This window comes from Zingiber officinale, chromosome 2B (genome assembly GCF_018446385.1).
Source record: "Zingiber officinale cultivar Zhangliang chromosome 2B, Zo_v1.1, whole genome shotgun sequence".
NCBI lineage: Eukaryota > Viridiplantae > Streptophyta > Magnoliopsida > Zingiberales > Zingiberaceae > Zingiber > Zingiber officinale.
In genome coordinates this window covers 137,579,976-137,651,098 of record NC_055989.1, presented here as the reverse complement: position 1 = coordinate 137,651,098, position 71,123 = coordinate 137,579,976, and the positions used below count along the sequence as shown (strand labels likewise).

Genomic DNA, 71,123 nt, shown 5'->3' with positions numbered 1-71,123 from the left:
AACACAATGGATACTCTGAACGTCGTCATCGCCATATAGTCGAAACTGGTCTCACTTTGTTGCACAAAGCATCTATTCCATGATCACTTTCTGGCCTTATGCCTTTGCTGTGACAGTCTATTTGATTAACCGCGTGCCTAAGGTCGATCTCTCCCATATGTCCTCTTTTGAAAAATTGTTCACCACCGTTCCTGATCTTTCTAAGCTTCGAGTTTTCAAATGTCTATGCTTTCCGTGGTTGCACCCCTACTCTCACCACAAGCTTGATCCCAAGTCAACCTCTTGTATCTTCCTTGGCTATTCTCTCACCCAGAGTGCCTTCCTGTGCTATAATGTAGCTCTCAAAAGAGTCTTTGTATCTCGTCATGTTAAGTTTGTGGAGTATATTTTTCCATTTGCCATCACCTCCTCCTTGGATTCCACAGTAATAGACACTGACTCTGAGCTCTCTGCTGCACCAGTTCTCTCGTGGGATCCTCCAGCACCGATGCCGCAACCTACCACTAATTGTAGCCATCCGCAAGTGACTTCTTCACCGCTGTCATCATCGTCGTCATCATCTCTGCCATCATCACCTCTTGTTGTTGGGTCATCCACGCTACCCGGTGGCAACTGATCCTCTAGCCCACCGACTCTTTCTCCCTCTCTCGCTTCTCTAAACCAACATTCCATACAAACTCGCTCCAAAAATGTCATCTACAAACCCAATCCAAAGTATCTTCTTCATACTAGTCTTCCACAACCTTGTGAACCCTCCTCTATCATGCAAGCACTCAAAGATTCGAATTGGGTACATGCCATGCATAAAGAGTATGATGCTCTTCTCTGTAATCGGACTTGGACTCTTGTCCCACCTTCGCCAGACCAAAATCTTGTGGGTAATAAGTGGGTGTTTCGCATTAAGGGTAATTCTGATGGCTCAATTGATCGGTATAAGGCTCGCCTTGTTGCCAAGAGTTTTCATTAGTACCCTAGTGTTGACTTTCATGATACATTTAGCCCTGTTATTAATCCAGTAACAATGCACATTGCTCTTAGTTTGGCTGTGAATCGGAGGTGGTGTCTTCGCCAACTTGATGTAAACAATGTGTTTCTTAATGGTCATCTTGCAGAGGAGGTTTGTATGGCGCAACCTTCGGGTATGCGCAGTGCTGAGTTTCCGGATCATGTGTGTCGTTTGCATAAGGCGCTTTATGGCCTGAAGCAGGCTCTGCGCGCCTGGTATTTGAAGCTTCGTGCTTTCTTTGTCTCTCTTTGCTTTATCGCATCCCAAGCTGACACCTCCTTATTTGTTTATTCTCGGGATGATATTGTTATTTATTTCCTTGTATATGTTGATGATCTAATCATTACAGGGAGTGATGCTTCTTCTGTTGACATCATAGTATATAAACTTCATGCAAAATTTATGATTAAGGATCTTGTGGCTCTTTCCCTCTTCTGCGGTATTGAAGTTCGCCCAACCTCAAATGGTCTTCTCTTGTCTTAGCAAAAGTATGTCACTGATCTTCTCTCCAAACACAACATGCTTGATTCCAAGCCGGTCTCCACTTCTATTGCTGCTGGCTCTCGTCTTACTTTGCATGATGGGTCTTCATCTTTTGATACGACTAAATTTCAACAAGTGGTTAGAGGCTTACAACATCTCCGTATAACTCGTTCTGATATTTTCTTTGTGGTCAACAAGCTTTCACAGTTTATGCATGCTCCTTCAGAGAAGCATTGGGGTGTTGTGAAGCGCCTACTTCGGTATTTCAATGGTACTAGGGATCTTGACATTCGTCTTCTTGCAGATACATGTTTTACTCTTCATGGTTTCTCCAATACAGACTGGGCAGCAGATCCAGATGATCGGTGTTCTATAGGTGCATTTCTTTTTTTTTCTAGGTGCTAATCTGGTTTCCTGGAAATCTACCAAACAGCGCACGATTGCACACTCTTCGACTGAGGCTGAATATCGTGTCATTGCCTCTGCAACAACTGAAATCCGATGGATTATGCCACTTTTGATAGATCTGTTTCTTCCGGTTACCACGCCTGCTGTGCTTTTACTGATAATTTGGGTACCACATATCTTTCAGCTAATCCTATTTTTCACTCTCGGATGAAGCATCTGTCTATTGACTATCACTTTGTTCGTGATCTGGTGCAGACCTCCGAACTACGAGTTACTCATATTCCTGCTGAAGATTAGCTAGCTGCACTTACAAAGTTGCTTTCTCAACCTCGGTTGTTTGCTATTTGCAGCAAGATTGATGTCATTTTTGGGACACTATCTTGAGAGGGTGTATTAGGAAATAATTATTATAAGTAAATAGTTATTTATTTCCTAGTTATTAGGGAATAATTATTATTAGAAAATAGTGATTTGTTTCCTAATTATTAAGGAATAATTATTATTAGGAAATATTTATTATTTTCTTAATTTATGTATTTTCTTATTTTCACTTGTAATGATATTTATATATACTACATGTTATCATTAATAATATATGTGAATTCTAGTATCAATATCACATGTCACTAAATCTTAGATTTTGATAACCTCTATGCATTTGCTTACCGTTGGATTAAATGAGGGGAGGAGGCGGTTTATAAGAGTCCATCTCCATCATCCTTCCCCATTTTGCTTCCAGCCTCCTATTTTTTCTTCCTCAGTCACCCTCATGCAACCTCTGCTCTTTGCAAGCTCTCTATTCTCTTTGCAAGCTCTATAGTGAGGGTCCTTGTCTTTACAGGTGGGCATCGTTAATATATATAATATATCATGGAATCGATTTCTAACATGTGTAAATTGTATCATGGATCATCTGATCTCATACAAAGGATTATTATACTAGATGAACAAGCATGGAGCCAATGTAAATCAACCTGGGCGATAGCTCAGGGTTTGACGATCTTGAAAGGGCAGAAATGAAAATGGTTAGAGATAGACTAATTAAGATTTTTTTTTAATCACGTCGATGTCTGTCCCGCTCTTCTAGGGGCTTTTATTTTCTATTAGCACGGGTATATCAGCTCGCTTCTTGCTCTGTCATTGTGGGCAAAGCTTTTATATATAATTTATCTCCCTTCTTAGAGGAATCCGAAGTAAAGATTAACGCCATGGCTGCACTACTGATGGTCCTTGGTTTGACCACCTCCTTTCCCATATGACCTTAGCTGACAACCTAGTCCTCCACCAAGCATTCTACCTTCCTAGGACAAACTCATTATTCTCAAACCCATGAATTGCCTCTCTACCAAGGGGAGCACCCTAGGCTTTTTTTTTAGTTAGTTTGGGGTCGGCCTTTGCTTCCCATTCCACCGATTTTTCTTGGAAATTGCTGATAATTTCTCTATCCCCTCAATCAATTTGCTCTCAACTCCTAATTTCTCATCGGAATCATTATAGTGTTCTAGCACAATTCGGCTTCCCTTTGTTGATATAATCGATCTCTTGTTGAGGTTACCAAGCGTGTGTTGGCTCGATTTGAGTTTTGGTATTTAATGATAGTTGAGTGAGATATTAAGTAGGTTAAGGTTAATTAAATACTCGATAGTCGATCAATATGTTTGATAGAAGTAAAATAGTAGATTGTTGGATAGGGTTATTGTTGGTGCAATTAACCTTAGGTTAAGGTTAACTAAAATTTGTTTGAGTTTCGATGTTGATGGTTGAGTGAAAAGTCAAGTGGGTCATGATTGACCATACTTGATAGTGAAGAAGTCCAAGTGGATCAAGGGTGATCAGATACTTGACAATTGGAAGTCCAATAAATAGTTCACAAGGGTGAAGTCCAAGTGGGTTATGGTCGATCGAACACTTGGTAGTTAAAAGTTTAAGAGGGAGTTGACAAGAGCAAAGTCTAAGTGGATCACAATTAACTATATACTTGACAGTTGAAAGTCCAACAGGGAGTTAGCCAGGGCAAATCCAAGTGAATTATGGAGGATCGAACACTTGACATGAGAAGTGAAGTCCAAATGTCCATGAAAGATTGGACACTATTGGTGTAGAGAACACTAGATAATCAAACTTAAATTTTTATATTGGCAAAAGGTTCGAAGTTAAATTTAATTGTGATCTAACAAGGTTAATTAAGTGTGCAAGTATTTAACCTCGGAAGTCTTAGTAGGTCAAGATAACTAGACACTAGATAAGTTAAAGCCTTAGTAGGTCAGCAGGACTAGATACTAGGCAAGAAAATCTTAGTAAATCAAGGACATCAGGCGCTTAAGTGTGATGGTTTAGTCGACTGAACATCTAGTAGGAAGGATTTGATGGATTAGAGAGGACCGAAGGTCAAGTCAGAAAGTCCTAGGGTCAAGTGATCGGGTGTTGAGTGGAGGAAGCTTAAACGGATCTAGAGGACCAAAGGTTTGGCAATGGTAAGTTGAGGTAAGCTCCTAGAATGGAGTGGTTTTTTCAGAAGGAAGAACCGATAAGGTCATGTCCTCTTTATAAGGACAACCTCAGGCGATGATGATCCGACTAAGGGATTCATTCAAATCTTGAAGTCGAGATCAAACAGTTAGGCAACAGTCAAATTCAATAATCATGCTCCAAATTATATACCGTGCTAACTTATTTTTGCAGGATTGATAGGATGATTGGCTGGATTAGCAGACAAAATAGGATCGATAGAACGATTGGCTAGCTAGATCGGTAGACTAAATGCTGATTTGTCTATTAGGTCCTCTTATGTGTTGACATGACATCCAATGTGAACTAGATGAGTCCAAGATTGCTGATGTGGCACAGGATAAGGATTGTTGTGCAGACGTGGCAAAGGGATAAAGGTTGACTGGCTGACGTGTCAGAGGGATTGATCAAGGATAAGGAGCATGATGTTGACGTGACAAAGGATTTTCATCGACAAGCTGACATGATGAAAATGGGTTGGAGGATAGCCAGATCGATCGATTGGATCTAGATTTGGTTTCTAAGGCGATCAATATACCAATCAAGCAGATAGGTAGACCAATCCGGATGTATAAAAGAAGTCTTCGAGCGAAGACTTCACCATCAATTTTCAAGTACTCTTACCTCGCTCTTAAATGCTGCACAATGATACTTACATAGTGAGGACTATTCAACTCTTGGGCATTGGACAAGATTACACGTTGACGATTGAAGGCTATAAAAGGAAGGTATGCTTGAAAAGGTTAGTGAAAATAAGGCTGGTTTATTCTTATAAAGCTTCTCCCTTTTTCTATAAGCTTTCTTGTAATCCATTGTAAATTTCTTGAGTTTGTAAGAGGATTTCGTCCTCCAATAATTGTTCGAGAAAGTGAAAGATATTAGCTTTTTGGAAGTGATCCACTAATGAATCAAGTGGTTGCTAAACCATGTTAAACAACTTCTGTTAGCAATTTTGTAAGTGTGATTATGTTTATGTTTTCTTCCTCTTCTAATCCCTGCTGTGATCTTGCTATTGGGAGTAAGATCAGGAAAATTTCATTTGAAGGTTATGATTGCAATTCACCACTCTCTAGCTTAGCCATTAGATCCTAATAAATGTCCTAATGAGTTAGGGTGATTAACATTAGACAATGGACGAAGTGTAGGATAAATTGCCTCTAGGCATTAGAAGTCTTAGTAGGACCAAATCAATTTGGTACTAGGCGAGGATCAAGTTTTCATAAATCGAGGTCACCTCACATAAGGCAAATGAGGCAATCTCAAAAACATTGCTAGCTAGAATTAGGGTTAAACAAAAATTTGATAAAATTGAATTAATCTAACTGAACCTGAATTGATCAAATTTCTAAATTTAGTTCGGTTAATTCAACTTTTATTTTTAAAAAAACTGTTTGATTTTCAATTAATTTGGTTTGATTTCAATTTTAAAATCCGTAATTCGACTAAACCGAATACGGATATTAATTTAATTTTTTAAATTAAACAATATAATTAATTAAATAAAATATAAATTTGATTAATTTGGTTTAAAAATTTTGATTAATTTGGTTAATTCAGTAAAAAATTGAATTAACTAATATTTAATGGATTTGTTTTATTTGATTTTTATTGGTTCGAAAAATTTTGAATTGTTTGATTTTTGATTTGTTCAGTTTGATTTTAATCAAATACTCAGTCCTAGCTAGAACTAGAGTTTAAGTCAAATGATAAATCTCAATAATTGATAAGTCATCGAAAGAATCATTTTTTTAATCTAAATATCCAACTCTTCGAATCGATTAATCCTAGATGTGACCGACTCGGCCATATATAAATTTCTCATAGATCACAAGGATAAATCAGGAAGTATTAATGGAGACTCATTCAAATTGCCAATATTCTTAAATCCATTTTTAATGAGAGGAAAAAACTTCTATAATATGTTATAACTAAGACTCACACTTTAAATCCCCCTGATTATCTATGGGAAGACTTAATTATTAGGCCATTGTCGGATGAAAGAATCAATTTAGATCCCATAGAAGTCGATGATGTGTCAAGCTTGATTTGACTGATAGAAATAATTGATTAATTATGAACCAACCGCAAGTGTGCAAATCCAAACCTAGAAGCAATGGAGGATATGGTGTGCTAGAGTCGGCTGATAGAGATTGACAATCAACTGATAAAACCTAATAGTTAACTGATAAGGCAGATTTCAGAAAATCACTTGCCATCCTAAAAGGAGGAAGGCTTAAAGATTTCTACACATTCATTGATTCTATAGAGAGTGTTACTAGGTTCCATGGTAAAAAGTGAGTAACCAAAGATTCTTTGATGTAATCTTTATTTCTTGTATTATTTTAATTCTTTTTGTATTCTTTATATTTGTTGTAAGAATAGTAAAGGTAAATGGTCTCCCTAACATATCCAAAGAGAAAAAAGATTGGTTTAACAAACAAATTACTGGTATTCTTAATTTCTTTATGCATTTGTATTTTATGTTTGTTGTTCCACTTGATTCTGTTGTCTAACAATTAAATTATAGCCATGAGCACAATTAAACAATGAATAGTATATGTGGCCTCTAATGTATAATCAAGAAATCTAAAATTTCAATTTCAGCTGCAATGTATTATAGAAAATTTTCTCTCTATAGGCGTTTGAATTAGCTTTTATAAATACTTTCTGATTTATTCTAGTTGTCGATAGAAAAATTCAAAGGACTAGATGATTATCTCAAAATTAATTGATTCAAAAAATAGAATACCGAATGCCAACTGAAAAAACAATCTAACTAAAAAAGGACACCGATCTTCATGATTCTATTAAAAAGTGATTCCTAGTTTATTTTTATTCGTATTTGTATCTAAAATCACAAACCATGACAACATGTTAGATAATAAAAAATTATAGTAACTTTTGTCTCTGCGTATTTAGTACTTATATAAATGGTTACTTAAATAAATCTTAAAATTAATTTTCAATAGATGATGTAAAATATTTTATTAGGTGTCTAATCCCATGTAAAGGATCGTTACGCTAGAACAAATATTCCCTATAATTTATCTCCTTTCAGATAATGTGAGACCACTTTAGAGAAATCGTTAAGATGACAACTTCATCTTTTACTTCAAATACTATAATAACTTTTGCAAGTTATCTTACCCATACATGCGTTATTATTATTGAACTAAATCTCTTATTATTTATCTATCTATCTCTAGTCAAAAGACTGACGATAGTGAACCGTCTAACCGGTGTTAATTATCACCTTTTTGTCACATAAAAACTATAATAATTTTATACTATCACATTACCTATCACATTACCTTTTAGCTATGTATGCAACTAAACCTTTTGCAATATAGTTACCATATCAAATTATTTTTATTTGATGACAAGGTTAGGGGTGGCAATTTTTGACCCGACACGAAAACACGATCTAAATCGAACATGAAAAAATCAGGTTAAGATTGGGTAGTTTCGGGTTCGGGTCAAAATCAGGTCGACCCAATTAATAAACAGGTCTGGTTCGGGTCAATCTGAAATGACCTAATTATAACCCGCGAACCCGTTTATAAATAATTATAAATTTAAACTAAAATTACAAATTTTAAAAAGTTAAAAACCCTAAACATAGAGATATGCTATTGATTGTAATGTTGCTATGACTTATCATTTATGATATGGATTTTCAATTTATGTAGATAAATGTTATTTTTAATTTTTAATTTAATATATAAAATTTCTTTAATGAATGCAGGTCATGTTGGGGTCAAATGGGTCAAACAGGTCAAACGGGCTAAACGGGTCAAACGGGTCGGGTCCGGGTCAAGTGCAAATAAATAGATCAGGTTCAGGTTGAATAGTTTGACCCGAATTAATAATCAGGTCGGGTTCAGGTTGTCATTTGCCAACCTGTCAACCTACCAATCCGAACCTGTCAATTCGAACCCGAACCAAATTGCCACCCCTAGACAAGACTTTTATTTTCTAGATGAAAATTTTCTTTTATAGTGTAGTGTTCCTCATTTAATTTAATAAGATAAGAGTGTCGCATTCAAATATGTTTGAGACTAAATCAATCAATTTTCTATCTAAATAAGTCTTCGACTCGTTCTTATGAGCTTTGATTTTTAACGTCTTCTCCACACATATAATGTTAAAGTTTAATACACTACCAAAAAATCAGCTATTAGCGAAGGATATTAATTTCTATCTTTATATAGCGACGGACTTATTAATTACCAAGGGCGTAGCCAAGGCTGGGCTACACTGGGCTCTAGCCCAGTGCAACCCAGATAATCTCCATGTTTCAGGGCTGCACTGGGCTCCAGCCCAGTTTAGCCCAGCCAATTTTTTTTATAACAACCATTTTTGACAATATTATTGATCCGGCAGTAAGAATGGGGAACCCACTTCCTGAAGGGGATCCACCTGAGGACTGATGAAAGGCTGTGCGGTGGATGGCCGAGCCGAGCGTATGGGTAGGTCCGAACGAAGCTAGAGATAAGCCCATCCGTGGGCTCATGTTTCCGACGCCAGGGCAGGAAGACCGAAGGGCCGAGCGGGAGTCCGCTCGGCAGGGGCCAAGGGCCGAGGGGGTTGTCCGTTCGGCCAAATAGGGGCGAGGGTATAAAGGTTGCCGAGCGGCCTATGCGCTCGGCTCGGGATATGAGATATCAGCAGAAGCATGTCTGATGATTAGGCCGTACACAAGATCGCACGATCTTGCCGTCACATCATGGAGAGGCCGATACAGTAACAGTATGGTCTCATGGACGTCTCCCTGACAGATCCATATTCAGACATGGGACCCATACCTGGGCATGGTCAAAGGCAGGTGGTTGCTTTGATTGGCACGCCCAGGCTTCTTTGAGAGATCTATATAAGGCTTCCATTTCTCCACTGGAGGTATGAAAAATCTTCATCTTGAAGCCACCTTTTTGTTATTCCTCGCCTGACTTGAGCGTCGGAGGGCCGTCGCCGGGACACTCCTCCCGGCTCGGTTTTGTTGCAGGTTCACCGGAGCATTCGAGGATCTAGCAGGAAGCGCCACGTGCCCAGCGTCCACTGATAACCGGTTCGGACAGGATCAAATTGGCGCCGTCTGTGGGAACGCTCCTGCATTCGATCGGAAACAATGGACGAGACTGGACGACAACACACGGTGACGCTTTCTAGGGAAGAACTCGACGCTCTGGTCGAGATAAGGGCCGCCAAAATTGTTGAACAAAAACAGAAAGCAGCGGCCGAACGGCCGGAGCAACAAGCAACATCTGCGTCGGGTGGCCGAGCGGAAGCACCTCCAGCCACCGTCGCATTCCACCGGGCCTTATTTCGCACCCCTGAAGCCGGACCAGCTCGGAGAGATAGAGACTCTTCTTCAGACGAAATGCCAAGGCGAGATGACAGAAAAGGGAAAGCTCACCGGGCGGATTCATCTCCCGAGCGGACCAATCGCCAATTCTCGGAGGCTATTCTACGAGACCCTCTACCCAAGCACTACGTGCCTCCGACGATAGGCGAGTACAATGGAACAACGGACCCGGATGACCATCTGGGTAAGTTTGACAACACAGCCACGCTCCATCAATACACCGATGGAGTGAAATGCCGCGTCTTTCTTACCACTCTCTCGGGATCTGCTCAACGATGGTTCCGGAGGTTGCCGGACGGATCCATCACGAGCTTCAAGGAATTCCGAACGGCCTTCCTCCACCACTTCGCCAGTAGTCGGCGGTATCAAAAGACAAGTGTCAGCTTGTTCGCCATCAAGCAAGAGCCGAGAGAATCGCTTCGAGCTTACATTCAGCGATTCAACCAAGTGGCGATGGACATCCCAACAGCCACTTCGGAGACGATGATGAACGCCTTCACGCAAGGCCTTGCGGATGGGGACTTCTTCCGGTCGCTCATCCGAAAGCCGCCCCGAGATTATGATCACATGCTACATCGAGCCAACGAATATATAAATGTGGAAGAAGCGCAAGCCGCTCGGAAAAAGGAAGCTCCAGCCGAGCGGGCATCTACTCATGCCGAGCGGAAATAGCACACCGCTCAGCAGCCCCCTAGAGGACCGAGGGCCGATGCAATCCGATCCCCCCAAGCCAGATCTCACGTACAAGAGGTGGCTGCCGCTCGGCCCAAGCCAAAGAAGAGGTGGACCCCTATGTTCTGCACCCTCCATCAGACGGATACGCACAACACGAGGGATTGCCGAAGCCTTCCCTTTGTATCCAATCCTGTTCCCAGGAAAGCCGAACGACGATCTCCTCCCATCGACAGGAGACATAGGACCCATGAAACGGACCGAACCCGCACCGAGAGACGACATCAGCAGACACCCGAGCGGCACCGATCTCCAAGGCAGGAGAATCGCCGGGCGTCCAGAGAACGGTCACGACCGTCCGCTCGGGAAGAGGAAAACCGGAACAATACTTCCCGGGGCGAAATCAGCGTTATTGCCGGCGGACCGACCGGAGGAGACTCCAATCGAGCCAGAAAGGCGGGCGTCCGACAGTTGCAGATCCACGCGGTCGGCTGTAGCCAAGAGCGGGCAAGTGGACCGGAAATCACTTTCGGACCCGAGGACTTGGAAGGAGTAGAAGTGCCCCACGACGACGCGCTGCTCATTAAAGCGGTAGTAGCAAATTACACCATTCATCGCATATTTGTTGACACAGGGAGCTCGGTCAACATCATATTCAAGAAGGCGTTCGATCAGCTGCAAATTGATCGAGCCGAGCTGCTGCCCATGACGACCCCGCTCTACGGATTTACGGGCAACGAAGTTCAGCCGGTCGGACAGATCCGGCTAGCCACCTCGCTGGGAGAGGAGCCGCTCAGGAGGACCAGGACAATAAACTTCGTGGTGGTCGACTCTCCATCATCCTACAACGTCATTTTGGGACGACCGGCGAATTCCGAGCGGTTGTCTCAACCTTCCACCAGAAGATAAAGTTCCCCGTGGAGGACAAAGTAGGAGAAGTGAGTGGAGATCAGCTAGCAGCTCGGCGGTGCTATATAGAGATGATCCGAGCAGAAGCTTGCTCCGCTCGGAAGGCGCCCCGAATCGAGGTAAATGCCATAACCGAGAAACCTCCTGCTTTAATTTATGATGAAAAGGAGGAAGTTCAGATCTATCCGACCCAACCGGAGGCCACGACTTTTATCGCCTCGGATCTGGAGGAAGAGCAGAAGGAGAAGCTGATCCAATGCCTCCAGCGAAATCATGATGTCTTTGTCTGGTCGACACATGAGTTGCCCGGAATTTCGCCAAGCCTGACGCAGCATGAGTTGCATGTCCGACCGGACGCTCGGCCAGTGAAGCAGAGAAAAAGGGACTTCAGTGCCGAACAAAATGCCATCATCCGAGCGGAAGTAGAAAAACTTCTGAAGGCCGGCCACATACGCGAGGTGCAGTTCCCGAGCTGGCTGGCCAACGTAGTATTGGTCTCCAAGCCGGGCGGCAATGCCCCAAGGACTTTTATCCTCTGCCCCGGATAGATCAGCTGGTGGACTCTACGGCCGGCTGTGAATTAATTTGCATGCTTGACGCCTACCAAGGATATCATCAAGTGCCGCTCGCCCGGGAGGATCAAGAAAAAGTAAGCTTCGTAACGGCCGACGGCACATATTGCTACAAAGTGATGCCGTTCGGATTGAAGAATGCCGGGGCCACCTATCAACGCTTGATGAACAAGGTGTTCAAGGAGCAAATCGGGCGGAATCTGGAAGTTTATGTGGACGACATTCTTATCAAATCCGTCCGAGCGGCCGATCTTTTCAAGGATATGGAAGAAACCTTCCGAACACTGCGCAAATATGGAGTCAAGCTAAATCCCCAAAAGTGCTTGTTCGGAGCTAAAGGAGGGCGTTTCTTGGGGTATATAGTGACCGAGCGGGGAATCGAAGCAAATCCCAGCAAGGTGAAAGCACTGCAAGACATGCCGCCCCCAAGAAATACAAGAGAAGTGTAAAGGTTGACCGGTCGGATAATTGCTTTATCCAGATTCATCTCCAGAACCGCCGACCGGAGCCTGCCATTCTTCAAGATCCTGCGCAAGGCTACTAAGTTCCAGTGGGATGAAGAGTGTGACCGAGCATTTGAAGAGTTGAAGACATATCTAACTTCTCTGCCTGTGCTGGCCAAGCCGATCGTGGGTGAGTCACTGTATATGTATCTGTCGTCAACTGAGCATGCTGTAGGCTCAGCACTTGTGAGGGCGAGCGGCGAGGAGCAGCCGGTGTATTTTCTAAGCCACATTTTAAAAGATGCTGAATCTCGTTACACTGGGCTCGAGAAGTTGGCCTTAGCTTTGGTTCTAGCCGCTCGGCGCCTTCGACCATATTTCTTGGCTCACACCATCATTGTCCGAACGAACAGTTCACTCGGAAGGGTGCTGTTGAATCCAGAAGCGTCCGGACGGCTTATCAAGTGGACGACAGAATTAAGTGAATTTGATATCCAATATCAGCCCCGCTCTGCGATTAAAGCCCAATCCTTGGCTGATTTTGTGACCGAAGTGCAAAGACCAGAGCCGGAAGCTATGTGGAGAATATATGTGGATGGATCCTCCACTCGACTCGGAAGTGGGATCGGAATATTACTACTCACCTCAGGAGGAAAAGATGCACTTATCCGTCCGGCTAGATTACAAAGCGACTAACAATGAAGCCGAGTACGAGGCCCTTATAGCCGGATTGCAGGCCGCACGGCATGTTGGGGCCGGTCGGGTGACACTTTATTCGGATTCACAGTTAGCCGCTCAGCAACTTTCCGGCACCTTTGAAATCAACTGTGTTCGGCTTAAGCTCTACGCTGAGGCCTTTGAAAAACTCAAAGCTACTTTCCGAGAGGTGTTTATTCAGAAGATTCCCCGAACGGAGAACCAGGCGGCCGATGAGTTAGCCAAACTCGCGAGTTCAATAACGCCGGTCGCCATTCAGCAACCAATTGAAAAAACGCTGCTGGTGGCGTATGTCGACCGGATGCAAGGCCTCACGTTTCCAAGCGACTGGAGGACACCTATTATAGAATTCCTCCGTTCGGGCACCACACCATCCGATGAATATGCAGCCCGGCTCCTCAGAAGAAGAGCCGGTCGGTTTACGCTCATCGGAGATCAGCTTTACAAGAAAGCTTTCTCGCGTCCTCTGCTGAAATGTGTAAGCTCGGAGGACTCAGCTTACATCCTCCAGGAAGTACATCAAGGATCATGCGGAGGTCATCCGGGCGGACGCTCGTTAGCCAAGAAGATCCTCTTGGCCGGATACTTTTGGCCAACTTTACAAACAGATGCCGCTCGGATAGTATCTACTTGCCTTTCATGCCAGAAGTATCACAACTTCTCTCACCGACCGGCAGAGGAGATGAAGGCATCAACCATCTCATGTCCGTTCGATCAATGGGGAATGGATATTGTGGGTCCATTTCCGATGGCGACCGGGCAGAGGAAATTCTTACTAGTGGCGGTAGATTACTTCTCCAAGTGGGTGGAGGCCGAGCCGCTCGCAAAGATTACTGAACAAATGGTTAAAAAATTTATCTGGCAACACATCATTTGTCGGTTCGGCATCCCTCGCAGACTAGTGTCCGACAACGGGCGGCAATTCACAGGGAAGATGTTAGAGGATTGGTGCAAGAGCTACGGCATTGAGCAACATTTCACATCCGTGGCCTATCCTCAAAGCAACGGTCAAGCTGAAGTCGCCAACCGAGAAATTCTTCGTATTCTGCGCGCTCGGCTCGACCATTTGGGAGGAAGTTGGCCAGATGAAGTGCCGAGCGTCTTGTGGGCCATCCAAACGACGCCGAAAGAAGGGACAGGAGTCACACCGTTCCATTTGGTATATGGCGGTGAGGCTGTCATTCCGGTCGAAGTCGGAGTTGAGTCAGCCCGGATCCAGAGCTACGATGACGATAACGCCGAACGAAGAAACATGGAGCTGGACTTGGTAGAAGAGGAAAGGGCAAAGGCGTCCGTTCGGCTGATGGCATACCGTCAGCAGATGAAGCAAAACTACAACCGGCGCGTCATTCCCAGAGCGTTCCAGGTCGGCGACCTTGTTTGGAAGAAGGTCAAGCCGGTCGGTGACGTCGGCAAGCTTGAAGCTCCATGGGCGGGTCCTTTCAAAATCATCGAAAAGCTCCGCTCGGGCGCGTATTATCTGGAGGATGAGGACGGTCGGCAGCTAGATAGACCGTGGAGCGCGAACCACCTCTAGCCTTATCGGGCGGGGTGAAAGGTGTATCACTGTAAATCACCATGTGTACATTTTTCGACTGATTACTGAAAATGCAGAAATGAAAAGTCAAAAGAGCGAGAATAAGGCATTACCATCGAAAAACGAAGGCCCCGTACCGTTCGGACGGAGGTAAATTATCCAAGCCAAAATGCTCGACGAAATAGACCATGAGCCGTTCAACCAGGAGTACGTTCTCCGCGCTGGGTGACAGGTGCGCTAAATATAAATGTATATACTTTTTCGTCGCCTATATGCTTGCGATGCAGGAAGCAAAAAGATAAAAACACATTGAGCATTCTCCGATGAACGGCTTGAAGACCCCGAGCTGTTCGGCCGGGCTGCATACTAGGGTGGCAGGAAGGAAAACCAAAACCCTGCGCTGATCAGGGTGATAGAGGGAGGTTATTGCCTGGAGCGAAGGCCTGAGCCGTTCGGCCAGGTACATTTTAGCCGATAATACCTCGGGGATGATTATGCACAAGCCCAGCGCTCGACGACGGAGGCTGAGCCGTTCGGCCTGGTGTGTAGTCCCACTGGGACGCGCCGACGAGCACCGTCGTTAAAAATCGAGAGACGGGCCGGCGTCTATAAATAATCCGAGCGGACGCGCCGACGAGCACCGTCGTTAAAAATCGAGAGACGGGCCGGCGTCTATAAATAATCCGAGCGGACGCGCCGACGAGCACCGTCGTTAAAAATCGAGAGACGGGCCGGCGTCTATAAATAATCCGAGCGGACGCGCCGACGAGCACCGTCGTTAAAAATCGAGAGCCGCGCCGACCGGCTATAAATATCCGCGCCGACGAGCACCGTCGTTAAAAATCGAGAGCCGCGCCTATAAATATCCGAGCGGACGCGCCGACGAGCCCCGTCGTTAAAATCGAGAGGACCGGCTATAAATATCCGCCGACGAGCACCGTCGTTAAAAATCGAGACGGGCCGGCGTCTATAAATAATCCGAGTGGACGCGCCGACGAGCCCCGTCGTTAAAAATCGAGAGTCGCGCCGACCGGCTATAAATATCCGCGACGAGCACCGTCGTTAAAAATCGAGACGGGCCGGCGTCTATAAATCCGCCGGCGCGACGAGCCCCGTCGTTAAAATCGAGACGCCGACCGCTATAAATATCCGCGCCGACGAGCACCGTCGTTAAAAATCGAGAGACGGGCCGGCGTTTATAAATAATCCGAGCGGACGCGCCGACGAACCCCGTCGATAAAAATCGAGAGCCGCGCCGACCGGCTATAAATATCCGCGCCGACGAGCACCGTCGTTAAAAATCGAGAGACGGGCCGGCGTCTATAAATAATCCGAGCGGACGCGCCGACGAGCCCCGTCGTTAAAAATCGAGAGCCGCGCCGACCGGCTATAAATATCCGCGCCGACGAGCACCGTCGTTAAAAATCGAGAGACGGGCCGGCGTCTATAAATAATCCGAGCGGAAAGCCGACGAGCACCGTCGTTAAAAATCGAGAGCCGCGCCGACCGGCTATAAATATCCGCACCGACGAGCACCATCGAGAGCCGCGCCGACCGGCTATAAATATCCGTGCCGACGAGCACCGTCGTTAAAAATCGAGAGCCGCGCCGACCGGCTATAAATATCCGCGCCGACGAGCACCGTCGTTAAAAATCGAGAGACGGGCCGGCGTCTATAAATAATCCGAGCGGACGCGCCGACGAGCCCCGTCGTTAAAAATCGAGAGCCGCGCCGACCGGCTATAAATATCCGCGCCGACGAGCACCGTCGTTAAAAATCGAGAGACGGGCCGGCCGGCTATAAATATCCGCGCCGACGAGCACCGTCGTTAAAAATCGAGAGCCGCGCCGATCGGCTATAAATATACCAAGCGGAAGGACGAATATCGGAGTCAGAAACTGCGGAAACTATAAATATTAAAGCATTCAGGCCCGAAGGGGGGTTGGTCCTTCAACACTCGGCGTTTGTTGACTTCACGCAAGCAGGATACGTGCAGAGCGAGTAGGTCTGCTCACTCGCACTTTATGCAATGAGCCAAGCCTATCGGACGCGTGAGGGAGAAAGCTTAAGAGCACGACTGGCGAAAATTTTACAAGCATTAGTGTTAAGCAAACAGAAGAATATTATGGACAATGGGTAGGAAGACAGGAAAAGGGGCATCGTTTCATTAGAAGAAAAATTATGCCGAACGGCACGTACAAAAATTTCACATCCGCCGAGCGGAGGAAGTACAAAAAGTGCTTGAAATAACCCACATCACTCCGGGTCCTCAAAATTAAAAAAGGTGTCCGGGATGTCGTCGATCATGGCCGCCAGTTCGGGAGGGGGAATGCTCAGGTCAGCAGGAAGATGCCCCCCCCTTTTTGAAGTACGCCGTGGTGACCTTGACCGCCTCGAGGAAGGTTGAGGAGACGTTGCCACCAAACTTTTCACCAAATCGCTCTGAGCGGATGTATTCTTGGCGCGATACAGCTAGGCGACTAGGCTCTCCCTCCTTATATTTTCTGAGCAACGCCCGGGAAGCAGTTAAGGAATCTTGGAGGGCCTTCAAGTTTGCTTCAGCCTTTGTGCGTTCAGTCGAACGGACCTCCCGTTCGGCGTTCAGCTGGGCCTCCAGATCCTTAGATCGCTGATTTAGCGCATGGACATCTACTTTCATTCTGTCCAGGTCAGCGATCGCCTGCCTCTTCCGGCTACCGGCGCGTTTCACATCTTTGTCACGCTTCTTCACCAAGTCCGCTAGCCGAGCTACTTCAGCAGTCAGGTCGGCAGCCTTCTTCTGTTCGGCCTCAAAAGCTTGTTTCTCCTGCTCGGCCGTGGGACCTTCCGACACTTGGAGTTTTTCCAGAAGGCCCTCCAACTCGGCTAGCCGATGGCTAGTGGCAATTTGCTCAGCCCAGCGCTGTAAGGGAAATAATAATGTCAGGAATCAAACAATAGCATGACACGGGAATGAAGACGGGTTTACCTGAGTAGCCTGCTGCATATTGTTATCGCCGAGCTGCTTGGGCGTCATAAGGGCCACCTGAATCTGGGCGTCCTCGAAGAGTTTGGCGAGCGGACCAGTCAGGGTTATTTCGTGAACGGGGCTCGATGGCCGATCGGCAGACAGTAAATATTCCTCCGATGGGAATCGGAGGGTAGTCTTGATGGTAGGGTGGCCGGACGGCGCTTCTTCAGTCGCGGCCGCCTGATGCGAGGACTCCCCTATGGTGGAAGTTTCGCCCAACCGACGGCATGGCGAGGTCGGGAGGAGAGCCAAGGCGCGGCGGCGGCCATAGGGGTCCCGATCCAGATGGCGTGTGGTCGGCGGTTACGCCGATCGGCGCTGTGGTTCCCCTCTTGGGCTAGCGGGGCGGGGTCTCTTGACGCTTCCGAACCTCCAAAGGTGGATCTCCAACCTGGAACGCCCAGCTCGGCGGGAGCCGAGGAAACAGGATCGATTTCCGCCTCAACCTTCTGTTTCAGGGGCGAACTGCGTCCCTCCCTCTCCTGCACTGCCGGGCGGCTAGGGATTAAACCCCGCTCGGCGAGCTCCTTTTTGGTGGCCGTCAATTTCTACAGACTTCAATTTCAAGTGAGCGGTAGCCTTGGAGCGCCACATGACATCAGCTGCAGTGAAAGAAATTAAAATCAGTTAGACAAAAAGACTAAGAGAGTAAAGAGTCCTTACTCATGCGGAAGGGAGATTCGCCGAACGGGAGATAACCCGAAAATATATAGCACCCCTTCAGGAGCAACTGGTCGATCTTGTATCGCTGGCCGGACAACCAGTTCGCCTGAACTTGCCGAGCTCCGGCTGGGTCGGCACGGCGGTCTGCCATTGGGTGCGGAAGGCTGGCCGATCGGGAAGTCGGATGAAGAAGAAAAACTCCTTCCAGTGTTTGTTGGAGGTCGGCATGTTATCAAAAAATTTAAAGCCTATTCTACTTTGGAAGATAAAGGTGCCCGGCTTGGATTGTTTGGGGTAGAAGAAGAAATGGAATATCTTAGGGTCAAGAGGAATACTGTGCAACTTAAAGAGGACGACCATCCCGCTCAGCAACCTAAAGGAATTCGGCACAAGCTGGCCGAGCGGGATGCGGAAGTAATTACAAACCTCCAGAATAAATGGATGGGTAGGAAATCTAAGGCCGCCCTGGAATTGGTCTAAAAAGAAACAAATGGAGCCGATCGGCGGGTCATGTGGACGGTCGGTCGGGCCGGCTATAATTATTTCGTGGTCATCAGGAAGCCCGTATGTCCGAACAATGCGCTGGGCATGCTCCTCATCGAATCGGCTCTCCATGGTCAGGTACCAGGGGCCCGAAATGTTAACAGCGGGTTCGGAGGAACTCGCCATCTCAGAAAAAAATCAAAGGAAGGGAAACGAAAGGAGCGAAATGAGCAGGGAAGACCTATTAAGTGAAGGTAGAGGACTCACTGGGAAGGAAACAGGTGGAAAGAATCACCGATGAGGTGATCACCGCCTAAAACCAGACACTAGATCGCCGGAGGCCGCAGCAACAGAACGAAGCAGAAGGCAACGCGCGAGCGAATATGCGGCCAAAAAAGGGACGAAGGCTTTATACGGCCGAGGCCGGTCAGCCACCGCCGTCCGATCCAGGTCACGAGAAACAAGGACGCCATCGGGCCGTCCATTTCAAACGGGGGCGTCCCATCGTAAGTGACGCCGCCGCCACACAAGGGTCGACACGTGGCGCCCTGTTACCGAGTGCAATTAATGCGCCCATACCGCGCATGCTCCGACTTAATGGAGAGGATTTGCATAATTTCCGAGGAGATCTAGACAAGCAAATATCAACATTAAGCGACAAGACAACCAAAATAAGGAGCCGAGCGGCTGAATTTGGTAGAAGGGTCGGACGGCCCCAGTGATATTATAAGCTACGGAAAAGCGGCGACCGCCCGCTCGGACACATATAGTCCAGTCAGTCGGACTCACTGCCTCCTTCGACTAGACTTGAAGGGAAGGCAAGTGATCCGGCAGTAAGAATGGGGAACCCACTTCCTGAAGGGGATCAACCTGAGGACTGATGAAAGGCTGTGCGGTGGATGGCCGAGCCGAGCGGATGGGTAGGTCCGAACGGAGCTAGAGATAAGCCCATCCATGGGCTCATGTTTCCGACGCCAGGGCAGGAAGACCGAAGGGCCGAGCGGGAGTCCGCTCGGCAGGGGCCAAGGGCCGAGGGGGTTGTCCGTTCGGCCAAATAGGGGCGAGGGTATAAAGGTTGCCGAGCGGCCTATGCGCTCGGCTCAGGATATGAGATATCAGCAGAAGCATGTCTGATGATTAGGCCGTACACAAGATCGCACGATCTTGCCGTCACATCATGGAGAGGCCGATACAGTAACAGTATGGTCTCATGGACGTCTCCCTGACAGATCCATATTCAGACATGGCCCTTCTGACAGACCCATACCTGGGCATGGTCAAAGGCAGGTGGTTGCTTTGATTGGCACGTCCAGGCTTCTTTGAGAGATCTATATAAGGCTTCCATTTCTCCACTGGAGGTATGAAAAATCTTCATCTTGAAGCCACCTTTTTGTTATTCCTCGCCTGACTTGAGCGTCGGAGGGCCGTCGCCGGGACACCCCTCCCGGCTCGATTTTGTTGCAGGTTCACCGGAGCATTCGAGGATCTAGCAGGAAGCGCCACGTGCCCAGCGTCCACTGATAACCGGTTCGGACAAGATCAATTATTTTGTGTTAATATCGGAATAGGTTCTACATGAACATCAATGATGGAGCAATTGAACTAAGATTTAGTCCAGGGTTAGTGGTGGAGCTATTGAACTAAGATTTAGCCCAGGGCAAGTGATGATCTTGGCTACGCCATTGTTAATTACTGTCGTAATTAGTGACGGACTAAAAAGATCCAACGTTATTTCAAGCCAAGTCAACAATTGGACGATAAACTCCAATTTGTACTATCGAGTTAGCGACGGATGTACGATTATCACTAATAGCGATGGAATATTTAATAATCTGTCACGATTAGCGACGGATTAATAAATAGTCCATCGCTAATAGCGACGAATAATTAAATAGATTATCGCTATATTTTCTATGTACACGGTATCTAATCTTTTATCTAAAAACTGAGGTGCGGGATAATTAAATTATCCGTCGCTATTTAGCGACGAATTAAAAATCTATCGCTATATTTGGGATATTAGGGCTCGCCCGCAGCAGATCTTCCCTACGTGAACTCTGCTCATGCTTGCTCCGGCGATTTCCTACTGCTCCGGCTTCTCTTCCTCCGGCTTCATCCTCCAACTTTAGGTACTCTCTTCTCCTCCCCTTGTTCTCCTCCCCCGGCTTGCTCTGGTCGAGCACTACCAAGTCATGGCCAATACTACTAGGCCGCTATTAGCGGTCGAGCAGTGCTGGCCACGGTCGATCAGTAGCCGATCAGTAATAGGCTGCAGCCTACACTGCTCGGCCTTGTCCGACGCTAATCGGTCAAAAAATATAATTATGTTTGCATCATTCGAAAATATAATTATCAAATTTAGAATATTAATATAATTATCAGATTGGTATTACTTGTATGATTAACTATATTGATATTATTTGCATGATTAACCATGTTCGAAAATATAATTGTGCTTAGTTTGACATGATTAACAATGTTGAAAATTTTATTCCCATTAGGATACAATGTATATGAACAAGGCTTGGATGTATAATAGGTTAGACAATAGATTTATCAGTCAAGAATTTTTTACTGGGGTTGAAGAGTTTGTGAACTTCACTGAGTCTCATCTAGAATGTTTGAATGGTACTGAGTTAAAGAGTCCATGTAATCAGTGCAAATATAGAAATACAGTTTTCTTTGATGAGGATACAGTGAAACTCATATATGTAGGTATGAGTTTGTTCTAAATTATTACAACTGATATTATCATGGAGAGTCATATGTATTTGAACAAATTGGACCTTCTGTTGCTTCGTCATCCTGTCCGATTGCTCCAGAGGAATCATCAAGGCATGTGAATACAATGCAATTAATGGTTTACGACACAATAAATGCATATGATCAATCAAATATAGAGGAAACACCTATGCCCGAAGTTCAGAAAATATATGACATGTTGAAGGCTAGTGAGAGAGAATTATGGTTATTCTCAGCTATCAAGTACTGCAAGATTACTGACCATAAAGGTAGAACATTATTTCTCTGAACGATGTTATGATAAAATATGTCAATTAATGTCAGAGTTGTTTCCCGCTAATAACTACATGACTGATAACTTTTACAATATAAAGAAATTGATTAGAGATTTGGATTTGCCAGTAGAGAATATTCATTATTGTATCAATAATTGCATGATCTTTTAGATGAGGATATCGAACTGATGGAATGCAGAATGTGTAATCACCCTCGTTATAAGCAGAGTAGTCGCATGTCTGGGAAGAAGAAGAAAAATATTATCTTGAAAGTCATGTGTTACTTCTCGTTAACTGCTAGGCTTCAACGCTTGTATGCATCTGCTGCAACAGCAAGTCACATGAGGTGGCATCAAAACCATGTACATGAAGGAGATATAATGTGTCATCCTTGTGACTCACTAGCATGGAAACATCTTGATACAATATTTTTCTCCTTTGCAATAGAACGACATAATGTAAGATTTGAACTTTCCGCAGATAAATTTTAGCTTTTTGAAAGTTATGGATAACAATATTCATCTTGACTAATTATATTAACATCATATAACTTACCTCCATGGATGTGTATAAAAGATGATTTATATTTTTTACTATACTTATTCCAGGTTCTCAGAATTCAAAAGGGTAAAGAGATATTTTTTTACAACCTTTGATTACTGAATTGAACCATATATGGAATGTAGGGTCTGAGACTTATGATATTGAAAGTAAATCAAACTTTATAATGCATGTTACTTTGTTATGGACAATTAATAGTTTTCCAGCATACTCAATGTTGTCAGAATGGAGCATGACTCGCAAGTTATAATGTCCATATTACATGAGTGAGTCTGATGCATTGTCATTGCCTTATAATGGAAAGACATTCTAGTTTGATAATCATCAAAAAATTTTACTAGTATATTAAGATGGTTCTGATTATATAAATAAGTACATTATTAGAGTGAACAAGTATGGTTGGAGGAAAAGAAATTTATTTTGGGAGCTACCATATTAGAAGTATTTACTCATTTGACATAATCTAAATGTGATACATGTTGCAAAAAAAAATTTTCGATAACATCTTCGATACTGTGATTAATGTCCATGGGAAAATTAAAGATACAACAAAATCACGCTAGGAATTAAGATAATTAGTAAACAGAGTTATATTAGAATGAAACAACTGGTAAATATCCGAAAGTATGTTATACAATAGACAAAGAAAGTAAACAAGCATTATGTACTTGGTTGAAAGTAATCAAATTTCCTGAGGGATATGGCTCGAATATGTCTCGTTGTGTTGATATGAACATGTTAAAAATTTGGAATGCCTACTGCTCTAAATTGTACAAGGCCATGTTGTACAAGTGGAGGCAAAGGACCACCGGACCATCTAATTAAGGTCTCATGATGCAGTTTGGCAGTCTTGGAGAGCCATTTGGGATGCCCAGCATTGGCAAGACAGTTTAGCGAGTGTACACAACAATCGTAATTCAGAGCCTGCTAGGTCGAGCATCGGATCCACAAAGCATACTGTTGGATCCCATTCGATGGTGGAGCATACCTCTGACTTGGTATATTTAAAATTTAGTTATATAAATATTTCTTACATATGTTATGTTATTGATTTTAATGCATTTGTATTTTCTGTACACAAGCTGCTGAATTACAAAGGCCTCCCACTTGCTGGGAGATATTTAATAAAACTCATAAGTTGTCGATCGATATTCCTTAGCAATTAACGTAAGAATATTAAATTTCATAAATATATTTGTAGACTTTATGTGGAGGTTACTAAAATTATTATTTTAACATAGGAAGCAATGTCATTAGAGTTGCTGAGGCGTCTCGACCTGGGGCAGAGGGAGAGGGGTCATAAACTCTTTCCACCAATGCTATTAATAACATTTATTATGATATCATCAATGGAAAAAAGAAGACATCCCTCTACGGGCTGGGCTCTTAGGCCAAAGTTATGTATGAGCAGATGAGGACTCTAGGAGGTCAGGGTTCGTCCTACTTCATCCTCCTCATCTAGTGAGGTACGAGAATTATGGGAGGAAAATGAGGACTTGTGGACTCGACTATCGTCATTGGAGTAGACGATGACCCGGAGGGATGTAGAGATACAGAAGATGCTACAACGATAAGCTCAGACTGAGGCGATAGTTCATCATATACAAACATTTGCAGCGACATTCTCTCTGAATTTACAGATGGTTGGCCTACATCGTTTGTAGTCTCAGGACACCAGGGATCTTGACCATTCCCTTACAGAGTAGATTATTTTAAGGTATGTATCATTTTTCTTAACTTTTAATTTTATTAAAAATAATATTATTATTTGTAATAATTATATGCATATCTGATTATATTATATATTTCCATAATCATTTTCAGATTTGACATATTTTTATCCCAAGGACTCGGGTCTGTATTTTTGAAAGAATGTCCGCTAGCTAAACTACTTATCAGTTTAAGATAAATAGTTATATATTTCGTAGTTTAATATCACATTTTCTATTCACAACTAATTGCAATGAATTTTCATGTAGGACGCAGAGATGATTTTGTTCCTTATTTTAATTATGATGTATTATATTGGATTAATTACTTTATATTGGAAAAACTTTATCTTGTATCACATTTGGACTTGTATTTGGATTTACTATTGTGTATCTAGTGTTCATTTTAGTTCAGCTAGGTTGTTGTGATGTTTGTGATGTGTTGTGTGTTTGTTATGTGTTGTAATTGTTGATGTGTAGTAAATTTATTGTGAATTTTGTTGTTCAGTATTATAAGTTTATTGTGAAAAATATCGCTGGTGATAGTTGAAGTAATTTAGATTTATATGTAAATATGAAAAATAGGAAAATAAAAAAGAAAATTAGCGAAGTGTAGAATAGATTAACGATGAACATTTAATTTTCAGTTGCTATTAGCAACGGATGTTTTAAAAACCATCGCTTTTAGCGACGGATTTTTGAAATATTCGTCACTAATAGCGATGGAAAATTAAATGTTTATCGCTAGTATCTGAGTTGCGATACTTTTTCCGATACTTAAAACAAGAGATTATCGTCGGAAAATTAAATATCTGTCGCTATTAGCGATGGAAAATTTAAATATTTGTCGCTATTGGCGGCAGAAAATTAATTATCCGTTGCTAATAGCGACGGATAATTTAAATTATTCGTCGCTAATACCTTAACAGAAATTTCACTCCGTTTGACTAGTAGCAATGAAAATATAAATATCTGTCGCTATAGTATCAACGAATGAAATTTACACGGCAGGACACTTTTCGTCGCTATTCCGTCACAATATGTATTTAGCGACGGATAAATTCTATCTCTATTTCTTGTATTTTATTAGTGATAACTCATAGCTACCATAAGATTTTGAAATCCTAAATATCCTGTCCAAACTACTACTACTACTATAATTCTATATAATTCAATGGCATATATGTGCATCCGAATTGAATAGGAGTGTAGGCCTAATGTTAAAATTGTTATAGTATGATCCAGAAGTCACGAATTTGAATATGAAAAATAGTACCTTATAATAAATGGAAATTTGTATATAATAGATTCTTCTCCAATTCAGTCGTTGCATTGATGGAAATTTCTTATAATATACACACACGATTTTTATTTCTAATTGGGCGACGGCTGTGTGAGCATCTCACAGTTGTCGAAACGGCTATTTTGTTTATTTATTTTTTTAATTTTTGATTATGTCAGTAAGTTTTTATTTTAAGATTTAGATGTTAGATTATAGTATTATATATATTAATGATGTACACACGTCGAATTATGTAATATAATAAATTGAAAACACATTTATCTTTTATAATAAAATTATATTAATTAAAACATTTTAGCATATATATATATATATGAAAAAAGTTTGTGAATATATATCTGGAATAGTATAGATATTTATATCAAACATAGCTAGGCTCAGGACTGTCGACGCTAACTTTCTTCCACACATACGAGTCAAAATTTTACAAACTCGATCGATGAGCCTGGACTACTCTCACATGACGCTGCATGCGTTGGGGTTCTCATCGCTGAAGAGGGACATATACGTGACATCCGGCGCGCTCGGAGGCGCCGACGCCGACGCCACGTTTCTGACGAAACCGGACGGCGCCTTCTTGTCGTATGCTCCGGCGGCGTAAGGATACGCCACCAGGTTGTAGGGGACGTACGGCCATGGCTCCGCCTTCTTCCCTGCGTCCGTTATCTTCCGTATCACATCCTTTGCTTCGATGTGCCCCGTCACCGTCACCCTGCTTATTTTCTTGTTCACCACCACACTCGTCACGCCTACACAACTAGTTTAATTAATCCACTACTGTTGCCAAGCAAGCAAACAAATCTTCCTTCACCGATTAATTCCTACCTCTCACTGATTTAGCCGCATGCTTCACTTTCCTCTCGCACCCATCGCAGTCCATCTTTACCTTCAGATCAACAGTCTGCCGGCCGGCGACCGAGCAGAGAGATCAGTTAAACAGAAGTTATATATAACTCTCTCTCTCTCTATATATATATATATATTTACCTGTAGAGGCTTCCTCTTTCTGATTCGCAATGCGTTCCTTGTCTCCGTAACATTGCAAAATTCTGAGATGTGATCAAGCGCACCCATAGAGAAGAGAGAGATTGATTAATTAATGTCAGAGGGCATGCTCAAGAAGGGATGGATGATCTGTATATTTATATGCGTACGAGTGAACGACAATTGCACACGTATATTTTTCTAATGGAAGATTTCATTTTGCAATTAAACGATTGAAACAAGTAAACTTGAGGATCGATGATACCAGTGGTACAGCTCACTGATACTGAAAGCTACGTGGCTTAAATAATTGTGTTACTGAAACTTGTAGTTGCTGCAAGCTGCTGCTTAATTATTGATCATGGGCAAAATAGTGATCGCAATGAACTTGTAGACTTCTCCTTATTCATGATAAGCTCTGCCGCTCGAATTTCCTTTTTACCCTTGAATCCCTTTGAAAATATCGAATAAGAGGTGAGTTTGTGTGTTTAGTATTTTTGAACCAGACCATTAAAGAGAAAATTGCATGCTATGCATCGAGTCTTAGAGTAGTCTTGTGCACATCGATCCAGTGTTCCTACTACTTCGCGATCAGTGAAGGATTCTCCTTCTGAAAAACATAATTATTCATTATTAGAAATTTGTCTCTGATGATTTATATGCGGTGCATCTCGAAACCTTTGATTATAATATTGATTTATATATCAATTTAATTTGAAGTTTAAGACTATGAAGGTCTTTTAATTTGGCTGTTCTTTCTTAGATTCTTTCTAATCCCTTTCCCTGCATTAATTTTGGGGAATCATTTTGTGGTGGTCATTTGCTGCACAGCTAGGGAATTATTGCATGCCTGCCCCACATCTTTGAATGAGTAACAACAGATCACCATCTAATTGTCTGATGTCTAAGGCTACCTATTGATTAATTATATATATTAAAGGAGAAAAATTTACAGTTTTTCCTCTTTCTTTCAGAAAAAGATAGAACGATCAATACTTCACTCGGGATTTATGTGCTTCCTTATGAAATACAGTTTACAGTATCAGAAAAACTGACTGTAAGAGCACACGAAAAAAAAATCAGCTACAATCATCTTCAACAATAGACCAGCGCAGCACTGAAGCTGCGGTGAGAAGTCATGCATTCAGATTGACAGATAGATGTAAGTAATAGAGAAGTCAATGCCTTCATGTGAGTGTCTTAATTAATATGAATATCTTGTGCATGTAATTTGAGGAATACATGGTGTACTTTTCGACTTGTGATAATTTCAACTAAGGAGGGCCAGCATGTGAAAAGTGACAATTTAAAGGAAATATATAGTTACTATGATATAAGTTTAACGTGTGCATGATCTAATAACATTCATGAAAATGAGTACTGCATATTCTGAATAATAAAGTACATTACTTTGGGTATTCATAGGTGTAGGAAGGTAGAAGGCCATGCCTAAGTATCGTTGGACCAATATCTTGTATGCGGCGAGAGAGGGTAAATAGACGCTCAATTTCTTTTTCGTCATTCTTCTCTACTATGTTTAGTTATGTATGGGAATAGATAAAAACAAAATCCAAATAAGAATAAAATATAACACATAAATCTTTTAACTGGTTAAGAACTCTCGATTTTTACTCGGGCTTATGACTCGTTTGGCAAGTCACTCACAGAAATACCTCTACTTTTCTACTTCTTAGAATCTTTTTGGGTTAGGACTCCTAATTCTTATTTATCTTAACCCTCTGTTTGGGAGGAGGTGAGTAAAGGGGAGGGAAAGGTAAATATGGGTAAAATGAATTTTTACCCTTGTTTGGGAGAGAATGAGCTATGAAGGAGAAGGGGAGAGAAGGGTAAAGCCTCCCTTTGCATGCTCGGGAATAAGCGAAATTCCTTACACCCCAAATTGGGGTGTAAGGAAGGGTAAGGAGAAATTATTACAATTATATCCTTATTTATTTTTTCACATGCAGATTTATTAAAAAAATAAGAGGATATTTTTATAAATTTGTATATTTAACCTTCATTCCATCTCTTTCCTCTCACATAAACTTTCCCTCCTTTCCAAACAAGGGTAAGATAAATATATTACTTTCCTTTCCTTTCCCTCCCTTCCCCTTCCATCCCCTTCCATTAATGAACCTTACCTCACCCCATCCAAACAGAGGCTAAAGGTGGGATTGGTTGGAGATTATTCTCGATAATTTTGGTTAGTCATTTAGGATTATCAACGAAAATCCTATTTGATTTAGATAATTAATGATTCCCAAGTAACGATCTATTCTTGACATATAAGCAAAGGGGCATACAATCCGGAATCAGAAAATTAAAAAAAAAAATGAATTTTTTCTTATTTACAAGGTTAATAAAATTTTTTGACTGAAAATATCCTTTGATATTTACACTTTGGGATAAAAGTACCCTTAAAATGTTTATAACAAAAATTTTATTTTAAATTATAAAAACTAAATAAAAATAAAAATATGTGATATTTTATTTAAAAAATAAAGTTATATTTTTGAATATATATATATATAGGAAAGTTAAAAAAAAAACTAAATAAACATAAAGTTTAAAAAAATTAGAATAATAATAATAATATGTATGGTTGGTTTTTAAAACGAGGGTAATATAGTAAAATATTAAATTAGGTTATACATTAAAATCTCTAAACAAACAAGTTTTTATTGCATTACCTATGTTGAATCAAACAATATTAGATTATATTTTATTTTCCATAATATTGGTTATATGATTACCTAACTAAGGTTATACCTGATAATTGAACTAAACGCACCCTAAAGATTTTGATGATATTGGTAAAGGGTTTAAGATAGTTTTGCAATGATTTGATATGATTACTGATACGATAAATGAGATGGGGACCCGAATTGGATCAAAGTCAAGAAGGTCAATTGACATAACAGTCAAAGTTAAAATGAGGTGATAGTCAAAGTCAAGGTGTATGTATCCAAACAAACCATCTCTCAAAAGTAGGGCTTCTAGCATAAGCCTGGGCAGTCATAGAGCCGGTTGGACCTATGAGGCTCAGCTCGTCACTCTTTATAAATAGGGCTTCCAGCATAAACCCAGACGGCTACAGAGCTGGTTGGACCCATGTGGTTCAGCTCCTCACTCTTCTAGTATAAACCCGGATGACCAAAGAGTTGGCCGGACCTATGGAACTCATTTTCTCACTCCTCATGAACAGGGCTTCTAGTATAAATCCAGGCTCCCACAGAGCCAACCGGACCTACAGGGCTCAGTGTTGGCGCTACTCGGAATTCCATTCTGTGTCCCCTATACAAAAATTTGTACAAACGTAGAACTTTTCCTAGCAACCCATGTGTTTTTCAGAAGTTAAACTTTGATTACAAACGAAACTTAACATTATTAATTCAAGTTCAACTCATGTGTCCATCAGAAGTTAAACTATATTACAGAAGTTGATTAAATATCTATTTCAAGGATTGTCTTTCAGGTCGTTGATTGCTATTGAATTAAATTCACTAGATTTGCAATAAAATTGTAATTGCATAAGAGTAGATGTTTATGTGCTAATGCTTTCTCTTATGAATGCCTAGGAGGATGGGTCATATATGCATATTATGTGAATGATAAAGGTTTATGAATGAATGTATGCTTACGTGCTTGAAGTGCTAGTTTAGATGTGTTGAGTCGCAAGACTTTTTTTTTTCATGATTGGTTGCAGGTGGGGAGGATGTTGAAATAGGGGGCTCTAGCTCTTGAGTGAATCCAGACTATGGTAGTACACTCACGAAGATCTTTAATTTCCGCTTAAGTATAGAAAGAATAAATTCTTAGGGAAAGGGATTTGAACAAGCTTATTTTTGGTTTAAATTTCTGGTTGTTTCTTTTACGTTGGTTTCATATGCTTAAGTAGGATAATACATTAAGACTATGGTAGTACACTCACGAAGATCTTTAATTTCCGCTTAAGTATAGAAAGAATAAATTCTTAGGGAAAGGGATTTGAACAAGCTTATTTTTGGTTTAAATTTTTGGTTGTTTCTTTTACGTTGGTTTCATATGCTTAAGTAGGATAATACATTAAGACTTGAGTTATATTGATGAGATGCATTGGTATAGTTGGTTAAATTCTATTTTTTTTATTAAGCTTTTGCAAAAATAAAATAAATTTGAGAGTTGTTTCATTATGAGAATGTTCTAATTTGATATATTGAGTATGTGTGACTTTATATTGTACTTCTAATATGTAACTAATGATTAATTTGAATAATGCGATGTTTTGAACATGCTATTGTTAAATCTTAATGATAGATATTCTTTGATTGGATATTATTTTTTATGCATTGATTATTCTTGTTAATCTAATATTATATAATTGAATGTTACAAGTTTATAATTATGTATAATATTTATTTATTTTTTTCATATTCATGTGTGAATTTGATACAAATATTGAATAAAATGAGTTCTATAGTCGAAAAAGTCAAGAAGGATATGATTAAGTCGACTGATAAAATAGATAACATTTTTATAGATGTTATGTTATATCAATAAGTTAATAGTAACCGAGTAGGTAGCACTTTCACTTCTACTGCATACAAAGAAATGATTGTCATTTACTGTTAGAATACTAAAATTCCATTGACAAAGGTCATTTGAAGAATATAATGAAAATATTGAAGAGTAACTTTAATTTGTAATTTGTGTTATGATTTGTTTAAGAATGTAATTGGAGTTCAATAGCATACTGAGTAAGAGATTTAAGGCCGAGGAAGAAGTTTGAAAGTAATTTATTGATATAAGTATTGATAGTAGATATTAGTTTGTATTTTATCATTTATATAACTATAATGCTAATCCATCAATTAAGAAGTGGAGATATACCCCTACATCTCATTATGAGAAGTTGTTTGAGTTATTCAATCATGATAGAGCAAATGATTAAGGAGCTCCACTACCGCTGAAAAATATATTGAAATTATTCAAGGGGAAGAATAAAGGGATGATGTACATGCGAATTCTAAACTAGGCCTTGATAGTTCACCATTTGTCAAGGGATTAAAGAAGAGAAAATTTGCATCCATTTATGCATATGACAGTAAGAAAAGTTCTGTCATCAACTTAAGTATAAAGGAAGTTGTTGTTGTAACTAACTATTTAAGTTTAGTTATCGAGAATAAGTCATTTCGTCAATAAAAAGTAAATGAGAAACTCTACTAGATTTAGTTTATGTTAATGTCTCAGATGAAAATATATTTGATATGTACCTATTCTCAGGAGAGAATAATTGAAGATTATACTTGTTACAATGCGCGAATGTGCGCGTCGCGCAAGATATCAGCGCTTTTTTCTTTTTATTTTTTTTTTAAATTTTGAATTAAACAAATAATTAAAATATTTTTTAAAATTTTATTTCTAGAGTTCATATTTCCCAATTGGGTTATAATTTGTAAGTTATTTTTTAAAAAGATTTTACCTCTAGGGTTCAGATTTCTCATTGGATTATAGTACTTAGTAAAAAGAAAAACTAAAAATAAAATAAATTTAAGTATTTATGGAGTATTGTACTGTGTTTAGGAGATATATTCATGGATTAGGGATTTATATACGAGGAAATATTGATTTTTAATTATTTTTTTAATTCAAAATAAAAAAAAATTTAAAAAATACGTTGATATCCTGCGTGACGTGTATAGTCGTATACTGTGCGCATTGCGCAGGATATCATTATATATATATATATATATATATATATATATATATATATATATATATATATATATATATATATATATATATATATATATATATATATATATATTTATATATATATATATATATATATATAGAGAGAGAGAGAGAGAGAGAGAGAGACTTGCTCTTCTAAAAAATTATCTTTCTAATTTTTAATTGTGTTGACATGAATAATCACGATTTGCAAGGTTAGGATAGGTATTCAAAGTATAGGATTATAGACTTATTAGTATTATTAGTATCTGAAAGTCAATTTAATTTTTTAGTTGGAAAATTTTTACAAAAACTAGGCATTATTTATTGTTGATAATTTTTTATTTTATTATATGACAGTGGTGTAAGTATTTTAATTTTAATATGGGGCATCATCCTCAATTTTATTTTTCTAATGACATCTAACTGTACTATCGAAAATATCAGTACTTTATTCCACTTCTACGGGTAAGTATATTGTTCGAAAATTCACAAAGAAAGGATAAACAAACAAATACTTTTCTATTTTGGTTTATCGTAGAGAAGCAATGCTTCCAAACAACTATAAAGGCGAAATTACTCACTTCCAGCATCTTCATCGTACCCAACCTAAAATCATCACGAGAGAAATAAGTCACAATAACCAAGAAGACAAGTGGTGGATGGGATGAGATATATAGGGCCCGAATATTTATGTCCCGACATCCCTATGATTCGACCTCACGTTCTCACAGCTATAAACGTAACCACCACTTATCATTGCGGATAACCCTTTAGGATTAGCAATGCTTCCAAACATGCAAGAATGTATTGTATGATAACATACAACATAGCAAAGTATATATATTTGTATATAGAAATATAAATGTGGTGTTGGTGGATGGCATTATAAGTACCGGAGCCATGCACTTTGGGCATTACTATGCAGAATTGTTCGAGATTCTTTAGCACGACTTTTTATTATCTTTGCCTCTTGGGACAGTTTTTCTGCTTAAGTTTCTATCAGCTCCATGGTGTTGATAATACAGTGTTTTCCCATTTCTTTTATGAAAATCTTTGTTTTATGTGAATGCTAAAATGCATATGCTATATGTCTTCTCTTGCATCAACAATCCTATGACTAGTTTGAAGGACTTCCTAAACAAATATATAAAAATAAAATTTTAAAATAAAATAAAGATATTGCATAAATGTTTTTAACATTTTTTAAATCAATAAAGAATATTAAATTTTTTATCTAAAAATGAAAAAGAAAGATAAAAAGGTATTTAGACAATAAATTATTTAGTTTTCTTTCATTTGTTATAAGTAAACAATGGATTGATCTTATTCACCTACTCAATTGCAGTAAATAAGCACGTCGAATAAAAGATTCCTTTCATTGTTCCTGGGGATTTTTTCCCATCTTGGATTCCTCTCTTTTCTCAATCTACATCTCGAGGTAAACAAAAACCTAAGGTTAAGCCAAGAGACCCCATTCTTTTGAGGCTTTCTCATCTTACCACGAGACCTCATGCCTTTAGGACCTCTACTATCTATTAATCAATCTTAGTCTACCAAAACTTTCATTATCTAAAGGCCTAATCTCCAAGACTTCATCCTTTACTAATGTTTGTAACTCATTAGGATTTTTACTGTCCACTTCAACTCCACCTTAACCTACCAAGACTTCTATTTGTCTAGCCTTAGGTTCACCTTGACCAACTCAAACTTCCATGTGCTTAGAGATCACTCCTTTGGAGCTTACACTAGCATACGATTCAGTTAATCTTATGTTGGGATTTCCTTCACTTGCTTAACATCTAATTGAGCTTAACATATAATGACTTTCATCACTTACGAAATATTCAGTCAATCTTAATTTATCTAAACTTCCATCATTTATCAAACATCCATTTAACAACACCCATTAAACTTTCACAACACCTATTGGACTTTCACATTCTTCAACTATCTATTGAATTTTTCATTTACCAACTCCCTATTAGATTTTCACTATTGTGAATACCTATTCAACTATTGTATTTACCAAATGTTGTCATACTTTTCTAAACTTGTTAGAGCATCCTAAATCTTTAATTTTTTTCAAACCACAAAACCTGTAAATAAACTTGCTATTAATGTCTAAATCTTAATTATGAATTTCATTTCTTTATATATATATATGCACACACACGGTGCGCATCAAAATCCATGTTGGATCGATTCAACCCACCAGCCTTGTACTATAACTGGAGGGGAATGAAAAAAAAATATATATATATATATAGACACACACCGTGCACATCAAAATCCGTGTTAGATCGATTCAACCCACCAGCCTTGTCTTCTCACGCTCGTCACGCCCTCCCACCATTGGTGGCTTCCGACCGCCTGCCCGAACCTTACTATAACCAGAGGGGAATGAAAACCCAGAAGATTTCGGCCACGATTGGTGGGGCTAAATTATGACCGGAATTGTCCACGATCATGAGACAAGCGCCAAAAGACCAGAGTATCGAATCAATCTACTAGGAAGGATCGATCCCACCCCACACAAGAAGATAGTCAGGCAGGGCTGAATCGATTCAGCCACGTTGGATCAATCAGTGGATTGATCCACCGCACCGTTATGCACGGATGCATGCTGTAAGATAATATTTCATTATATATATATAATTGAGCTTAATTAAAAACTTAAGCTTAGCTTGAGTTGAGCTGGATAGAACTTATAACAAACAAATTTAAATGAACTTAATGACAAACCCAAACAGCTCATTACACAGACACCCTTGGTTAGTTTCTCAAATAGAGAAACCAACCACGTATTTTTCATGTTAGAAGCAAATCATGAGCCCAACTCATTATAACATGTTACATTCAACCAAATTCTGCAAAAAGTTCTTACCCGCATCAAATGCAAAATCTGTTGTGACGTAAAACAATACAATATCCAACACAACGCAATCACAATAGAATAAAACAAACACCTCTCAAATACCCCTATATAAGTGAGACATTATCTCAAAAATGACAGACTCGCTAAGAAAATGTCACGTACTTCTGCAACGCCGTAATAATTACTCTTCATAACGTAATGGTAAATAACACAAGAAAACCAACTCAAGTAGTCACATGAAGTCATAATCGTCGGCATTATCATACCCACCGGTAGTGTCATAGTCATCCTCAGCCCTGCCTATGTGAAGTTGTTTTTTCTTTGCACCTATCAAATTATAGCAACATAGCACCCATATTGTGTTTGTCAGCATAGGAACACATACCTTATGTAATAACAAGAACATTCTAATGCTTACCTTGTTTCTTCTTCCCAGCATTAGCTTCCTTCTCTGCCTTAAGCTTCTCATTTGCAATTGCTGTTATTGAGGAAGAGATTTCTTTTGCGTCTGCTGCTTTTAATGAAGTCATAGACAGTCTTATAACGTCTTTGAGAAGGCCTAGGTAATGGAAGCTTTTCTGAATGGTAGAAAAAGGAAATCCTATAAGTATCAAGGTAAAAAAGATCCAGAATCAGCCCAAAAGTTTCACACAAAAACAGTGCGTACCTCATAGGGACGAATTTTGTGGGAAAGGAGCTCAGCATACTCCAAGAAGTCATTCTCTGATTTGGGAATAAAGTTATCAAGACTTCTCTCATCACCTTTCTTGGCAAATAGCTCAGCAGTTGATTTATAATCAGCCTCTTCGACTAGCCTATGGAAGTGGATCATATGTTATAGTCGACAGGCACATTAAACAAATCAGTATAAAACTAATGCATCAAGTGCATCTGTCTTGAGTTTTCCCCATTATCACACCTTTGTTGGCGAAGTTTCTCAGCAACAGGATCTGCTAGCACATCATTAGTTATTTCAACTTTATTGGCTTCTGGCTGTTTGTCTTTCTTTGTGGCACCTTTGCCACCCGTCTTTGTTGCAGTAACTTCTACCTCTTGCTGAGGCTTAGTTTCCTGCTGCAGAAAAACATGGCCTGTCATTCACTAAAATTATAGCAGTACTAGGACTATCATCTATATGCAAAAGGGGAAATTCAATGTCTATATGCAAAAGGGGAAATTCAATGTCTTCCAATAGAAGTCCTTCAAAGCTCCTAATGGAAAAAGCACCAGCTGAAAATGCATTCCAAGGATGACTGAGGCTCCTAGATAAACTAATGAACAAGCTTAGCAATATTTGAACATTGCGCTTCCAAGCAATGAATGGAGGAACCAGTGTGACAATACTGAGAATTCCTTCATTTTCCAACAATTCCTAGACACTAGCGAATTCAAGCAATAGCAAATATCAACTAGTCCAGGATGCCCACTATGTATTTTTCACATATATTCAAATAATAATTTTAGATAATATCCATGTGATAATTAAGATGTCCCCATATGCTGAAAGGAAAATTACAAGAAGAAAACCAACTTGTGCTTGGGGAATGTCTACTAATGAAAGCCAAAGTAAAGAGGAGGGACACCTAAAGGATGGGGAGCATCTATCTACTCGGATGGAACTATAGAGAGAAGGGAACTAAGGATGATCGCTTGACCTCTCTTTCCCTCCAAAATTAATCCACCCAAATATGGATGGAAATGAAAGGAAAGGAAGACAAAAATGATAAAGACCAATAAATTATTTCTTCATCACCGACCCTCAAACACCATCAAACATTTGAGTCACCACTAGACCATCATTGGCAGCCCTCGAGGCATCATCAATCATCGCAATCAGCCATCAGCCTCACCATCACAGCCTTTGCATAACCATTGCCAACCATTGTCAATTGTTCATGGACTATCTTGGCCACCAAATTCAACTGTCCAAACCATCATCGACAGCCAAATGTGACCATAAGACTACCATCAATCATCATTGGCTTATCACCAAACCACAATGGCTGCTGGGTATCTGCATTTTCAACCACCACCAACCATCATTCAACCATGGTTAGACGATCCACAGACATCAACTACCATTGTCACTTCCAAATAGTGCGGAGAACCTGTTGTAGGTTAGAAATAGAATGTTTCAGTTCCTCTCCGTCCTATCCTTTCTGTCCTACTAGACATTTTTTATCACTCCTATTCTCTCCCCTCTTCCTCCTTTCCTCTCTGTCCTTTCTTCCAAATCTTCCTCCAGCCTAATAGGCATAGAATTAAAGCTAGATATATATCACTTGCAAGAAACAAATCAATACTGCTTCTCAAGATCAGAAATACAAGATTAATTGATTTTAGAATAAACCAATTTAGCTTCAATTAAAAAACCATGAATTTCCAATGTCCATCAAATAACGATTGAATGAACATCCTGCAAATTACATGGATAATTATATAACCTTTCTCCCAAATATAAATTGAGATCTCAGTAAAACATACCCATATCATTGTTCAAAAGCAAATCATCCTTTTCTACCTTAACAAAGTGCTCCAATGAAGTAACTGAAACCATGGTCAAACTAACAAAAATCTTCGGCATAACATCATTTTCCACTAAGTTAACATGTAGTATAGAAAACCTAAAATTCTAGCATTGAATACACTGAAATATTTATGCATTTGACAAAGAGCTCGCTAAAGTATGTGTCTAAGCTAGTCCCTTATATGTACAGCAGTGACATGATAAATAACAAGCACTCCAAGCTGCAAAGTGAAAATGATAAAGTCAAATAACCACAGAAAAGAATGTTCAAAATTTCAAATTTAAGACTTATTTAAATAAAATTAAATTTGAATTCAAAAATTCTTTATACCTTTAAATTGAACCGGATAGAGTTTTAAAAAAATGAATTATTTTCTCAACTTAATCAAATAAATGCTCAGTTAATCAAATTGTCACGATAAACCCTAGCTACTCCTCGACGCCCAAACTAAAGTCTGGAGAAGATGGATAGGAGAAGAAGCTCGATGTGATCTCATCAAATCCTATTTTTTCTATCACTTGTTCACACAAATCTCTTTCAATCTCTCTTGACATCCTAGAAGTCAAAACATGAAAAAGAATCCTTATCTATATTAGATATTAAATGTTATCTTATCTAAATTTTTACATTTTAAATTATTTTTACATTTTTAGATGACTAATTAAGTTAAACCAATATTTGGATTTTGAGCATTAAGTGGAAGCTGGTGTAGGGTTGAGTGGAGCCCATTGAGTAACTTGGTGATAATGGTTATAGGATCAGATGGGTTCAAACTGAATTTAATTTGAACTTATTTTGGTTAGTTTAGAACTAAACCAAGTTTATATATAGAATAGTTTGGTATGGTCGTATTTAATTAAGTTGGCAGAATTTGCGAGAGGTTAGGAATTTACTCCCTTTCTCTACATCGTACTCTCCTCTCCTCCAATTTCTCTACCTTGCTCGCCCCACTACCTATCATTAGCCGCCAGCTACCAATCCCTTTCTCCCTTCTCCTCTAACAACTCTTCTCTCTCTTCCTCATGTTTCTTTGCTTTCACTGCACATGACATCGCCACTCAAGCTTCTCGGTCTTATCATGCCAGTATCATCATATATATTGGATGGCGAGCAAAACATTCACCGTGTCAACTAGCATGATTCAACATTCAAATCCTTAGTGAAGTCGCAACAAATCTTTTGCATGTGTTTTCCTCAATATTGGTGTTAAGAGAGTTTGGGTATTGATATTATGTTCTAATATTTTATAAAATACACGTGTCATTTTCATAAACTTTAGTGTGTGCATCCTTTGATCTAACAAATAATTAGATATACAAGTTAACTTCAACTTCAAGATAAATGGCTCACCAAAATAAGATAATAGAAATAAATGAATTAATTGAAATGGACAAATTGTCATAATATACGGCTGAGACTTCATTAATCCCAAAGAATTAAAAAAAATGTTTCCAAATTGCTCTTTGGTGAAGTTCTAAATAGTGCAAAGACATAAATTGGGTACTTTACCTGGACTGGTTCTTCCTCATCATCCCAAGATTCTTTGACATTTTCATCGTCTACGTCCTCATCATCCCATTGGTTCTTTGGCTTATTAATTAGTAGGCTTGGTGGTGCTGGATCAAAATCTTCTTCTTCTGCAAAAGCAAAAATTGAAGAAAACCATATATGATAATATACGCTACAAAATATATTTCAATAGTAAAGTAAGAGAGATATGAACAATCATATGTAAGAGTTCCTCAAAATACCCATGATAACTAGTGGCACAGACGGAATTTTCATTATCGAATGCAATAAATTTAAAAAATTAATATATTACAAAATCGAATTATCCAACTCTAAAAACTCAAAAAACACTTTAAAAAATATAAGCTGAAATTTTCGAAATTTCAAACATTAGTGTAAGTCAATTTTCACAATCTAAAAGCCTAAATTTTGTATTTAATAACCTGAAAATGAACTTAAATTCGAAAATTTCGATTTTAGCCCTTGGTTCTAATTGAATCAATGATCAGTCGATTCCTAGAGCTTATCTATGACTCAAAATCAAAGAATCATTTATGATTTCGCTTCCTCATAATATTTAACATTTATATATATAAGACCATCATTCCGATCTAAATAATCATCCTAACTAGCAACCTAATAAAATAAAATTTATACTTTACAAGTCTCATTCAATTAATGAAATATAAAAGTAAAAAAGAACAACCTACTCCTCTTGTTGTTGTGTGGGACAAAGGGGTAAAAGAGTTGCATATAAAGGGATGTTCGCTTGAAAAAATAAAAAGAAGACCATTGCCTTTGAGAAAAATGGAGAAGAGAAAGGAAGATAGGGAAGAAGAAGCAAAAGAGGAGAATTTTACCTTCTTCGTTAGCAACCTCGACTAGATTCAGTGAGCTCAGCAACGACACAAAAAGAGCAAGGCAAGGTAAAACATGTATATTCTTGCGGTGCCAACCAAACCCTAAAAACATGAGAAGAGAAAGAAGATGCGAGTGTTGCTCTTGTTGCTGGAAGAGGGCAGCAGCTATGCTGTGTTTCTTGCTAGCTGGAGAAGAGAAAGGAGAAGAAAAGATAGCGCTTGAGAAGAGGAGAGGATGAAACTAAAGGTTTATTGTTGTTGGAGAAGAGAAGAGAAGGAGAAGAAAGAAATGGGGAAGAAGAGGAAGGGAAAAATAAAAGAGGGATGGATGAAGGGGCATGGGCATGGTGGTGGCGTACGACATAGCGGAGGTTGTTGCATGCATAGGGAGAAAAAACAAAGAAAAGAGAAGGTTTCCTTAAAAATACCCTAATTTGTTTTAAACCGATCGAACTCATTTAAACCTTAAACTTGGTTAGATCATAACCTAGCCAAATCAACTCCAAATTAATCCTGATTTAAACTAATCCTTATGTTTACGCATACCTATTAGATTTAGTTCGAAATCCAATTTTAATTTACCACTCTCACTTCATGGTTTTACAATTGAATTCATTCGTTTATTATTATATATTTTACTTTTAAATTCAATACTTAACATTCCAAGTCACGATATTTCGAAGTAAAAATGGTACGAATGGATAGCTTAAGTTGAGAACTTTCCAAATATGTAGTCAATTTCAATTTTCTAGAGACGAGGTGGTGAATCAGCTAGTCAAAGTGGTAGTGAGAGTTTGGTATTAATTTTTTTTTACAAAGGAGGTGGTCGCACCCTCCCGTTCCCATGTGGCTACGCCACTAATGATAACTATACATTATTAATGTCTTACTACGATTTATAATTACACAAGAAACTCATCTTCAACATCATGTCATGAATCTCAATCAAGCATAACAATCCTTCCATAAACTTCACATTTTATAAACTCCACATCACTTTTCTTCACAATACAATGAATAGGAAATTCACTGATGAATCCACCCATTAGCCACTATGTTAGAAGCATGCCACTTTTTTATCATGGATAAGACTATTAAGCATTGGGCTAATCATGACATAATATGCATGCCGACCCTCCACCATAAATTGACATTTATAACAAGTGGTTTCATTGCTTGAAGCACATAAACATATGTCCCACAATTTATCTCTCCTTTCTTTGAAGGGGAGCCTTGGCGTAACGGTAAACAACCTCTTGCAAAAAATAAGATAAGGCTACGTATAATGGATCCTTCCCCGGGACCCCACATAGCAGGAGCTTCGTGCACCGGACTGCACTTTTTTTCTTTCGAATCTAAAATACAAATTGTGGTATAGTTCTGCCATCATTTAGCTGAAGTTATGCTGCAAAAATTCATCAATCTAAACGTTGACTTTGGTCAAAATAGAATGCCTTAAGGGTATCTACATCATTAGATGTGTGACCCGGTTTTCAGATAATTTGCGATAGGTGATTTACACATATCATAGTTTTCCCTGATTTTTAAAGACACGGGCTTCAGGGACCGCATGAAATACCTATTGTTAAGCATGGATTTAACATATTGGCTCACACTATGACCCCATCCAAGTATTATCCCCTTTGATTAACTTGACTCCCTCAAGCTCTTTTATGGACTTGATGTTCTCTGAACAAGAGTTTGCTTGAAAAAGGAGATGTTTTAAAGTGTTAAGAAGATGTTCATTATTCCAAATGTGGAACTAAAAACTCTATCTAAAACTAAAAGACATATTAACAACAAAATTATAGCTATATAAACATCTGTTGTGTGTATTTGTCGCTTATGACGGGGAATGAAACCCACATCAGGCAACGTATCTTCAATCGTTATAGGTCCTGTGATTAATTTTTTTTATGATATAATGCCCTTCTCCGTTTGAACAGTGAAGTCTATTGTCATTTGCAGTGATGATATCTTTTGATAACAATAACAACTAAGTCTTATCCCACTAGGTGAAGTTGACTGTATGGATCATTTTACGTCATTGAGCTATATCCCCTACTATATCATCATCTATACTTAAATAAATTTTATGTTTTTTAGAGTGAAATTTTATCTCTTTTTATTATTGTTAACTAAGTCTTTTTTTTTGTCTTCCTCATTTGATATGTGTATTTGTTATAGTTTCATATCGCCTAACTAGAACATTTATTGGTCATCTAAGTACATGCCCATACATCTTAAACATGTCTCTCGAAGTTGTTCCTCAATAGATACAATTCTGACTTTCTTTCTAATGCTCTCATTTCTTATTATGTTCATCCTCGTATATCCACACATCCACCTTAACATCTTCATCTCTGCAACTTTCATCTTATGCTCATGTGCTTGAGTCATAACCAACATTCAACTTTATATAACATAACAAGTCTAACGGCGGTTTTGTAAAATTTTTCTTTAAGTTTTAGAGGTACTTTATGATCACATAAAACACTTAATACTCTCTTCCATTTTAACCATCCTACTTGTATCATATGTAAAACATTTCTCTCAATCCTTCCATCGTTTACAAAAATGATCCTAAATATTTAAAGCTCTCAGTTCTAGGCAACTCGTCATCTCTTATCATAACAATTATCTCATTACGTCTAATATTACTAAACTTAAACTCCATATATTCAGTCTTTATTTTACTGAGCCTAGAACTTTTACCATTTAGTGTTTCCCGTCAAGATTCTAGTTTAGCATTTACTCCACGTGTTTCATCTACCAAAACAATATCATCGGCAAACAATATGCACCACGGTACTATGTATTGAATGTGTGCAGTTTGTTCATAATTAGTATAAAAAGATAGGGACTTAGATGCAACTCAATCTTTATTGGAAAAATACTTCAATTACTCCGCCTAAAGTCTTCAATTCGGTAGTTACATCCTCATACATATCCTTAATTAGTTCAATATATGTTACGCTAACACTAGAATTCTCCATATAATTTTTACTCTATCATAAGCTTTTTCTAAGTCAATGAATATCATGTGTAGATTTTGTTTTGACTCCCCATAATCTTTAATTAATTGTCTAAGAAGATGTATAGCTTCTATTGTCAACCTTCCACGCATGAACCCAAATTGATTTTTGGTCATCGTGATCTCCTTCCTTAATATTTTTTCTAGGTTAAGACCCTTATAGTTTGCACAATTTTGTACATCTCCCTTGTTCTTATATAAGAGAACTAAAGTACGTACCCTCCATTGACTTTTTTTAGTTTTCAATATCATACATTGTTTCCCTATGCATTTCCATAACTCTTAGATTATCATTTGGTTCAACGGCTTTTCCATTGTGCATCCCATTTAAAGTTTGTTCTATTTCTAAAATTTGAATTCTAAAATAAAAATTTAAATTTTTATACTCATTTCACTTCCTTAAATTACTTAAGTTAAGTTGGTCACCTAAACCTTCATTAAAAAGTTGATGAAAATACTTCTTCTACCGCTCTTTTATTTCTCCATCGCTTACTAGTTCCCTATTGTATTCATCTTTAATACATTTTATTTGGATAAGATCTCTTGTTTTCCTTTCTTTCACTTTAGTTATTCTATAAATGTCTTTCCCCATCTTTTGTATCTAATTTTTAATATAATTGTTCAAAAGTTTCATTATTTGCTTCATTCACTACTTTCTTAGCCTCTTTCTTAGCTATTGTATATTTTTTAAAATTTTCCTCATTCTTATAAATATATAATTTCTTATAAGCCGTTCGTTTTTCCTTCACTTTCTATACTTTCTCATTCCACCACTAAAATTCTTTCCTTGATGATGCATGTCCCTTTGACTCATCGAGTATACTCATAGCTATTATTTTCAACTTTGATATCATTTTATTCCATGTCATATTAAAGTCACTATATATTTCACCTAATGTTTGTACTCCTATCTTCTCCTTAAATATATTTTTTTTCTCATCCTTTAACTTCTACCACTTAATTGCATGAGTCACATATATTTTCTTTCTATTAATACTATACTTGAGGCATATATCCAGCACCATTAACCTATGTTGGGTAGTTAACTTTCTTCAGGAATGACCTTGCAATCTTTAAACAAATTTTCTATTCCTCTTCCTAACCATAAGAAAGTTAATTTACGATTTATTATTCCCACTTTTGAACGTGACAAGTGTTCTCTTTTCTTAAAAAATGTATTAGCTAAATAAGATCATATGCTATCGCAAAATCCAATATAATTTTCCTTCCTTCATTTCTCGTTCCAAACCCATAAGCCCCATATACCTTCTCATATTCCTCATTTTTCACTCTGGCATGCTCATTTAGATCACCACTTATTAAAATCATTTTATTTGGCGGAATGTTTTGTAATACTTCATTTAAGTTGTCCCAAAACCTTGATTTGGTAGTTTCATCTAGTATATATATGCTAATTACGTTCATAATTTTTTTTTGTTACTATTATCTTAAGGGTTATAATATTCTATCCTCTTTTCTAACTACTTCTACAGCTTCATCCTTTAACTAATTATCGACAATAATACTCACTCTATTTCTTGCTTTAGTCTTTCCTATGTACCATAACTTAAAACTCGAGTTCTCTATCATCGTTGCTTTCTCGTCTACCCATTTTCTTGTACACACAATATACTAACTCTTATCCTAATCATCACATCTACTGCCTCCATTGATTTATCAATGAGGGTTCTTATGTTCCATGTCCAGAATCTTAGACTATTAGTTTTCCTATAATATTTGTTCTTATCCAACCTTGTGAAAACTCTTGCATATTTAACACTACACCCAAGTTCTCATCAAGATATAGCGATCCTTACCGATATGTTACAGTCGGACCTTGCAATGCGAACTCTTGCATATTTAGTACTATACTCGAGTTTTGGAGATGTAGCAGTCCTTGCTGAAACATTACAATCGGACCCTGCAGCGGGTTCCTTCCGGGAAACAACCTAATATTAGCACAATAATCCAATGGATTCATTCATTGAACATTGTCATAGTTTAACTATGTTGGCAACCTAAATCCAGCCAAGTCAATTAGTCAATATTATCGGCACGAGTAGACTAGATTTCCTTTCCCAAGAAAAATTGTCCCAAAAGGCATATGTATATATTTTTGAGATTTACTAGGCTTGGAGGTTTGAACTCCTCATCCAACATACCTATTCGAGGTCTACAAGTCTTAGATGTTTGTACTTCTCATGGATGTGTGACTAAAAGTTTATTGAATCTATTCATTTAAGGAAAATTAAAAAAAACAGGAAAAGAAAATGAAGATTGCTCATCATTTTGGATTTTTTCCCCCCAAAGAGCACGGCAAAAGTATTTAAAAAAATAGTTTGGAAGAGCAAGAGGCATAACCAGAAATTTCGAATATAAAATGAGCATTTTCTAAGAACAGATTAATCAATGAAATCATGTCAGTTTAGCAAGAAAATTAAAATGAAGGCATGCTAAAAGCCTTGAATGACTTTCTCAGATGTTTCTGAGTTGAAAATAGATACAAATTTTAAGTTAAAAAGGAAGAATTTTGATGGCTCAAGAAAAGTCAACAAAAAAGGACTCTTTCAATAAGCAAAATGAGCTTTTTCAACTCAAAAACACTTGAGCATTACATTGGAGACTCCTACAGAGTTCCAATATAAATTTTTAGCAAAAAGGACTTGACTTGTGCTATCAAGGGATTTTATCAAAAATGTCTTGATGGTATGTTTCAGCACAAAAGCACCTGAACAATTCATTTGAGACTTCTATGCAGCCTCTAATATGATTCCGTTTCCCTAAGTATAAGTCTATCCATAAAAGCTGTTGTTAAATGAATAATTTTGACAGCAAAATAATTAGAAAAGATATACTTGTTTAGTTCTGGGTATGTAAAGAGAGAAGGTTCGTGGTATGTCGATCTAAAGGTAACAAATAAAGGTCATCACAATCTAAAGTTGAAGGAACACCAACCCCAGTCAGCCATGATTTCCTTTTTTCAATTACTTTACTGCTTCAGAACACGATCTAATCTAAGAATCCTGCAAAGAAAAGTACAAGAATAGAATCCGAATAAGAATATATCATTCATCATACAATCCACAGGTAGATTGATTACCAAGCTCCACTAGTCCGAAGAGGATCATACCTCCCAATCAAGGAACCAATCAGAAGTTCTCTCGACTTGGATGCTGTCCTGAAAAAAGAGCAAGATCCGTCCTCGGAGGGTTTGGTGGCGTACGGAGAAGCGGGGGGCGGCCCGATCGATCAGTCGACGGTATTAGGGACGGAACGTAAGACTAGACGAGACACCGCGATGCAATCGGCGGCGCAGAGACGGCAGCGGCAGTGGCGATGAGGCGAGGAGAGAGAAAGAGAGAAAGGGATCGGCGCTGGAGGCGGTGCGACCTGACTGCAATGGAAATCAAGCGGCGCTTTGGCCAACTCGTGGGCTTTAATAATAGGGTGGAGTTAGCATTCCACCGAAAGATTCCTCTCATAATTAATAATTATTAAAATATATTCATATAATTTTTTAAGCAATAGATGGCATGGATTTATTTGACATTATATATAAATTATATATAAATTTAAAAAATATTTTTAGTATAATTTCTTACTAAAAAACACAATAATATATTTATAAATTATATTAAGACTTAGTAGTCATTGAACTCATCAATTTCAGTATTGATGCAAACATACCAATTCGGTCTTATCACACCAAGGGGTGATTTATTTAGGTGTTTTAATATTTGTATAATATATTGGTTGTGGATACATAGGGGAGAATGAGTTTAAGCTAGGTTGATATTTAAACAAAGTAAGGTTATTTAAATATTTGATTAAAAAGTTCTACCGAATTGATGTTAACTAAATATTTAGGGTATTCATATCAATTTCTTTATTATTATATCTAAAATTTAAGATAAATGATTTACTTTATTAAATTTAGATAATCATTTTTTACTATATACTACATCAAATATCCTAAAATTTTCATCATCTTTTATTTTTTTTATTATTTTCTTTTCTTTTTTCTATTTTTTATTATTATATTTATAGAATGAGTGAAAGGAAAGAGATTGAAAAAATTGAATGGAAGGAGAGAGATGAAAAATAAATATTATTTTATTTTTAGGATAGAGATTTTATTATCTAAATTTAGAGAATCACTATTTATCGAATCTAAATTTAGGATATAGATAGGGTAACTGATGTTAGGGGTGACAATTTTTGACCCGACATGAAAACACGACCCGAACCGAATACGAAAAAATCATGTTAGGATTAGGTAGTTTCGGGTTCGGGTTGATCAAATTGACTCAATTAATAAACAGATTAGGTTCGGATCAACCTGAAATGACCCAATTACAACTCACGAATCCATTTATAAATAATTATAAATTTAAACTAAAATTACAACTTTAAAAAAGTTAAAAACCTTAAATATAGAGATATGCTATTGATTGCAATGTTGCTATGACTTATCATTTATGATATAGATTTTCAATTTATGTAGATAAACGTTATTTTTAATTTTTAATTTAATATACAAAATTTCTTTAATGAATTCAGGTCATGTTCGGGTCAAACGGGTCAGACGGTTCAACCGGATCAAACAGGTCAAACGGGTCGGGTTCGGGTCAAATGCAAATAAACATATCAGGTTCAGGTTGAATAGTTTGACCCGAATTAATAATCAGGTCGGGTTCAGGTTGTCATTTGTCAACCCACTAACCTGCCAACCTACCAACCCAAACCCATCAACCCAAACTCGAACTAAATTATCGCCCCTAACTGATGTAGAGGATTTTTAATTACCCTATATAAAATTTAAGATAAAATTTTTAGATAAGATAATTGATATGAATTCTCTTAGTAAAGAGCTAAGTTATCAACTGTTGCAAGCAAAAAGTACAATAGGTGTTGACGAGTAAAAAGTTTAATAGGGGTTAGCAAATAAAAAGTTTAGCAAGTGTTGGCAAGTGAAAATTTTAACATGTCTTAGCAAGCAGAGAGTCTAAAATGCATTGGCAAATGGAAAGTTTGATAGAAAGTTGATAAGAAGAATGCATTGGAGCTAGGGATGGGATGGGATGGTAATGGGTTGGATCTAAATCGAATTTCATATCCTCCGTGTACATTACTATTTATTAAAGACATCCTCATATCCATCATATTTTAACTTTCATCCTCATTCTTATACTTGTTGAAGGATCGGATATCAATATTTTACCCATCATTCCATTACTACTTATAATTCTCTTTTTTAAAAAAAAATAAATTGAATACCATAGACTTTTGCCTATCTTCAGGCCTTATTTTGTCAAATTCATCAATACAAACTATGCTGCCATATGCTAAAATCATGACACATCTTCCGGATAAAATTTACACTGAGTAAAAGAATTTCAAGTTGTAATTAGTAAAGGAGATTTTACAAGCATATTTTGATGCCACATGATTCTAAATATGTAAAGCCTGATATTGATCTAAAATTTCAATGGTATAAAGCTTTTTTTATTAATAATACTCCACTTAAATACATCTAAATAAGTGGAGAAGATAATGAGGGGAAAAAAAAGGACACATAACAGAAAAAATAACAAGATGAGTTTATAGGGAGACCAAACTTACAGAGCTACTATCACGGATCACTGATGTTGTTAGACCAGCAGCAAATGAACCTTTTCCTGAAGTATAAACAGCTACTTGAGTATTTTTCTCCACAAATTTTAGAAACTAGAAAATGAGCAAAATCATCAAATAAGAAGGATATGTAGTAAGTCAAAGACTTGGAAGAAAAAAAATAACTCTAGTTAACAATTGGTGAGCTGATAAATAATTCAACAAAAAGTAAAAAAAAAAAAACATTCTCAATTTCCTTATTTGACTAGTAAAACAACAATACATACGGATGTCTGCTCATCAAACAAATGAAAATCAATTTCCAATAAGCATAATGTAGCAATAACCTGACAAAAAAAATAGAGGAGTACCTTATTTTACTATTTGGCTTTAGTTCAACCCAAAGTGGCAAGGGTTAAGGTGCAAGTGAGGAATCCACCAAACTTGGAGTTTTGTGATCACAAACAGTTAAGAAACATCATAGAAAAAATAGTAAAATATTAAAAATAATTTATTTAACATCATTAATAAATTCATTCAACTACTATTATTGAACAAAAGTATATTAAAATTTATGTCATATCCTAAAAAAATATAATTCAACAAAAACTGATTAAGTATCTATATATGCTACTTCTAATTTAATCATATTTAAATATCATTCAAAAAGTAAAATAGATTAATTTCAACTCTCAACTAATCAAAAATTTCTTCATCACTTAATATTATAATGTCATGTAATAATATAAAATAATAAGGAATATAAATAATTGACTCAATAATATTAAATTTAATAAAATTAAGTTGTATTAAAAATTTACCCAATCAACATCAATAGTCTCCTCATAATATATGATTAAAGAGTAAGATGTTTTTGTTCTTGTGAACTTGTAGCTGCAAAATTCAATGAAAAAGATAAATCATTATTGGAGATTATAAAAGAAGAATATTTTCATACAAAAATAATAAAAATTAATTTACAATTTATATTACCTCATTTTTCATTTGATAAACCAACTTTGAGTGCACATCAATATTTCTATGATTTTCGGATGAAGCTTACTTCTATGAGAACTCACTAATCTACCACATATAGCAAATGCAGATTCTGAAACCATGGTCAATATTGGAATGGCAAGTTTATCCCATGTCATCCTCATCAAAGTGGGATACTTGATTCCATTAGTCTTCCACTACTCCAATATATCAAAATTCACATTTCTCAGCAACACTTTCTCTTCCAAATAATGTTCTAGTTTGGTCTTCAAATAAGTATTAATGTCACACTCAAGTGCTACTTCTTTATCAAAACTCTCCAAAAAATCATCGGTACTTGTATTCAATCTAATCTCCATTGATCTTCTTTCAACACTAGCATGACCATAACCATAATTATCTATGTGCTCCTCAAGAAAATCATGACACATTTTTTGAATCATTCTAAGAGGTTCTTTAAAGTCAATCTCTTCCTGTATTCTTTTGAAATAATACTCCACCAACTTTGACTTATATCTTGGATCTAATATAGTAGTTATTCCTATAATTCCATGAATATCAGACCAATATTTCTTAAATTTGAAAAGTATTCATTCAACTATAGAAGAAATAACCTTATTAGGAGATGTGACCCACTTTAACAATGAAACTTTAATTTCATAAACCTTAGGAAAAGATATTTATTATGGGATACTTTCTTCCAAAAAATATTTCAATCACAGAATAAAAGTCTTTCAACATTTGAAATATCTCTTCTGCTAACAGCCACTCCTCCGTTGGGAAACATTTATATAATAAATCACAAAATCTCAAACGAGCAAACACATCTTTAAAAGATAAAACATTTATCAACATCAAATTTGTTGAGTTCCAACAAATTTTACAATCAAGCACCAATTTTTTAGCATTCATATTGTGTACTACAATTTGTGCCACATTATTAAACTTTTGCTCTCTTTTAGGAGATGCTCTCCAATATGTGACACTTTCACAAATTTTCTCAACAGCAGGTGCAATCCATCCAAATCATCTTGGACAACTAAATTCAAAATATGAGCAGCACAACGCATATGAAATAAAGACCCTGCTAGCATAAGTGTAGAATGATCAAGTTTATCCAACACATAGTTTATAAGAGAATCATTAGTTGAGCAATTATCAACAATAATGGTGGATATGTTCCTATCAATATTCTAATCCATCATAGACTTAACTATCACATTAGAAAGCACTCCTGAAGTATGTGGAGAGTGAGCATAAGCAAACCTATATAATGCAAACACAATAATGTATATATTTAATATTTGTTTGACAACATAAAAAAGTGTAAAAAATATTACATATTTGAGTGAAAAATAGAAAATATACCTCAAAATATGACTTTGCAAATTCCAATTATCATGTATCAAAGGGGTTGTCAAAGACAAAAAAAAAATCCCTTCCTCTGATTAGATGTAGTCCACATGTCAGTGGTTAAAGCAACCCTACCTTTATTATATTCCAACAAACTCAATACTTTTGTCTTTTCATAGTCATACATTTTCAGAGTATCACTCTTAATGGTATTACAAAATAGAACCTTGAACAAAGGTTGAAGACTTGCTAAAAGCTTATGAAATCCATGATGCTTCACTAATGTTAATGGATACTCATGTCAAATTATTATTTCAGCACGAATACACCTTGAGGTTTCTTGGTTAAATTGAAAGCCTTTAATAACAAAATCTCCCTTGTTTTACTCTTTAATTAGTATTTTCAACCTTATATCACTAATCGTTTGTCTTGGACAAATTTTAAAATACTCACACAAATGTGTTGTCCCATATTTATTATTACCAGAAAGGGGGGTTTCTCACAATAGTTGCAAATTTCCTTATCTATTCAATTAATTTTCTTTGAAAATGATTCCAAATAACAAACGTTAGCTTTCTCATTCCTATTGCACTAGGAGAAGCATCAACAATAGTAGGAGATATCAAATTTGGTGGAACTTGTGAACCTCATGATTTACTTTAGAAATTTATGGAACTTCATTGTTTACCTCAAATAGTAACACTTCATTTTCTATTATAGGATCTATTGAGTTTATTTTATAGACCTAAAAATGATGTTGTAATGTATGTTAAAAAATAAAAGGCAACATAAAAAAAATAATAATGACTTTCTAGTTCAAACTACAGATAAATGGAATAAAGATTAGAAATATCATTAGCCTTTCTCATTTTTAACCTCTTTTTTTCAAATAAAATCAAGAAGTCAAAATCAATAAAAAAAATAAAAACCTTGACAACCTAAACTCTAAATAGTGTTCAATGAACTGAGCTAGTTGCTCCTTTTCATCCAAAACAGAGGCGGGGCTAGAACTTCGACAAGTTGAGATGCAAGGACAAAAGGCGAACCGAGAAGAGTCCTCATTGACTCGTTGCTCCTCCTTTTCATCAAAAGCTTCGGTTCTTCGATTCGTCTTCAGCAAGGGTGAAGGAGAGATTTGACAGAGTGAGGAAGAGTGAGAGATTTGACGTGGCTCTCGTGACTCGCGCTCCTGATCAAAGAGAGAGAGAGAGAGAGAGAGAGAGAGAGAGAGAGAGAGAGTTATACACCAAGTCAAGTCATACCCGATTATTTAATTGGGTCTAAAAATTCTCTCCATATTCTCCTCCATTCAAATCGGATATCGGATTCCCCATTAGATTCAGAAAAAATTGTCATCCCTAATTGGAGCAATTGTGTCCCAAGTAGTCCGATGTGAGTTTAAATTTATATTTTGGGTAAAGAGCTTAAGTCAAGTCTAGCATGTTGTCTTGATGCGTGTTTGAGTGTGTAACATCTTGTAGAAACACATATGGAGTCTGGAAAGTTTATTGTTTAACTAGTCAAGGAATGAGGTAGACTAAGGAGCCACAAGACGAGGAGCATTGAGCCAGTGAGAATGATAGTCGCGGGAAGCATACTTACAAGGTTAAGATGTGAAAGATGACATGCAAAGGAGCCAACTTGTGTGCATCTGTGGCATGTGGCACTTGAAGGAAGAGGACTTCAAGGTAAAAGGGTAAGTCTTTGGCAAGTTATTAAGTTTAGGTGACCTGGTAGAAATTAACTTAGTCAGACTCAATCTTAGCAGGTCTTAGTTTTATTTCTAGCCGGCTAGTATGAAACACCAGTTAATTGGTGACTAACACCCCAAATGGATTTGAGATTTTGGATTTAGTAGTTGACAAAAATGTGAATTTCAATCGATTGATGGAGAAAATAGAAGAGTAGTCAATTGTGTTTGAGAAGTCAACGATAGAATGATTTGTTTATGGATAAGATAATTGGGTAGTCGATTGATGGTATCAATAGATTGTTGAAAAGTTTATAGTTGATTGATGAGCAACATGGAAAGTCAAAAGAATGGTTCCTTCATGATAACAACCTGTTAGAACTTTGGGTGGTTTTGATGTGGTCAACCAAGTTCAGTTAGGTCATGTTGTATTTGATCCTTGTGTTTAAATGCACAAGAGCTTAGGAACATAAGAAGTCAAGTGGAAGACGCGACTACCGAGAAGGGTGGCACGGAAAAGGAACCGAAGGGCTCGATGCATCTGAGGGACAAAATGTTGCGGAAGAGTACACCGATGGACAAGAAAAATGTGTGCTGTGTTCGAAGGACGAGAAGTCGGAGAGGAAGTCTACTCGAGGAGAAAGTCAAAAGATGGGTCTGGGTGAGCCCAATTCCAGATGAACGGAATTATCTAGACGATCGGAGCAGCGAAAGAGCAAACGGAGCTATTGAAGTTGCTGAAGGCACCTCCAATCTCTTGAAGGTGCCTTCGAGCCTTTATGGAAGGTACCTTCAACTACTTAAAGGCGCCTTAGACTGGGCAAAAGCAACCGTTGGCAAATATAAAATATTATCTTCACTTGCCTCGCTGGAGACGCCTTCCACCTTATTGGAGGTGTTTCCAGCTTCGGATAAAATTTTCTAGGGGCTATAAAAAGACACTTGGAGTTAGGAAATAGACAACAACTTCTGTGTTCATTTCCTAACAACTTTCTGAGCATTCAAAGTGTGTAAAAGGCATCTCCACCTTCAACAAAGGAGATTTGCTAGTATTTTTCAACGCCTTAGATTAACAACCATGTAGGTTATAACCAAATAAACTTCTATCCTTTTGCCTATTCTTTATTTTATTAGTGTTCATTTATTGTTATTATACTTGTGCTATTGTGCTTCTAATCTACGTTGGAAGAAAAAGAAGGGTTTTTCTATTTTATCTTATGCAGGTTTTTCTACAATTAACAATGTAGTTGCAATTTTCTCTTTTATCTCAATGTCGATCATGCATGAAGATGGTCTATCCTAAGGTACTCGATGCTCTCTTTTGAGAATACATTGGTGTATCTATCCAAATGCTGCTTCTACTTTAATTTCGTGGTAACTGTGCTTTGGGATCACTTTCTGAGGGAGGCTTTGTCACAATGCCCACGCTACTTCATGAGATCAAATTGGAGTAGACCATTTACACTCTGTGATAGCTAATAGTGCCCTTAAGAGAGTTTAGAATACTTTTGTGAATAAAGCCTCAACTCTAGTTATTATAGGTTTGAGATCGGAGTTAACTGTTAGGTCCTTCCTCCTCACCCTATGATTCAACATATGCTTAGATGCAAGATATGAGATCAAGGTTTGCCCCTGATCATTTTCAAAGAAAACACTACTTAAAACTCTAATCATGTAAACATACAAGAACATATGCTAAAATCCATTAAAACATATTAGCACGTTATGTAAAATAACAACTAAATCATGGATCAACACATTATGTAATAAAATTGAATAATAACCTACTACAATTGTCTAATTAATGTTAGGTTACTCTCTAATCCTAGATTACAGAAAAATACTCCATCTCCTTATAGAAACAAGACGTTAGTGTTGTAGCTCCTTTGATGTCATGGATGTGGCTCCCCTCTTAGAGCGGCTCCTGTCATGAGCCCCTGCTTAGGGTCTCTTTTGAGAACCCTTAATGTCTTTTTCTATCACCCCTTGCCTCTCGTTATAGTTTTCATATCTTAACAAATTTCCTAATAAGTAGGATAATCCTAAGATACTTTTCTAAAAAGTAGGGTGGTTTAAAAGATTTTCCTAACAAAACAGGGGCTAACAAAATTTTCTAAAAATGGGGGATTGCTACCACATGATCCACGATCGTGTTGGGAAGCATGACCTGGTCATGTGGCTTGTTGTGAGCACTTTTCGTCAAGGGGCAGCAAGGAACACAATTGTGTTGGCCACCACGACCTAGTCGTGTTCCATTTTGGAAGCTCTAATTTGATACTTTTGTTAGAGTGTATACTGAAAGCCTAAGCTTTTGAAAACATTTATTTCGAATAAAGAATCATATTTGGTCAAATCATCTACATTTGTTGTAGTTGTTCAATTAATTTATATTGTAGATAACATAGTATGTGGTGTCACATACAGAAGATGATGTTATCAATACCTTATAAATTATAAACAGTAGCTCATGACCAAAATGGAAAGGAACAAACCATTGGAAGGTCATAGTGTAATTAGGAATTAGTTTATCTTGACTATATAATTACACTAGTACACTTAGAGTGTATTTAGTAGGACCATTTGAGGTCGTTTCTTTTATACTGACTTTATAAAGGAACAAATACCTCAGTTATTATGGAAGTGTGTGCTCTTAATCCTGATATAATAACAAGCACATATATTTGATATTTATTTCTTTAATTTATCAATGGGTGAGATTTAGTTTGATGAATCAATAAGCTCGATAAGTTGGGAAATGATATTACTTATAGTGTGTGTTGTTGATTATAGAAGGAAACTGTGTCCTAGTAATCTAGGTTGATAATGTCCTCAAGATGAGCTCATAAAGATTGTCATGTTAAACCCTGCAGGTGGACTTAGTCCGACATGACGATAAGGTTGAGTGGTACTATTCTTGGATTAAGATATTGATTAAATGAGTTGTCAGTAACTCACTTAATTAGTGAACATTCGACATCTTAAACATAGGGAGACTAATACACTCATAATAAGAAGGAGCCCAAAAATGTAATTTGGGATTGGTGCGGTAGTTCAATAATAGTTCTCTAGTGGAATGAATTATTATTGATAAAATTAAGTTGTGTGTTCGGGGCGAACACGGGATGCTTAATTTTATCGGGAGACCAAAACCAATTCCTCCTCTCGGTCCCTATCATAGCCTCTTATTTATAGAGTACTATACCCACCTTCATACCCATGAGAAGGGGGTCGGCCAAGCTAGCTTGTGGTTCAATCTAGGGCCGGCCAAGCCTTGGTTCATGGGTGACCGGCCCTAGCTTGAACCCAAGCTTATGTGGTCGGCCCCCATTAAATTAAAAAGAATTTTAATTTTAATTTTTATTATGTGGAATATATAATTTATTACAGAGAATTAAAATTAAAATATCTCTCTTTAAAAGATCTACAAAAGATTAAAAGAAAGAGATTAGATCTCTTTCCTTATTTGTAGATTGGAAAGATATTTTATTTTTTTCTTTTTAAAAAATTATTCACATGTTGAAAATTAAAATTATAGAAATATCTTTTTATCAACCATGAAGGGATTTTAAAAGGAAATTTTATTTTTTAAAATTTCCAAAAACAAATAAGGAAGTTTTAATTGTTGATTAAAATTATCCTATTTGCTCTACATGAGGTGGCCGACCACATACAATTAATTAGGAAAATTTATTTAATTTTTCTTAATTAATTGTTGTCAAGGAAAGTTAAGGAAATTTTATTATAAATAAATTTCCTTATTTGTCAAAGCCAAGGAATATAAAAGAAGGGGTAGAGGTGTCTTCATGGGTTACAACTTCTATTGTTCTCTTCCTCTTTTCCTTGGTGTTGTGGCCGGCCATCATCCTCTCCCTCTCTTCCTCTTGTGGTGACCGAATCCTTCATCTCCCTTGGAGCTCTTGTGGTGGTCGGATACACTACTTGGAGAAGAAGAAGAAGAAGGAGAGAAAGCTTGCATCTCTTGGAGCTTGGTTGGTGTTTTGTTCTTCATCCTTGGTAAAGCTTCCTTATTGTGGCCGAACCTAGCTAGGAGGAGAAGAAGGTGGTTGGTGTTTTCTCATCTCAGAAGATCGTTGCCCACACAACGTCCGATATTAGAAGAGGAATACGGTAGAAGATCAAGAGGTCTTTCTAGAAGGTATAACTAGTAATTTTTCTTTTCCGCATCATACTAGTTATTTATGGAAATAATATCAAATACAAGAGGCTTACGATTCTAGTATTTCGAATATGTTTTTCGATGTTGTGTTCTTTTATTTTTTCTTTTCCTTGTGATTTGATTGTTCCTTTCGGTTAACCTAAAGTTATTTTAGGAAATTAAATATTAGCTTTCCATAAAAGGTTTTGTCTAGTCGGTGGTGGTTGCTCCCATATCCAAGAAGGCCATGTGCCTCGCCACGTCAGTACTGGGAACCAATTATGGAAATTAATATTTAATGGAATTAATAACTTAAGGTGACTTGGGTCGAACGTGTTAAGTTCCGCAGGAGATCCAAGTCAAAACCTAAAAGAACAAATAGATTAAGTTTTGGATCAAACGTGTTAAGTTCCGCAGGCGATCCAAAATTTAATTTAAAAGAACACATGGTAGCTAGGAAAAGGTTCAGACCTATGTACAAAATTTTTGTACAGTGGAACCTCTAGGTTTTTCGAGTAGCAACCAACAATTGGTATCAGAGCTAGGGTTTTGCCTCTGTGTATTTGGTATTAGTTTAATTATGCACATGTCATACATAATTTAGGCAGGTTAATAGTAGGATGTGCTAACTTTGTGCATGTAGGATCCAACTATTATGGCTTATAGTTTTTTATGTTTGATTGGACCCTTGGACATGTCAGGGGCATTTATATGTGTGTGCATGATTGTATTATAAAATACAGCAGGAGCTGTATTTAGTTTTTATTAGGATTTTATTTTTGATCTGGTTACATGTACATTCCTTTTATGGAATATAGGATCGATGGATGTAAATTTTTATTTTATGTTCGATCTAGTTTACATGTACATTCCTTCAAGGAATATAAGATCGAAAAATGTAAAATTCTAATTATGTCGCGGATCGAATCTTGCAAAGCATGGAACCTTTTGAGGACCAGAGGCGCAGCGGAACAAGGAGCAAGATGGATGCGACAGCTAGACCCGGTGGCGGTGACCAAATATGGCAGCAGCTTGGGATGACAACACACGGAGGACAACCATAGATAAAAGTCATAATAGTTGAAAATTAGATTTTCTATTTATTGCTTTTATATTGTGATGTGTGTGCATGTTAGTATACATGTTTAGTAGGCCAGCATAGTTAAAATTCCTCATTTATAAATAACTAAGTGGGAGAGGGATTTTAAATAAATTCCACGGTCTCCATTACTGGTTTGTAAGTGATGCAAACAAGCTTGCGCGTTGGCTCTGAGTGCCTTCCTCCATATCGGATGAGCTTGTTTGTGGATCACTAGAACAAACTTCCATTTAGAATGACTATAGAAAATTAATTAAGAGCGTGTGATCTTCCCCATCGGAAGGGGCACAATCTTATTAATGGACTTAGTGTCAAGTAATGGTATACACTTAGACACATCTAATAGTATCCTCCCCATCGGAGTCACTGCTATTATTTGTGTGACCAAAGGATACCAACTATTAATTTTATTTGTCAAAAAGTTAGGTTGACAAGATAATAAAATTAATGGGTTAAAACTCTCCTTTTACAAATGCTGAATTTGTATACGTCCACACTATCGTGGCATACAATATTCGCGGTGTTTTGAGGTGTTGGTTAATTTAAAATAGTATTGTTTGAGGAATCAATATTATTCTAAATTTAGAGTTCTGACCAAAAGTTATTTGTGATTCTTATGATGACTTTCAACCCACTGTCCATCATACTACAACAGAATAAACTTACTGGTCCTAACTACATAGATTGGAAAAGGAACCTAGACATTGTTCTTACTGCTGAAAGTTATAAGTTTGTACTGACTGAGCCTTGTCCTGATGCACTTACTGGTGAATCTACCCAAGAGGAGATTGAATATCATAGGAAATGGGTAAAAGCAGATAAGATGGCGCGGTGTTACATTTTGGCTTCAATGTCAAATGTATTGCAACATCAGCATCAAGATTTACCAACAGCCTATGATATTATGAACAATCTCAAGGAACTCTTTGGTCATCAGGATCAGGCTTCTAGGCAAGAAGCCATGAGAAAGATAATGACAGCCACCATGCAAGAGGGTACTCTTGTGAGGGATCATATCCTAAAGATGATGGCTTATCTGAACGAAATATAGATCCTTGGAGGAAAAATTGATGGGGAAACCCAGATCGATATGATCCTCCAAACGCTACCTAGAAGTTTTGAGCAGTTTCGCCTGAACTATAATAGAATAAGAGGATATATTCATTAGCGGAACTACTGACAGAACTTCAAGCAGCAGAAGGATTGTTTCGTCACAACTCTCATATTCACTATGTTGAAAATGGTTCTACTTCTAAGCCGAAAGGAAAGAAGAAGAAGAAACAAGTTGGTTCAGCAAAGAAAGTGAATAAAGCTCAGAGTACAGGACCTAAAGCTGGAGTGAAGAAGCCGAAGGGCAAGTGCTTCATCTGCAAGCAGTCAGGGCATTGGAAGGCGGACTGTCCTCGTAGGAATCAGAACAACATAGGTATATCTCATGCTCTAGTTGTTGAAACATGTTTAGCGGTGTTATCTACCAGCAGCTGGTGTGTAGATACGGGAGCCACTGATCATGTTTGCAATTCCTTGCAGGGGTTCCAGGAAACCCGACGACTATCTGAAGGAGAGATTACCGTCTACATGGGCAATGCTACTAAGGTGGCGGCTGTTGCAGTGGGAGACATCTACTTATCTTTTAGTAGAAATGAAAATTTGGTTTTAAGAAATTGTCTTTATGTACCCAGTTTTAGAAAGAATTTAATTTCAGTTTCTAAACTATTTTTAGATGGATATTCAGTTTCTTTCAGTAATGATGTAGTTATTAAGAGAAATAAAGTGATTATCTATTCTGGTACATTAGTTGGCAATTTGTATACTTTAAATCCAATTTCTTCCACAAAGCAAAACATGGAAATTTATAACTCATTTTCTAACTCTAATAAGAGAAAAGAACCTTCGGAAATGAACCAAGCATATCTTTGGCATCTAAGGCTTGGTCAGATTAACTTAAGTAGGATTCAGAGGCTTATAGACGATGGACTTTTGGGTTCATTAGAGTTGGAAAATTTTCCAACTTGTGAATCCTGCTTGGAAGGTAAAATGACCAAGAGGCCGTTCAAGGCCAAGGGGTATAGAGCCAAAGAAGTGTTAGAGTTGGTTCACTCTGATTTGTGTGGTCCTATGTCTGTCCAGGCAAGAGGAGGTTTTGAATATTTTGTCTCTTTCATAGACGATTATTCAAGATATGGATACATTTACCTAATGCGCCGCAAGTCCGAGTGCTTTGATAAGTTCAAAGAGTACAAGGCTGATATGGAGAAACGACTAGGTAAAAGTATCAAGACACTACGGTCAGATCGTGGTGGCGAATACCTCTTAGGAGAGTTTAGGAATTACTTATCAGAGGCCGGGATTCAATCCCAACTGTCCGCACCTGGTACACCCCAATAGAATGGTGTGGCAGAACGAAGGAATAGGACTCTTATGGAGATGGTTAGATCGATGATGAGTTATTCAGAATTACCAAATTCGTTTTGGGGATACGCTCTGGAAATGACAGTGTACATTCTGAACTTAGTACCTTCTAAATCAGTTTCTTCTACTCCCACAGAATTGTGGAACGGGCGAAAACCCAGTCTAAGACATATTCAGATTTGGGGTAGTCCAGCACATGTGCTGAAATCATATGCTGATAAGTTAGAATCTCGTACAGAAATTCGCGTGTTTGTGGGGTATCCCAAAGGAATGAAAGGTGGTTTATTTTATAATCCTAAAGACCAGAAGGTCATTGTTAGCACCAATGCCCAGTTTTTAGAAGAAAACTATATAATGGATCACAAGTCCAGTAGTAAAGTTATTTTAGAAGAACTAAGAGAGGACAAGTCTACTTTAATACCAACAGTACAAGATGAAGTACCACAAGAGACTGCAACACGTGTCACACATGATACACAACCACAGACAGTGCCTCGTCGTAGTGGGAGGGTTGTAAGGCAGCCTGAAAGATTCATGTTTTTGGGAGAGTCTTCGGACTTGATCCCGGGTAAACATGAACCTGATCCCCGGACATATGACGAAGCACTCCAAGATATAGATGCAGCATCTTGGCAAAAGGCGATGAATTCTGAAATAGAGTCTATGTACTCTAATAAGGTCTGGGAGCTTGTAGAACCACCTGATGGTGTAAAAGCCGTTGGATGCAAGTGGATCTACAAAAGGAAAAGAGGGACAGACGGGAAGGTAGAAACCTTCAAAGCTAGGCTTGTTGCGAAAGGGTACACTCAGAAAGAGGGAATCGACTATGAGGAGACCTTTTCACCGGTAGTCATGCTTAAGTCTATCCGGATACTCTTATCCATTACTGCTCATATGGATTATGAGATTTGGCAAATGGATGTCAAGACAGCTTTCCTTAATGGAAGTCTTGAAGAAAACATCCATATGAAGCAACCAGAAGGGTTTATTGAAAAAGGCAAAGAGCATCTAGTGTGCAAGCTCAATCGGTCCATTTATGGACTGAAGCAAGCTTCAAGGTCTTGGAACATCCGGTTTAATGAAGTAATCCAGTCATATGGATTTATTCAGTGTCCGGATGAGTCTTGTGTAACGGAAACGTGGTGGTATTTCTTGTACTATACGTAGATGATATTTTGTTAATTGCCAATAATGTCAAGGTATTATCGGACGTAAGGGTATGGTTGTCCAAACAATTTGATATGAAGGACTTAGGAGATTGTGCACACATTCTTGGGATCAAAGTTATAAGGGATCGCAAGAAAAGAATGTTGTGTCTGTCCCAAGCTTCATATATAGATACAATCCTTGCTCGTTTTAGCATGCAGGATTCCAAGAAAGGTTTCTTACCTTTTAGGCATGGAGTAGCTCTATCTAAAGAGATGTCTCCAAAGACATCAAAAGAGATAGAGGACATGAAAGCAGTTCCTTATGCTTCGGCTGTAGGAAGCCTAATGTATGCAATGCTATGTATGAGACCTGATATCTGTTTTGTCGTGGGCATGGTTAGCAGATATCAGAGTAACCCTGGACAAGGACATTGGACTGCGGTAAAGCATATATTAAAGTACCTGAGAAGGACTAGAGATTATATGCTAGTTTACCAAGCAGATGATTTGCTCCCTGTGGGATACACGGATTCAGATTTCCAACCAGATAGGGACAACAGTAAGTCTACATCAGGCTATGTGTTTACTTTAGGAGGTGGAGCCATTGCATGGAGGAGTGTTAAGCAGAAATGCGTTTCGGACTCAACCATGGAAGCTGAGTATGTAGCAGCCTCTGAGGTAGCTAAAGAAGCAGTATGGCTCAGGAACTTTCTAATGGACTTAGATGTAATTCCTGGTTTGCCCAAAATCATCACAATTTATTGTGATAATAGTGGTGCAGTTGCAAACTCGAAGGAACCACGAGCCCATAAGGCAAGTAAACATATAGAGCGCAAGTACCACCTGATACGAGATATCGTGAAGCGAGGAGAAGTTGTCATCGCCAAGATTACATCAGCAGATAACTTGGCAGATCCTTTCACTAAGGCCCTTCCGGCAAAAGCTTTCGATCGTCATGTGGAGGGAATGAGAATCAGATGTATGGCAGAAGATATGGCAGCTTAGACATTAGTATAAGTGGGAGATTGTTAGAGTGTATATTGAAAGCCTAAGCTTTTGAAAATATTTATTTCGAATAAAGAATCATATTTGGTCAAATCATCTACATTTGTTGTAGTTGTTCAATTAATTTATATTGTAGATAACATAGTATGTGGTGTCACATACAGAAGATGATGTTATCAATACCTTATAAATTATAAATAGTAGCTCATGACCAAAATGGAAAGGAACAAACCATTGGAAGGTCATAGTGTAATTAGGAATTAGTTTATCTTGACTATATAATTACACTAGTACACTTAGAGTGTATTGAGTAGGATCATTTGAGGTCGTTTCTTTTATACTGACTTTATAAAGGAACAAATACCTCAGTTATTATGGAAGTGTGTGCTCTTAATCCTGATATAATAACAAGCACATATATTTGATATTTATTTCTTTAATTTATCAATGGGTGAGATTTAGTTTGATGAATCAATAAGCTCGATAAGTTGGGAAATGATATTACTTATAGTGTGTGTTGTTGATTATAGAAGGAAACTGTGTCCTAGTAATCTAGGTTGATAATGTCCTCAAGCTGAGCTCATAAAGATTGTCATGTTAAACCCTGCAGGTGGACTTAGTTCGACATGACGATAAGGTTGAGTGGTACTATTCTTGGATTAAGATATTGATTAAATGAGTTGTTAGTAACTTACTTAATTAGTGGACATTCGACATCTTAAACACAGGGAGACTAATACACTCATAATAAGAAGGAGCCCAAAAATGTAATTTGGGATTGGTGCGGTAGTTCAATAATAGTTCTCTAGTGGAATGAATTATTATTGATAAAATTAAGTTGTGTGTTCGGGGCGAACACGGGATGCTTAATTTTATCGGGAGACCAAAACCAATTCCTCCTCTCGGTCCCTATCGTAGCCTCTTATTTATAGAGTACTATACCCACCTTCATACCCATGAGAAGGGGGCCGGCCAAGCTAGCTTGTGGTTGAAGCTAGGGTCGGCCAAGCCTTGGTTCATGGGTGGTCGGCCCTAGCTTGAACCCAAGCTTATGTGGTCGGCCCCCATTAAATTTAAAAAAAAAATAATTTTAATTTTGAAGATATAATTTATTACAGAGAATTAAAATTAAAATATCTATCTTTAAAAGATCTACAAAAGATTAAAAGAAAGAGATTAGATCTCTTTCCTTATTTGTAGATTGGAAAGATATTTTATTTTTTTCTTTGAAAAATTATTCACATGTTGAAAATTAAAATTATAGAAATTTCTTTTTATCAACCATGAAGGGATTTTAAAAGGAAATTTTATTTTTTAAAATTTCCAAAGACAAATAAGGAAGTTTTAATTGTTGATTAAAATTATCCTATTTGCTCTACATGAGGTGGCCGGCCACATACAATTAATTAGGAAAATTTATTTAATTTTTCTTAATTAATTGTTGTCAAGGAAAGTTAAGGAAATTTTATTATAAATAAATTTCCTTATTTGCCAAAGCCAAGGAATATAAAAGAAGGGGTAGAGGTGCCTTCATGGGTTACAACTTCTATTGTTCTCTTCCTCTTTTCCTTGGTGTTGTGGCCGGCCATCATCCTCTCCCTCTCTTCCTCTTGTGGTGGCCGAATCCTTCATCTCCCTTGGAGCTCTTGTGGTGGCCGGATACTACTTGGAGAAAAAGAAGAAGAAGGAGAGAAAGCTTGCATCTCTTGGAGCTTGGTTGGTGTTTTATTCTTCATCCTTGGTAAAGCTTCCTTATTGTGGCCGAACCTAGCTAGGAGGAGAAGAAGGTGGTTGGTGTTTTCTCATCTCGGAAGATCGTTGCCCACACAACGTCCGAGGTTAGAAGAGGAATACTGTAGAAGATCAAGAGATCTTTCTAGAAGGTATAACTAGTAATTTTTCCTTTCCGCATCATACTAGTTATTTATGGAAATAATACCAAATACAAGAGGCTTACGATTCTAGGATTTCGAATATGTTTTTCGATGTTGTGTTCTTTTGTTTTTTCTTTTCCTTGTGATTTGATTGTTCCTTTCGGTTAACCTAAAGTTATTTTAGGAAATTAAATATTAGCTTTCCATAAAAGGTTTTGTCTAGTCGGTGGTGGTTGCTCCCATATCCAAGAAGGTCATGTGCCTCGCCACGTCAGTACTGGGAACCAATTATGGAAATTAATATTTAATGGAATTAATAACTTAAGGTGACTTGGGTCGAACGTGTTAAGTTCCGCAGGAGATCCAAGTCAAAACCTAAAAGAACAAATAGATTAAGTTTTGGATCAAACGTGTTAAGTTCCGCAGGCGATCCAAAATTTAATTTAAAAGAACACATGGTAGCTAGGAAAAGGTTCAGACCTATGTACAAAATTTTTGTACAGTGGAACCTCTAGGTTTTCCGAGTAGCAACCAACAACTTTTTAGCTGTCTCTTTTTCTCGGATGATCTACAACCATGTCAAGTAGCACAATTTGGCCGTGGATTATGCTGCAATGCATATTCCTTTGGCTTCTAGTCTCCAAATTTGCTCGAATCACAAAATTTTCAACTTCCTATCAATGTAAAGCACAAATCACAGTCATCTAAACTAAAATGTTGAAATGAATGAAATGGATGTAAATGCTAGAAATTTACATAATTAATGCTCATGTAATATAGTAAATGCATGCTAAATAAGATCAAAAACATATGCATAAATCACATGCATCAAATACCCCCAAACTTAATCCTTTACTTGTCCTTAAGTAAAATATGTAGTTAAAACTAATGTGTGTGAACGAAACTCATCTTCCTTGGCAATTTCATCCAATCCTATCACATAGTTTTATTCAATGAGGATAGGCGTACAAATTATTTCACTGTGGGCTTACGAATTAAATATAGACTTATTTTTTAATTTAATATTTTAATGTTTTGATTTGGTTTTTAGGTTTGTCTAAGACACTCAAGAGTACAAGGCCTAATTTTTCTGGAGGAACCAACAAGAACTATGGCCTGCTTGTGGTAACCATCACACAACCATGGTTCATTCATGAGTGAGATTGAAAATTTTGTGGAGATAGCACCAACCACGACTAGTCCATGGAAGGTACCATGCTCGTGGCCCCTTTGTGCACTAAAAGACTAGCATCATCTTTAGGTTATTTTTGTTGGTGCAGTTAACACTAATAATCAAACTCAAGTTTTGATATATGATAAAAGATTAAAGTTAGATGTTGCGTGTTCTAATCTATTTACCAAGTATGCATGACTGAAAGATTTGATGAGATTTGACACCAGGATGAAGTCCGGTTATGTCTGGAGGACCTAATAACTTGCAGGACCCCTAGATAAATTGATATCTGGTAGGAAGTCCAGTTGAATCTGTGGGACCTTACAACTGGTAAAATTCAGATGAAGCATCTGGCAGGAAAACCTGGTGGGTCAAGAGATCATAGTGGAGGTAACCACTAGAGGAGAGAAATCCAATGAGGATGTGTTCCCCACCAAGAGAACAGTAGGTGTTGGTCCGACCTAAGATTTTAGTAAAATTCAAAGTCAGAATTGGGCAGTCCCGAGACTATCAGATTCATTTTAATTGAAAGTTAGATGAAAAAGGACTTTTTAGATGTCCTGGAAGGGTCTAGGCACCTAGAGGTCCGGGTGCCCTGAGTGAGGCACTTGGATAGACCTCAACTCAGCCACCAGCTACATTGACACACTCCGATTAGACTCTACATGTCAGCTTTCAGGCGCCTATGACTGGTCCAGGTGCCTGGATCAAGATAAACTTTGATGGATAGAGTTTCACTGAGGTCACACCATGTCAGCTTGGTGGGAGCGCCTGGGACCGGTCCAAATGCTTGGATGAAGCTATGAAAGGAAGGCTCAACTAACAGTTAAAGATCATCATTTGCTACAACTTTCATAAACAATGCTACTCCAAAAACTACTCTACAACACCGAAATGCTGCTCTGATGACTATGCCCAAGCTTCAACACAAAGTCGTCGGTATAATCATTTGTAATTGTACTTTTAATTTCATATATTATTGTAATCTTTGATCTTATAGTGGATTTCCAAACAAACACACTCAGTGAGTGTGAACCTTGAAGTAGAAGTCGTTGAAGGGTTTGAACCAAGTAAAAAAAAAATAAAGTATTACCATTATTTTTTTATCTCTTTCTTATTTCTGCTGTATACTTGTTAAGTTTTTATGAAAAAGTGAAAAAACGATGAGTGATATTCACCCCTCCCCTCCCCCCCCCTTTAACACTTTTTGATCTTACAATTTCTATACACATCAATAAATTTTTTATATTGTTAACTCCTTTCTTACATTGAGAATAATGTAATATTTAAGTTTTGGGGAGCTATAGTTTTCACTAGTCATCTTGTTTTTATTTGGCATGACATTGGCATTAGCATTTTCACATTTATACTCATATCTTAGCAATTTATTTTATTCTATTTGTAGTAGTATGATCTGAGTGTTGTTGAGTCAGAGAGTTTCATTGTTTACCTACTTGATAAGGATCTCTTTTCAAATAAACTTGACTCCTAGGGATGAAGTATCCAAGAAGGGTCATTCACTATACTTGATTAATACCCGAGTTTTCTTGGGTGCTCCCACAGTATTTTGGTTACTAGAGAAGCACTTGACTCGAGAGATTCATCAAAATAACATATGAAAAATGAAAAAAAAAAAAAAAGACAAGCAAATACAAGCAGTACCCTATGCATCTCACACCATTCTAAGTGTTTTTTAAATATAAGCAAGGTAAACCTAGTTTCTTGTGAGATGCTCTAGCTGAGACCTAGGGGAACATGTTTTCTAGGGAGTAATATCTAGGCTAAGTCCAATTTTTTGAAAATCTAATAAAATTGGAATTTTAAAAATATTTTTCCTAGAATTTTAAAACAAAAAAATATAACTTTTGAAATAGTAAAGAGGAATATTTTAAAAGTAAACTCTATTATATTAAACACATCCCTATTTGTCTTCTAAGTGTACTAAACTTAAGTTCAGGTAAGGATTTTGTGAAAATATCAGCTAGGTTTGACTTGGACTCAACATACTTAAGTACAATGTCACTCTTGGCTACATGATCCCTTACAAAGTGATGTTTCACTTCTATATGTTTAGTCCTTGAGGGTTGGATTGGATTTTTGGTTAAATTAATTGAACTTATATTATCAATTAAAATTTTTATATTTTTATATTCTAACTGATAGTCTGTTAAGGTATGCATCATGTAAAATAGTTAAGATGCACATTCCTCCATGGTTATGTACTCTGTTTCAGTAGTGGATAAAGCAACACAGTGTTGCTTTCTGCTTGACCAACTTACTAGGCACTGACCTAGAAATTGACAGATTTCATTTGTACTTTTTCTATCTAGTTTCACCCGCATAGTCTGAGTCAGAATAACCAACTAGGTTAAAAGTGCTAGTCCTAGGGTACCAAAGTCCTACATTTAGAGTTACCTTAATATATCTAAGTATTCTTTTAACATTTGTTAGGTGTGATTCTTTTGCACAAGATTGGTACCTTGCACACATACCTACTGCAAATAGAATATCAGGTCGACTTGCAGTTAGATATAGTAGACTCCCTATTGTACTTTGATAATATTTTAAGTCTACTGATTTTCCTTCTAAATCAGAATCAATTTTAATATTAGTTGCCATTGGGATATTTATATTTTTAAAATTTTTCATGCCAAACTTTTTAATTAATTCCTTAGCATATCTTGTTTAAAAATATATATATTCCTTCTTTGGTTTGTTTAATTTGTAAACCTAAAGAAAAGTTAAGTTCTCCTACTAAGCTCATTTCAAATTCATTTTCTATTAATTTAGTAAAATCTTTTAAAAACTTAGTGTTGGTTGAGCCAAAAATTACATCATCTACGTAAATTTGGGCTATAAAGATATCTTTTTTTTAAAGATTTTTACAAATAAAGTTTAATATATTTGACCTTGTTTAAACCCCTTAGATATTAGATAAGTTGATAGGCGTTCATACCAAGCCCTACGTGCTTGTTTTAGTCCATATAAGACTTTATTTAACCTAAAGACATGGTTTGGGTGATCCAAATCCTCAAATCCTGGGGGTTGACTTACATACACCTCTTCCTTGATGAACCCATTTAAGAATGCAGATTTTATATCCATTTGGTATAACTTGAATCCTTTATGTGCTGCATAGGCTAGCAGCATCCTTATGGATTCAAGTCTGGCTACAGGTGTATAAGTTTCATCGTAGTCTAAGCCTTCTACTTGGCTGAACCCTTTTGCTACTAGTGTAGCTTTATTTCTTACTATTTCACCCTTATCATCCAATTTATTTCTAAATACCCATTTAGTGCCAACTATGGTTTTACTTATGGGTTTAGGTACTGTTGGATCGAGATGCGCTAGAGGGGGGGTGAATAGCGCTCGCGGCTTTCACACTTTTCGAATTCGTACGAGTAAAAACAAATGCAGCAGAATTAAAGAACAAGCAGATGAACACAGTGGATTTACTTCGTTCGGAGCCTAGATCGACTCCTACTCGAAGGCCCGCGATCCTTGATCGCTTTCCGTGGGCAACAACTATAAGCTCGTATAATTATTACAAACTATTTACAAATGTAACTGTAATTAAAGTTATACCGACAACAGTGGTAGAAAAATCTGAGCTCCGGGTCGTCGGAATATTGCAGCAGCACTTCAGAAGCAATACTTGAGCAGAACACAACACGAGGAAGCTTTTTGTTTCGTTGTCTTTTGCTGCTGCTCGAACCCCTCTTATAAAGGGTGTTCAAGGCGCCTTAAACCTCTCCAAGGCGCCTCCAGGCTGGCCGCGTCACCCGCGTGGATCAGAACTGACCTGGTCGAACTTTATCTTGTTCAAGGCGCCTTTAACCTCTCCAAGGCGCCTTCATCAACTTGTTCAAGGCGTCTTCAGCCTCTCCAAGGCGCCTTGAAGCTTGCTTCGCAGCCAGCTCAGGTTTTGCACCCGAGGTGCCTCCAAGCTCCATGGAGGCACCTCGGTACTGTTCATCTGAGGCCAATTTTGCACTTTGGTCCCTGCAAGATATGTTAAACATAAAAATACCCTGCAGCACAAAGTTAGCTCATAACACATAAGTGATAGTATAAAAGTGAAAGTTTGACAGTCTCCGGACTGTCCGAGTCTGACTTCGGGTTTCCCATCGGAAACCCTAGGTCGACCCGACGCCTATTGTTCCCTCTGCGGGGAACGCGTCCTCACCTACTCCACTCAGGAGATTTACCTGCTGCCAGTGCGATCCTCCAGATCGACTGGACTTTTGCTCGGCACTCGAAGCTTCCGAACTTTCTGCTGGACATCCGCTTCCTGGCTAGTCCAGTCTTTCACCTGGTTCGTGACACCAGGACTTTCCACCTAGGGTTACCACCCCCTAGGACTTTTGCCTGAAGCCTTCGACCTGCCAAGACTTTTCGCATAGGGTTACCACCCCCTATGACCTAGGGTTACCACCCCCTAGGGTTTTCCCTTTGCCTAACCGCAGCTAGGACTTTTCTCCACCTAGGGTTACCACCCCCTAGGACCTAAGGTTACCACCCCCTAGGGTTTTTACCTGCCTAACTGCAGTTAGGACTTTCCTGCAATCTCATTCAGATTGTTAGATCACCACACACCTTAACTTTGAATCCTTTGCCATTATGAAAACTCAGGTTCGATCGTCGGATGCTTCCCGCACCAACAGGTACAAGTTCTCAGACCTGATTTCTTTCAAATTAGGCTAACTCCTCTTGCATTGCTAGTATACAGTCTAGGTCAGGTAAGGCTTCTTTTATAGTCTTGGGTTTAATTTTAGAAATAAGGGTTATCTGACTTAGGTTTCTATAGGATGATCTAGTTCGAACTTCTAGGGTTGGGTCACCCAAAATTTGGTTAGATGGGTGGTTGGAACTTACTCTTGAAGGTCTTATGACAGGATCAACAACTAGTTCTTGTAATTTTCTAGGTTTAATTTGAATTTCTTCATCATCTTTTATGTGATTTGTATTTCTTGTATTTTGATTAATATTTTCATTTATTGGTAAGTTATTTTCTTCATCGAAAATTACATTAGTTGTTTCTTCAACTTTTAGGATATTTTTGTTATATACTCTATAAACCCTACTAGTTGTGGAGTACCCTAAAAAGATTCATGGGGTTGATTTCAATGTAAATTTTCCTAAGTAGTCTTTAGTGTTTAGAATGTGGACTTTACATCCAAATACCTTCAAATAATTTAAGTTAGAGATTTTATTATAATATATTTCATATGAATTTTTATTTTGAAATTTATTGATTAAAATTCTATTTTGAATGTAACATACCGTATTTATTGCCTCAGCCCAGAATTGATTATTTAGGTTATATTCATTTAACATGATTCTAGCGGTCTCTTGTAGGGTTCTATTTTTTTGTTCTACTAGACTATTTTATTGGGGGGGTTCTAGGGCATGAGTACTCATGTTTGTATCCATTAATTTCACAAAATTCAGTAAATTTATAGTTTTCAAATTCTCCTCCATGATCACTTCTAATTCTTTTAATTTTAGTATCTTTTTCATTTTCTATCAACTTGCAAAAGGATTTAAATATTTCATAAGCTTCATCTTTATTTTTTAGAAATTTTACCCAAATAAATAGTAATCATCAATTATAAGTAAGCAATATTGGTTTTTACTTAATGACTTGGCTCCATGTGAATCAACCAAGTCTAAGTGTAGGAGCTCAAGTATTGAGTTAGTTCTATTTAAGTTAGTTGACTTGTGGGTTGACTTA

The 71,123-nt window shown here is 37.9% G+C and overlaps 2 protein-coding genes across 3 annotated transcripts; both read right to left on the bottom strand.

The window, feature by feature from the left end:
* Nucleotides 1-25,748: 25,748 nt before the first annotated feature.
* Nucleotides 25,749-26,508, bottom strand: LOC122049589 (heavy metal-associated isoprenylated plant protein 20-like). Its single transcript, XM_042610961.1, has 3 exons — nucleotides 26,352-26,508; nucleotides 26,190-26,265; nucleotides 25,749-26,113 (listed from the first exon to the last, which is right to left on the bottom strand). The coding sequence occupies exons 1-3, from the start codon at nucleotides 26,436-26,438 to the stop codon at nucleotides 25,821-25,823; spliced, it is 456 nt and encodes a 151-aa protein (XP_042466895.1). The 5' UTR covers nucleotides 26,439-26,508; the 3' UTR covers nucleotides 25,749-25,820.
* An 8,435-nt stretch (nucleotides 26,509-34,943) lies between these two features.
* LOC122047418 (eukaryotic translation initiation factor 3 subunit J-like) lies at nucleotides 34,944-46,295 on the bottom strand. Of its 2 annotated transcripts, none has more exons than XM_042608702.1 (7): nucleotides 46,000-46,295; nucleotides 45,825-45,892; nucleotides 38,976-39,103; nucleotides 35,858-36,012; nucleotides 35,606-35,753; nucleotides 35,357-35,516; nucleotides 34,944-35,265 (listed from the first exon to the last, which is right to left on the bottom strand). In XM_042608702.1, the coding sequence occupies exons 2-7, from the start codon at nucleotides 45,835-45,837 to the stop codon at nucleotides 35,171-35,173; spliced, it is 699 nt and encodes a 232-aa protein (XP_042464636.1). In that variant the 5' UTR covers nucleotides 45,838-45,892; nucleotides 46,000-46,295; the 3' UTR covers nucleotides 34,944-35,170. The 2 variants fall into 2 exon arrangements, with proteins under 2 accessions (XP_042464636.1, XP_042464637.1); XM_042608703.1 differs by having other exon boundaries at nucleotides 35,858-36,009.
* Between the last annotated feature and the right edge of the window lie 24,828 nt (nucleotides 46,296-71,123).

Excerpts from the sequence above, each read along its gene's own strand:
- LOC122049589 (XM_042610961.1), bottom strand. The coding sequence starts at position 26,438 with ATGGGTGCGCTTGATCACATCTCAGAATTTTGCAATGTTACGGAGACA. Across the intron at positions 26,266-26,351 it reads GAAAGAGGAAGCCTCTACAG|ACTGTTGATCTGAAGGTAAA; the intron begins GTAAATATATAT and ends GCCGGCCGGCAG. Across the intron at positions 26,114-26,189 it reads TGCGGCTAAATCAGTGAGAG|GCGTGACGAGTGTGGTGGTG; the intron begins GTAGGAATTAAT and ends CTAGTTGTGTAG.
- LOC122047418 (XM_042608702.1), bottom strand. Across the intron at positions 36,013-38,975 it reads ATGAGGAAGAACCAGTCCAG|CAGGAAACTAAGCCTCAGCA; the intron begins GTAAAGTACCCA and ends GTTTTTCTGCAG. Across the intron at positions 35,517-35,605 it reads ACAAAATTCGTCCCTATGAG|AAAAGCTTCCATTACCTAGG; the intron begins GTACGCACTGTT and ends TCTACCATTCAG.